The sequence below is a fragment of the Equus przewalskii genome, chromosome X (genome assembly GCF_037783145.1).
Source record: "Equus przewalskii isolate Varuska chromosome X, EquPr2, whole genome shotgun sequence".
Taxonomy (NCBI): Eukaryota; Metazoa; Chordata; class Mammalia; order Perissodactyla; family Equidae; genus Equus; species Equus przewalskii.
The window spans coordinates 103,129,374-103,201,462 of NC_091863.1; positions in this window are offsets into that span (position 1 = coordinate 103,129,374).

Genomic DNA, 72,089 nt, shown 5'->3' on the forward strand with positions numbered 1-72,089 from the left:
TGTCTCACTGGATTCTAAAACACTTTCCTCAAATCTGGAGAGAAACTCCAAAATGCTTTAGCCAGTACTCATATCTGTATCTTGAATACTTTTCATTTCTCCAGCAAGAGCCCATTTCTAACAATCCATCATGCTAATAGCAAGTAACAGATTTCACCAAGAAAAGCCGATTTCTGACATTCTGTATGATAATTAGCAAAAGCCTCGGTGTTGATAGGAATAGAACAACAGAATCACTTAAAAACTCTGGCTCTGGAGTTTAGCCTTTCTGAGAGAAACTACTTGACAATATCTGGAGTATGAATTGTTCATGCCCTAATCTCATCGTTGTGGATTTTTAATTTGAACAAGCAACTGCTCCTCAAATTGAAGGTTAACCTCAATAACATATACATATCACACTATCAATGCTGAGATATTTTAGCATAACTTATAAAAATCACAGCATTTAGCTACCACGGGATTAACAGACTGGGTTATCAACTGGAATCTTACCTCCTTTGATAAAGGAAAAGGAGTTTTTTGATTGTTTAGAGCATGATCTCAGGACTCAACCTGAGTGGTGTTTGGGCTATCGAACCTTGAGATCCTTTCAACCCTACAATTCTAGTATAAAATTACTATAACATAACTGTAACTGTATTTAGAGCTATGTTGTCAGAAACCTTTCAGTGGCTCTGGAGAGATGCAACCACAAATATTTCCTCAAAGATAGCTTTCTCACTCCACTTTCAGTAGGGTGAGTTTGAGTTTTCATCCCTGTGGCAGGGACAGGTATACATTGATTGTGTAAAATATTTTGGGTTCTGGCTGTTGTGATTTTGTCATTTTTTGCCTTTGGGAGGTCTTTATAATATCAGTGAATTTAGAACTATAAATTCAGGCACAATTTGTTTTACTGACAATGCCCAAAATCCATTGGAGACACCATATGCTTCTCTGCTTCTCCTTCGTTGGCCCTGCAGGTCAGAGGTAGGTGTAGTCTTTATTGTGCTCATAGAACATCATTTAAATTGTCTTTTTCAGGGCCTAGTGCACATTATAGTGGAAAGTACAACTCCTTGCCAGGTTCTTTCCTTTGTTGTCCCCTTCCCCTGACCGCTACCACCATTACCGACAGAACACGCATACACGACTTGATTTAGTACTGAAGTTTATAGCAGACAGTTTTACCTTAAAGCTAGTAATAGTATTAGTAATAAACTACAAAAGTAGAAGTTTATGACTTGACTAAATAAGTGTTTTATTGTCCCTCCTTCTTTCCCATCTATCTAACCCAGAGAATCACAGACAGATAGGAAGGGAGAAGCCTATGGTTATTTGATCAACTCTCCACTGGCTCACCTACTGTTGGAGATAAAAGCTGTCATCTACAGAGGATAGAAAAGGTAAAAGCAGCTCTCTTGATATGTAGGCAGGTAACTTCAATGTGAAAGGAGTCTTTGAAGCTATTCCATCTAAGTGATTTACTGGAAATTTTATCTACTCAATTACATATACACATAGGCAGGATCTGGACTATTTCCCAACTGTTAGACTGTATGTTTGGGGAAAGGCCCTCACCTCCCTATTTGCCCCTGGAGATACCTTGCCCAATTTCTCAGTGTTCTGAGTCTCTGTCTTGGAACATTTTTCTTAGTATTCCTGATAATTTCTCTTTAGGAACATAGTCCTTAATATAAATGTAGCATTTTATGCTAACATCTTCTATTACCAAATTAGTAATTATACACATATGCATATATATATATGTATATGTTGTTGCTAATAGAAATAACTTTATAATTTATAACCTTCTCATACAGCAATACATACCCACTAAGTGTACTTTTACATCATTGTTAAATGAAGGTGAAGTCATTACAAATGTTATACATCATAAAGAATGGAATCTTCAGTTAATAAGGATTGTCTCTCAAATCTCTTTCTATCACAAAATTTAAACTTTTTAAAGAGATTTAAAATAGTTGTGACTCCGGTACATGCTCTATTCTTACGGAAGAAGATAAAGTGTAAGGTACTTTCACTTGCCCTACTGTTAGGGCAAGTTAGCACTCACTCTTCTATCCACCTCAGGTATGTTTCACTCATTTCTCTCCCTATCATTTCTTTCCTCCTATCTCCCCTGAACTAAGAGTGTAAGACTGTCAGTTCTTCAGTATAATTATAATCTTATGAGAAAATGGTAGCAGAAAACTCAGGCTACAGTAATTCCTTGGAAACTTCCCCAAAATTCAGGACTTGCTTTTGAGGTGTGTTTTTAAAGGAATGAAAATTCTCAAGTAGTAACCACTTTTATAATCACTTGCAATCATCATTTAAAAAATTGTCATGTAGGATTTATTATCTCCATTGTACAGAAGAGTAGGCTAAGAACTCGAAGAGGTTGTATAATATAGGTCTATCTCATTTCAAAACTGGTGCTCTTTCTGCTCTGCCTTACTGCGCCTAACCACTTGCCCTTTTGCAGCACTCTGTACTTTTCATTTTCCCTAAGCTAGCTGCCAGAAGCTCAGCTTGCTGCCTCTGTGCTGCCATAGCAATGCCTTATGTACCCCCTACCAGAAGTTATCACTCTCTATTTCATTATGTGTTTATTACCTGACAATCTCACTCATTATACTAAGTCCTCAAGACCAGCAGCCATGAGTCATTTCTTTGTATCTAGATTTCACATAGTTTCCAGCACATTCCAGTGGGTGCTGAATAAAGTTTTCTTTGAATTAATGAATAAGTACTGGGGAATTTCGAGAGGAAGAAAGAAATTTTACAGAGCCCGATTTCACTTTACTTAGCTATTAATGGCTGTGTAACTCAACAACTTTTATTTAAATAAATGAGAAATATCAAATATAGTTGGCCAAAGGTAATGTCCAACAGAAAAGAAAATCTTTCCAACTCCTCTTTTTTGGATAAAGGGAGAAAATCATGAAAATAAACACAGTAATCAGTACTATTAAACAGTGTTAAGAAAGGTAAGCTCTTAAGAAGACTTTCTTCTGAATATCTCAGCTTCTTGATTGCTGTAAGAAGATTGATGCTGAGCTGGGTCAATCATATGTATAGGTAAATTAGGCAATGTCTAGATGGCATTATTTGAAGAATGCCACGAAAGACATTCCTGATTAAAAATCTTTCCCTGGGCTGGCCGGGTGGCACAGTGGTAAAGTTCGCACATTCCTCTTTGGCGGCCTGGGGTTCGCCAGTTTGGATGCCGGGTGTGGATATGGCACCACTTGGCATGTCATGCTGTGGTAGGCGTCCCACATTTAAAGTAGAGGAAGATGGGCATGGATGTTAGCTCAGGGCCAGTCATCCTCAGAAAAAAAGAGGAGGATTGGCAGCAGTTAGCTCAGGGCTAATCTTCCTCAAAATAAATAAATAAAATTAAAAACAATAAAAATCTTTCCCCATCTGACTTCTCAAAGTACTTGGAATTTGGAATTTTCACAGTAATCATTATCTTGAGTTAAGGCTCTGAAAGCTCCAACCAAAATGCATGTATGCTATGCAGAAAAGTAAACACATGAAGCTCTTGCCAGTCATTGACATTTGGACCTCCTATAGTTTCTCAGGAAACTGTCACCTAGTCATTCAGAGGCAAAAGCCAAGTGAATAGGGCTCTGATGAATAGAGTGGAGTTGGATTGAGGATAAGTGAGGGAAAAGGCAGATTCTATAGTAGAGACATCAGTGCAACTCTATGAGTATCATTAGAGGGGGATGGGTCAAAGGAGAGAAAGGGAAACCAAAAGAAAAAATGAGAGCTCACCTAACTTGGCAACTTAAAATTTTACCAAGGACCAGTCTTGTGATTAAGAACGCAATATGTGTTACCCAAAGGAGGATAATTAAGTCCATACAGTGCATGAAGATCGGTCTTTTTTTAAATATTTGCAATAAAAGCCTCTTGATGCTTAAGAAAGTGGAGAGTATGCAGAAAGCCTGGAAAAAAACTAAAGCTTCTGTACTCTTCTTTTTCCAGTGAGAATGGGCTACTAATTAAGGTGTCCATGCTAATTTCAGACACACACTTCTCTGTGAATGTTATTGCTTTAGAGTGACCATAAGATGTGAATCAAACTTTGCTACAGAATTTATGTTTAAAATCTCCATGCATCTTCCTAATGTGTCATCTGACATTTGTTATTACTTGGCTGTGGGCTGGCTTTGAATATCTTATGAAATATTTATGACAGCCAGGGATGTGGAAATCATATGAACAAAGCATATACAAGTAGCTAAAAATTAGTGACAATAACCGACAGGGCAAAATCAGTAATCAGCCTTCATTTTCCATTTGTTCATTGTTAAGTGTGCTTGATTCATGTATTTCAATCTCAAGTTGCACTCTGTTTAAAGATATTTGCATACTATTCATGGAATTGCAAGTTCAAATAAACTCTGAATTTTATTAGAACTTTTGTAAATTACTCACCTGAACCAAAGAAGCCTACGACATTTGGTCCCAAGAAATAGTTTGGTGTTTCCTTTACACGATTGACAGCAGATGTCAAAATGTGGGAGGAACGAATCTCAAACTAGAAGCTGGAAAAACAGGCCTGAAGAGGAGAAGAGGTAAAATGCAATGGAATAATTAGGATTCCAGAACAAGGATATGGGCGTTCTGCCTTGAAAACACTAAATGTAATATATACCCCATGCCACCAGCAGGGATATTCACTATTTCAAACCTCCAAAATCATCTTGATATTGATATAAGCTTATATGCCATCATGCGGCAAAACTGGGATTCAATCCTAATTTCTCACATGTCAGGACCTGTTCTTTTTAAAATTATACTGTGGCTATTAGGTCATATGACTGCTATTTTCACCAAAGTGAGAGCAGAGGCTCCTAGGTAAAACTGGCTAACCCCTCCTTTGTGCCCCTTTTTCATGTCTTAGAGCCTTCTATGATAGCACCTACAACACGTTCTTGTTCTACTCTGCTGGAACTAAGTCTGTGTCATTTAGCACAACTATCATCCGAAAGCAAAAGAAACTTTGAGTTCACGTGCTTAAAAAACTAAAGGCTTATTTTTTTTCATAAAACAAAAGTTCTAGAAGTAGGCTGTTACTAGTAGAGTGACTGACAGTGGTTCAATAGTTCAATGTCAAGGACACTATTGCTGAAATTTTGTTGGTGTTTTTCTCAGGACCCCAAGATGGTTGCTGTATGGGTCAAGGTTCTCCAGAGGCAAAAACACTTCCAGGTTCTCCAGACAACCCAGTGTCATAAGGAGAGCACCAGGATCAAAAAGCCATTGGAGAAGATGGTTATATGGGAAAATTCAAGGACTCTGGAGTCAAACCTCATCTTTTTGCAGTTTTGCAGAGATTCAGGTTTGCTACTAGAGTACTAATGGAATTAGAAATCTGAAGCTAGTGTGAGTACCTTGCTTTGTCTTTCATGGGTACATTAAAAAGTAGAGTCTAGAAAAGATTTCACGTTGCCCTGGAGAGGCATTAGAAAGCTGGAAGCAGCAGGGCTATTTACTTGCTAAATTTTGAGTGATAAAAATCACATACTTTTAGCAGACAGTTGGCGAAAGGCCTCTTTCAAATCTCAACAGCAACTCTCTTTGATGCTGAGAAAGTCTACCTTCTGCTGTTATATATACAGGTAAGGCAACAAAGCTGAATTTCACAAATTTTCCACATGCTCATTTAGAAGGAAGAGCTTACCAAATGTACTTTAGTGCATTTTGTGTGGTATTAGCTAAAAAACAGTTAAAACAATTAAAATCTTGGAATAGAGAGCAGTAGGTAAATGTAGGAATGGGATCTTACCAATTAACATACACATGCATGCGCGCGCGCACACACACACACGTTCAGGAGATGCCTAGTCTCCAATGGATTACAGAATCATACAGTGCAAGTGTACATGGGATGATTTCTAGATTCTGTAATTAGGATCCAGCAAGAAAGGGAGCTTCATTAATCAGATGTGCTAATATAACTCTGCTCTGTGTTGAGAAAATAAGATAGGATTAATTGGAGTTAAACCAATCATTTACACCTTCTATGTGTCCTTGTATAGTAACAGGATATGCCCACGTGCAGAGGATTCAGACATGAAAGAGTGTCTGCCTTCAGGTAGCTCACAGTCTAGTGGACTGGGGAGCTCCCGCTTTCATTTCCTTCGTCAGCTCTGACAAATGTGTCTGGAGCCCCTAGATGCTTCTTGTCATTGAAATAGGTTTGAAAGTATAAGACATAGTGTGATATTCTTGTCATTCTCAGGTTGAAGGCAGTTTTTTCCCTAGAGTTGTTATCTAAAACTCAAACTTTTATACTGGAATATGCTTTTTATTGTTTAAAACAATAAAGCTCTTTATTTCAAACAGCCATGTCTTCGGTTATTTTTTTCCATAAGAGAGCAAGCTATCCTCCAGTTAAAAAATATATGTAAAGACCTTATCTAATTGTTCCCCATTACCTACAGAATGAAGTCCAATTGCCTTAGCATGTCATTAAACACCTTCCACAATGCATTTTTAGTCTTACTTTGACAGCTATTCTCTCAAGGACCTTATGCTCCAACCAAACTGAACTAATATAAAATCCTGTGATCATATTCTCTGTAATAAAGCAAACTTGGGTCTAGCTTGATTGGCCACTGGCTCCCATCTTCTGTACAGGCCTAGTTACAAATGCAGTGAGGTTAAAGTTCTTATCTTGGGCCAGAGAGGTAAGAGGCTAGATATGAAGGAGAGTATGAAGCTGATTGGGGAATAAGTAAGCAGTCCAATTTGGGGAAGTAGAGAGATGCAGGCCACATCTCATGTTGCCAGCCTTATCCAACCTCCCTGGGTCTGTCCAGTGAAACATGTGCTAAGTATTGGGATATTCTTGTAGTTATTCCTCCTGTCCCTAGAAGAATCTTGACAGCCACCTATCAAGGGTTGCCAAACTACAGCCAAGACCTGGATAAATTTCAATTGTTCAACCAGATCCCTGGCAGGCTAGCTAAATAGGTCAGTCCTGTTTTTTCCATTAATCTCTCAAAAAGTAACCTCACATTTTACACAATTAAGTTATTTTGGGATACCACCATTGTGTATGATAATTTTTACTGCAGTCTTCTTTTTATGAACAAACATATCCAGGATTTTCTCACATCAGTGCTTTTATTCAGACTATCTCCTGCTTATAATGCCTTTCTTGTTAGAATTCTTTCTGGCCAGTCTCAAATACCATTTTTTTTTTCAGTAAAAAGCCAGATATCAAATTTCAGGCTTTGTGGACCATATGGTCTCTGTCATAACTACTCAACTCTGCTGTCACAGCATGAAAGTTACCACAGACAATATGTAAATGAATGAACATGGCTGTGTTCCAATAAAAGCTTATTTACAAAAACAAGCAGTGGGCCCAATTTAGCTCCCAGGATCATAGTTTATCCACCCCTAGTCTTAGATATTTCTTTCCCTAATGCTCTAGCTAGAATTACTTTCTCTCTCCTCTGGAATATACAGAACTTTGCTCAGGCCTTTCTGACAATGCTTAGCACATTCTGTCTTGTAGGTTTTTTTGCAAGTTTTTTTTTTCTATTTTTCCTCTCCTGTGGATTGAAAATTACTTTCTTCATGTTAGGTGCCAAATAAGCTATTATGCAGTTGAATCCAGCAAAGAAAGAATGCAGAACTCTCTTATTTTTATTTTCTAATTTGTAGTAAAAAAGAAAAAAATCTCCCTCGATTGTGTGTGTTAGTGTGAGAGACAATAGAGACTCCTAGTTTGCCTAATTTCTGTTTTACTCCCACTCCTTAGTTATTTAACTAATGCTTTTTAGCTGGAAATGTGGCTACCTGGAATGATTACTATAATTTTGAATTTCTCTTTAAGTTAGATGTGGCTGTGTGACCATGTTCTGGTTACAGGGATACAAAAGCAAGTGTCATGTGCTACTGCTGAAAAGTGTCCTTAAAGAAGTAGGTTTAGCCTTCTTATCCCATTGAGTTGAACATCTACCTTGGCTCATGTGATATAAAGCTCACACTGAGGAAAGCAGAACAAAAGAAATAATGAGCCCAAGTCTTTCATGAATGTGGAGCTCACATATCAACCCTGGACCTTCAGATTTCTGCACACAGAAGAGAAATAAATTCTATTTTACTTAAGCTATTTACATTTGGAATATCCATAGCCAAATGCAATCCTCACTGGCATGACTACTGGCTCTCTACTTAATGAAATTAAAGTCATGGTCTGATTTTGAGTCATTTCCCAGGGTCAGAGGCCTTCCTGGGCTGATCTCATTGATTGCACAATTCTTTACAGTGACAGGACAGTAAGAACAAGGAAACCTGTCACTTTGACGCACTTCTTCCTCTTTGCTTCAGTTACATCCAGCTTTGACATTACCCTGCTTATGAAAGGTCACCTTGCACTTTTCTCTCTAGCTTTGCACCAGCCCAAAGCTTGGTGTCACTCAGTGCAGCCTGGTTCCAATTAAGCCATTGTTGACATGATATTCCCTCTTATTAGTTGCTGTTCATCTCTCACTAAATAGTTCTACTGGATAAGTATAAGGCCTCAACTTGCTATTATTTCTATACCCCTACTCCTTGAGTGTTCCTCCCATAAGTCATAAGCAATAAATGAATATATATGTAATATGGAAAAAGATTAGACTAGCCCTCCTCCCCCCTCTTTTATTTAACAATCGTAGTCCCTGACAACTACCTTTATTTCAGAAGGGGTATGGTTACCCGGGTGACTAAATTACTAGGTTGGTTAGCTTCTATTCTCCCTCTGCCTTCCTGCTCCTCTCAACTCTCTTCCCTTCCTCTTTTCTTGTAAATAGCTAATTAACTCTGAAAGGATTAAGCTAAACTGAATTTTATAACCCCTATCCTTCCTAGAATTTTCAAAGCTACTTCTTGCCTGAAATTATCTTGAAGGGGCCTGAACTCTGCTATTTCTTCAGAACACTTAAAGCATTCTCAAACATAAAAAACCTGAAAGGTTTTAACACAGTGTTTTTTCACAGAATATGTGAGAAAGTCACTCCTCCTTATGTATTGTCCCTTTGTATTTTTTCTTTCTCCTTCCCTCAGCCTATCTGTCTTGTAAGAGAATGCAAACATTTCAAATGTATTTGGGAGATCCCCTGAATAAAGAAACCAGAAATATTTCTTATAAGCCAAAGCATCCTTTCAGTATTACGAATGATTGACACAAGTTTCTCTGTTTCATCAGTTGGATTTCAGCTTATCGGTTCTAAATTTCCACATATATTGTTCCTGCTTTTTGTCCCTTTCTTACTTTCCTTGTTTTCATATAGGAAGCAAAATATGCAGCATCAGAGTTCTTTGTTTTAAAATTTCTCCCCACTGATCCGAGTTGTTTGTAGGAAATCCAGAAAAGATTAGCAACCAAAGACATAAACAAAAATTTCATGTTGCTAAGGATAACAAATAAACAAAGGACTCATGAATTCAAAGGTTATGCATATGTGCACATAAAATCTAATCAAACTATCTTGAGGTGATTAATTATATATGTTTTATTGTTGAAATAATCCAAAAATAGAAAACTATTTTCTGCTTTGGATTCTAATTTAATATGCAATACTGTTTAGTGGAAGAGAAAGACAATTACTAACAGACTGATACGTCTTCAACAGGTAAATGGCCACTTGCAGAAGCCAGCTTCCTTACTAGATGACGACAATATCTTAGAGAGCTGAAGGCTTCATTTCCAACAGTGTCTAAAAACAACCATCACTGCTTCTTATAGTATACCCATACTAATTTGGATGAAACCAGAGAACCTAATAATCCCTTGAGTGTCAGCACATCTTCTAGTCCTATAGTATAAAATGTTCAATAAGGGTTATCTCGTATTATTATTCTCATTACTAGTAGTAGTAGTAGAAGTAGTAGTAATAGTATTTTTAAGCTTCTGGATGAAGTTTAGAACATGAATATGTTTGGAAAATAAAACAACAATTTACAAAAGCCCTTTCACATTCACTGCCTCATACAAAAACCCTACATGGGCCGGCCCCGTGGCTGAGTGGTTAAGTCCCCATGCTCCACTTCAGTGGCCCAGGGTTTTGCTGGTTCGGATCCTGGGCGCAGACATGGCACCGCTCATCAGGCCATGCTGAGGCAGCGTACCACATAGCACAACCAGAGGCACTCACAACCAGAGTATGCAACTATGTACTGGGGGGCTTTGGGGAGAAGAAGAAGAAAAGAAAAAAAAAGATTGGCAACAGATGTTAGCTCAGGTGCCAATCTTTAAAAAAAAAAAGCTACAAGCTAACTCAGGTAAGTATTTTTATTTCACTTTGGGTCTTATGTCTACTTTCTGCTATCTGGATGACCAGTGACTCAAGCCTGGACCCTTCAACTATAACTTTGCTATCAGCTTATCTGATAATTCTGGCGCAGGCACAGGTATGTCTTTAAAGCTCCTCAGGTGATTTTATCATGCAGCCTGTATTGAGAATCACTAAATCCATGTCAATTTGCTAATGATTATGTAACTCAAAAAACAATTAAGTACCAACAGGTGCTTTTGGGAAAAATGCCTCACATTTTACAATGCATAAAAATCATCTAGAGAGTTTGTCAAAAGACTGTTTCTTGGGCTCCATTCCCAGTAATTCTAATTTAGTGAGTCAGAGTAAAGTCCTTGAATCTGTATCTCTAACAAGCTCATAGGTGATGTCAAAAAACCACACTTAGAAAATCATGCACTTGTACCAAACGGCTGAGCCTTGCAGTATGGGATTTCGGGATTTCTAGCAAGCCAAGAACGGATATTTGGTGAGAGGGTTAGATTTGGACCCACAGAGGCTTCTCACTTATTTCTATGACAGGAAATGTGTGGTCTGCATTTTCATCTAGATTAGGTTTAGCTGCCTCTACAAAGAACTCAAAATAACAGTAGTGTAAATACATAAGCATTAATTCTTTCACATAAAAAAATCCAATAGACAGTCTAAAGCTAGCATGGTGGTACAATGAGGCAATCAATGACCTAGGATCCTTGTATATTTCTGCTTCACCAATAATCATACAGGACTCTTTCTCTGAATCCACTTCATGCTCTAATATGGCTGTTGGAGGTCCAGACATTGAATCCACATTAAAACAGACAGGAAGTTTTTGTTTGTTTTTTTTTTTAAATCAAGAGGAGGAGTACTTTCCCTGTCAATTTGACCTCTGTTTCAGGAATCCTCCCAGAAATCTACTCCAATAAACTTTATGTCCATACCACTTTTCAGAACTTTATCACATGGCTACATCAATCCACAAAAATGTCTGAATAGAATAGAATAGAGCAGACTATTGCATTAAATAGACCCAAAAAGAATGACTCAAACACCAACAGAAGTGTATTCTCACCACCTGATTAAGGCAGATGTTGCTGATTCATGGGTAGCTCTCTTCCACATGGTGGTTCTACAATCCAGACTCCTTCTATCTTGTGGCACTGTCAGTCTCTAAAGCCTTATCACCAATATTGCACCTGGCAGGTGGAAGGGGATAAAGAATGTGGATGGAGATATCCTTTTATTAAAAGCTTCAGTCCTGAACTGGTAGGCATTCCTTCTACTCACATTCTCTTGGCTATAACTCAGTCAACATGATCAAAGCTAATAGCATAGGAATCTAGAACATGTAGTCCAACTGTGTGCCTAGGAACAGAAAGAAGTGGGTTTTTGATGAAGCATCTCATACACTAGGAATTATAGTCTTATAGCTGAATATATGATGACACCTAATATTATAAGACTTTTGTTGGTAAGGAAGATTGAAAGAACAGATGTAGGATAGGTAACTAGCAGTCTCTGCCATCTTACATTATTATATATTTTTATTTCCAGAGTACAATATAGAATTGCTAGTTCATCTTAAAATTGTAGGAAAAGACCTTAACCAGAAGTGAGATGACCTGGGTTCTTATCCAGAGTGTTTGTTAGTATTGAACTGTGTGATCATGGGAATATCTCTTAAACATTTTACTTTAATTTCCTCATCTGTAAACTAGGAGTAACTGCCTCTACTTGACCTATATCTGAGAAGTGTTGTGATAATCCAATGAGAATACAGATGTCAAAATGTCTAAAAGGACAAAACGAGCATATAACTGCCAGAAAATATGTTTTCTTATTTAGGTTATTAGTGTAAAATGGAAAGTATCTCATAGTCTGTAAGTCAAGATAGAATTCAGGGAAAGAGGACAAATAAGAGTGAAGATCTATGAAAACTGACTCAAGCTTCGAGCCAGACAAAAAGCCAACAAGGTAGCTTGTCACTGTAGAGCTGTAACTCAGAATAAAAAAACCAATCTGCCACTTGATTTCACAACAGCATGTTGGTTTATGACAGTAATGGTGGTCTTTGTGGCATAAAATGGATGGTCATGAACACTGGTAAAAGATGGCAAATGCAGAGTGGCAACTAATGTGACAAGACACAATTACCCTAAAAGGCTAAAATGTACCATCTGCCTTAGCCTCAAGCCATAGTTGAAAAGGGCACAGACATTCTATTTGGGCAAGTTAAGTGAAAGAACCTGTGTTCACTCCCTCCTACAAAGTGCAATTACACTTCTGGAGTGAAAAGGTGTTGTTCCTTTCTGTGACTGATAAACTCATTCAAGTATTCTAGGGAGAGCAATTCACGCTTCTTTGGGGGGAGGTAACAGGCAGTGTCTTCACTAGAGTGAAGGAGATAAAAGACAGAAGAGGGAAAGAAATAAGGAAGTCTGACTTGAAAAGTCAACTCATTCCTCTTAGAGTAAATTATCTGATTACAGAGGTTTGATGGTGTGCACTACCCTGAATTCAAGTTGCAAATTGAGTTGGTCAATGTAGAAGTATTTGGGATAAAAGGAAGGAACTAAGGGAGCTGTAGAAAGGGCTGTATTGAGCTACCATCCCTTGATGCACCATGTCCACCACTCACCTCCCCATAACCAAAGCCCAGCTGCATGAAAAGGCTAGCTTATCTTCTTAGTCTCTGTGGGCAAAATATGTCTTCTCAGGAGCATAGGAAGATTCTCTTATACAAGACTCATAGTTTATGCTTCTTTTCCATCTCCACTCCCAAATGCAGAGAAGTCTAGCTCAATGTTATACATGAGATAGGTACTTATTGAATACCTAGGTATTTAACTCTGAAATGCGCCAGGTTCTTCTAGGGATCGAAGCTCTCATTACAATCATGCTCCAAGCCATTACTTCTCAAACACTAATAATCAAATTGACACCTGGTTATGCAGATTCCTGGGCCCACCACACGATCTACTAAATAAGAATCTGAAGATGGTTAAGGGACTTGATTTCTATATTTTTAACAAGTCTCTTTGGTAATCCTGATGCATCCTAATGTGCATAATACAGTGGTTATTTTGGGGTGCAAAGAACCATATGAAGAGCTTTTAAATTTTTTAATAAAACTATTCTTTCCATGGGCATTCTTATTCAGTAGGTCAGAGATAAAATTGGGTAGTTGTGTTTTGTAACATCTCCTGAAGTAATTCTGTTACCCATCCCTGGTTAAGGAAGGCTGCTCTGGACTAACACCACCTAGCCCTTTAAATAGAAACTTATTCTCAACATCCTTGTTGTCATTCTCTTGCTGCCCATACACACTTCCTCCAGAGAGAATCCGAAATCTTCCCTTCATAATTTTACCAGTAAGCAGGTTCCACAGGGCCTCAGGCTCCCCAGGCACCATCCCTACATCTACAACTCCAGGGAAACAATCAGGCTCAGTGATGCAAAATTTAATGATCTACATTGTTTAAAATTTACAACTGTTTGATCACCCCATAAGGAGGTGGAAGGAGGGGGTTTACTCAGGGTTTATTGTAATACATTTGTTTATCAAACCACAGCCCAGGCATACTCATTCTCACAGTTTGTTTGAAGTTTATGCATCTCCTGATGCAAATATATAATTCCTGCCACTATTGATGGGAATTGCAGCCTTCCAAAGAGGGGGAAGAGACCCCCAAGAATCTTGTAATGATAGCTCAAGAGAGTATATTGACAACATAAATGTTAGCACAATTATGTACAGTCTCCATCTGCTTCCTAGCCTGATGCCTTTAGGTGTGCTATTTATATAACAAGTGCATCTGCATTCACATATTTGGAGAGGCTGTTGTAGAAGGAGATGTTTCTTTAACTGGGAACATAGTAGGTTTGGCCTTTATTGGATAGTAGAGCACTGTGATCAAACTCTATTTTTCTGTCATTTTTTCTAAGGCTGATCATGGGTGACACAAGGAAACAAAAGTTCATAATGTGCAATTCAGCATAGAATTTCTACTCACCTCCCCCATCCCACTCTACTGAAATTAGGGCTATGAACACAAACTAGATAATAATAGAAGGTATTGAACACTTACCATGTGCCATGTATTTCTGAAGTATCTTATGTACACTTTCGTTTTCATTTTATTCTCACAATATTAGGAAGTAGGTGTAATATAACCAGTATCTTCACCATCCATATTTTACTTGTGAGGAAACTAAAGCAAAAAGGGTTTAATTTTCTCACACTCAGTCTATCATAGACTAGACTTCAAACCCAAGCAGTCTAGATTCAGAGCCAGAGCTCTTAAGTGCCATGGTATACTTCCTCCTAAGTAAGCCTTTTATAGTACAAACAGAATGTGATTTCGAATTAGGCTTGAACCTACTTCCATCACTTCCAAGCTGGATGATACTGGGAAAATTACCTAACCTCTTGAAGTTTCAATTTTCTCATCTTTAAAATGAGGATAATAATAGTATAGTAGAGTCACATTATATTTATGCATTTAACTTAGAAGCTAACCTTAATAACTTAACACCTCAAACATCCCTGAGGTACGCTTATACTATCTTGTGTAATCCTCATATCAAACAAATCTGATAACACATATTAATGTTACACAGACCTAACACAAAAGTAGTGTGAAGTAAAATGCGCAGACCATCAGCAATGCTTTAGAATTTTATACTCATCCTCCATCCTCTTCTAGGGATTTGATAGTTAACTCCAAAGGCTGTATGGTTTGAAATTTTTTTGGCACCAGTATACAATGTTTCCTTTTGCTTTTGGTACTTTCCTTAGTTTAACTCAGGGACTCTCAAACTCTAGTGTGCATAAGAATAATCATACAGTGGCACATACATAAAACCATATATACTTTTCTTCATGATCAATTTAAGGGATTTTGATGGATAATTTTAACTCTGTACAATCTTTACATATTTATGTTAAGTACAAATACCCAAATACCCAGAATCTTTGTCCCTTTTTCAGAGATGTTTTGAAGACTAACCGATAACATTTATGAGTACACAACATAGTACCTGGCATATAGTAGACATTAAAAATACTTTAAGTGTATATGTGAGTATGAACACAGTGCAGAATAAATTCATCATAGCATTATAGCATAATTGTTAAGGACAAGAGGTCTAGGGACAGACCCCCTGGGTTTATAGTTTCCGTCTTTCACTTACTAGCCATGCAACATGGATTATTTATTCACTTGGTCTGCCTATAACTCATTATCTCCTGCTTAAAAAGTGAGAATACTAACAGTCTTGTAAGATCATGGAAAGGATTAAGTGACTTAATATATGGAAATATTTAGAACACGACCTGGCACAGAGTAAATGCTAATTATTATTACTATTTGTTAAAGAAGGTAGTTTCTACACTAGCTCTTAAAGAAAGTTATGGCAAGAGATTATTGGAAGAAAAGAGGAAGGAGCCATTCTCAGATCATGGTAGACACAGAGGCCAGACGGAGAAAGAGGGGATAGCCTGAATGGCTACACTCAGCGGCACCATTAAGTATAAGGATAGGTAGTCATCCACTGCATTTCCAGGTTCTTTAGAGACAAATCCCTTTGGACGTGTCAGAATTGTGTGTAGCTCAGAGCAGACCTATTTACAGCAGCTTGCTATGTACTCAAGATTTCCGGTTTCAATTAGCTGAGTGATATTGCATCTTGCAGTCAATAGCTATAATAGCACCTGTTTTCTTTCTAACTAGGATATAAAAACATCATTTTCTGTCTTGCCTGTTTATTGGAACCTCTCTGGTGTGCAACAAATAACTGCCATAAAGCCTCTGAGGTTGAAGATTGCTTTACTTTTCCTTATGCATCCATAAATGGGAAAAAATAAACGTTCCAAGTTTAGCTTTAGATATAATAGCAACATAGCAGTTTGCTTAATAGTCCAAATTTAAATAATTAAATATGTTTACAAGAGCTATTTTTGCTGCTTGAATAATCTTCACGAAATTCAAAATTACACTAAACACTGTTGGTGTTCTAGGTGTCTCCTTTCTGAAGCCCATTGTAAGCACTAAAACTCAAGGTCATTTCTATGATGAAGAAAGGAGCAAAACACAATGTCTTTGTATTTTTCCATGGAAAGTATCAAAGTAAGACCATCCACAAATTACAAGGAAAGCAGGTGCTGTTAGAGTCATTGATTGCAAGATATAATATCACTAAGTCAATTGGGTCCAGAGCTCCAATTACATGGCCAGCTTTTATATTGGAAGTATAAATTATCTGACAGAGCTCTATCTTCTAAGAGGTCACTGTCTACTTGATGTCACATTTTATGCACTAGGATTACAATGTAGGATAGTATATATTCAAGTACCAAGTGGTATGGTAGGGATGTGTCAGTGCTATAGAAATTCGGTGAAGCGGAAGATCATTTAGAGTTGAGATAGTTAAGAAAGTCTCAAGGCAGAGGGTCCTGAAGGGTTGGCATGCTGCATGGCAATTTATTAATTGTATAGTTTAGTGAGAAAATTTCTTGGTCTTTTTTATCCCCACTGAACAAAGAGAGGAAAGTCTTAGAGATTTAGGGTCTCCTTAACTCCAGAGTAGTAATAAATGAGATTTTATGTTTTAGAGCAAGTGAGGAGGAGTTGACACCCTGAAGATAACTTTGTTTGGGTGAGGAAGCCGCATAGATGGAATGACATGTTATTGACTGTTATGGGTTGAATTATGTCCCACGCCCATCAAATTCATATGTTGAAGACGTAATCCCCAGCACCTCAGAATACGACTAGGTTTGGAGATAGGGTTTTTAAACAGGTAATTAAGTTAAAATGAGGTCATTAGGGTGGACCCTAATCTAATACAACTGGTGTCCCTATAAGAAGAGGGGATCAGGACACAGACACGTAGAGAGGGAAAATCGTGTGAAGACACAGGGAGAAGACATCCATCTTCAAGCCAAGGAGAGAGTCCTCAGAAGAAACAACACTGCTGATACCTTGATCTCAGATTTCTAGCCTCCAGACCTGAGCGAAAATGAATTTCTTTTGTTTAAGCCACCCAGTCTGCGGCATTTTGTTATGGCAGCCCCAGCAAACTACCACAGTGAATTAAAACAACAGCTATTATTTGGTTCCTGTTTCTACCAGGCGCTTCTTTTGTACTGAGTTGGCTCAGCTAATCTTGATTGGCCTCACTCATGTCTGCAGTTGCTTATCAGGTGGAAGCTGGATGATCCAGGATGACCTCACTCATTTATCTGGAGGTCGACAGTCTTTTGGCTGTAATACCTTACATCTCCTCCATGTAGCCTCTTAATTCTCCAGAAAGCTTACCTGGGCTTCTTTACATGTGATTGCTGGGTGCCAAGAGCAGCAATAAGGAGCAGGCTCCAAAGTTCAAGTACTTTTCAGGCCTCTTGCTTGTGTCATGTTTGCTAATATCACGTTAGCTAACACAGGTCACATTACCAAGCCCAGATTTAAGCAGGAGAGAAAATGATTTAGCTTTTTGATGAGAACAACATCAAAGTCACTTTGCAAGGGGGCATACGTAGAAGGATGAAAATAACAACATCAAAGTCACTTTGCAAGGGGGCATATGTAGAAGGATGAAAATAATTGTGCTCAATTTTGCAATTTGCCGCAAGCAGTCTGGTGGTTCAAAGGTTTAAAGGAAACAGGTTTATGTCCTTATGTACCTAGATCCCTAGGAACTGGTATAAGGACTTGGCCAGAGCATAGGAGATCTGAGCCTTATAGAGAACAGAGATTGAATGTGACAATAAGCTGAATGAGGATGATTAGAGAAGAACCTGTAAAAAGCACTAAATACCTTATACCTTGTTATTCTTGATGGTCCCTTGTGACCAACTTTGGCAGAACTGAATAAAATTACCATCAGAGCTTCCAGCCCTCAAGGAACCATGTTGGATAAGGCATGAAGCTTATAAGTTAAGAAATACCTGAGGGAGCCTTGGCATTGGCTAGATGGTGTAGAACCAGCATCCAGTGACTATAAGGAGAAGCAACAGGCAATGATGACATTTAAGGTTAGACTCGAAAGCCCCTGGAACTCTAATACAACCAAAATGAGGGAGGTGCTCCCATACAAAATCCCAAATGACTGATTTGAACTTTTCATCAGCCTTGATGAGTGGTTGCTCAAACTGGATTTAATTTTATTTAAAAACCATAAATAAATATGGCTTTTATTGCATCTCAAGTGTTGTGGTAAAAATATTGATTCCTACAAGTGAAATCAATATGAAAGAGGACATTCCAAACAGGGTTGATAACATGAAAGAAGACTATGAAAAAGGTAGAATGTGTACGTGTGTGTGTATTTGTGTGTGCTGTGTGAGTGTATGGGGAAGAGGCAATAGTGGTAGTAATGGAACCCTGAAGTAACTGAGCAGAAGAGATGGTGCATACTATGGTTCACCTTGAACAGGAGACCAAGAGGGTTAGATTTGATCTGGTAAGCCATAGGGGAAAACTAAACCAGAGAAATGTTGTAAAAAAAGTATTATTTTAGGAAGATAGAAAATACCCAACAATCTGGGTATTCTCAGGAGTCTCATGAAATTCTCACTAAAAGATCAAAAATAAAATTTATTTTTTAAAAAAATAGCACCTGCCATTTGGCACCCTTAGGCAGGTGTGGGAGACATGGCATGAATTCAGATGCATGATAATAGAGCTGTGCTGACTCACAATTCTTACCCAGCAGCCATGCATCCAGTCTCAGTCATAATCATTATTTGGAGGTCATTTATTCAGCGCCTACTATGTGCCGAGGAGTGTGTTAGTTTCTTGATCAATCATGCAGCATAATTTAGTGGAAAAGTGTGGGCTCAAAGTCACATAGGACTGATCCCTAGTCCTATCTCTGCTGCTAAGTTATGACACTTGGACACTGTTTTTGATCTTTTATGGTCTAGATTTCCCTTATGAAAAATGGAGGAGAGATAGTAAGAGTATATATCTCATAGCTGTGATTCATAAATAAGAAAATGGAAAGTATTATCATGGGCTCATGGGGTAGTAGATATTTACTAAATATCGAAGCTAGACACAGAGTAAGACAGTGTCCCTCCCTATCCCTTTTTGGTTTTTTTTGAGGAAGATTAGCCCTGAGCTAACTACTGCCAGTCCTCCTCATTCTGCTGAGGAAGCCTGGCCCTGAGCTAATATCCATGCCCATCTTCCTCCACTTTATACGTGGGACGCCTACCACAGCATGGCGTGCCAAGCGGTGCCATGTCCACAGCCAAGATCTGAACCGGCAAACCTCGGGTTGCCGAGAAGTGGAATGTGCGAACTTAACCACTGCGCCACTGGGCCGGCCCCTCCCTCCCTATCCTTATCCGTCTCCCTACCTGGGCCTGCCTTACATGACTCTTCATATTAGTAATCATTGCAGGGATTCATACCAATCAAAGTGCTCATATGGACAGTGACAACTCAGATTATGTTTTTGTTAAATTTCCACGGAGAAAGGAGAGAATTAAGAAAGCAGTTGCTTGGGAATATGTTTCTTCTCCAAATGATGAGGTTTCTGAGACCCTTTTTCAAAGACAATTCAAGTCTGTGTCCTTGAGACAGTTAATGAGATATGCTAATTTGGAATAAATAAGTCTGTTATGAATTCTAGATAAGAAAACATCTGCTTGGTTCACTTTCTTTGCTTTCTGGGGAGAAAGTCAGCATTTGAAGACAATAAGATTTCATAAGGTAAAAGGCACTGCCTTGAAGAAAACAGTTTAAAATAACTAATTGTGTCTCAAGTCAAGCTCTAGGAGAAATGATGATGAAACTGAAAAAACAAAGCTAAAACCTCATCTTATGGTTCTTTGGCATATGTGGTGTCACCACTGCAACACATGGCTTCCTGGTCTCTGAAGAAGAGGAAGAGCAATTAGAGAACTTATGCCTACTTTCAAATGTCTCAGCACAGAAGCAACATGTCGTTGCTACTCACATCTCACTATCCAAAACTAGTTTCATGGCACCACGTAACAGAAAGAGATCTGGAGAATATGGGAAAACAGTATATTTAGACAACAGTAAATGTCTCAGCCACGTTTACTAGTTTAATATGAAATGAAAATTTATTTTCCAAAGTTATTCTACCATTTTACCCCACAAGTAGTGGATTAGTGTTCCCATTTTCCCTATCCTGGCCAACACTTGGAATTGCCTGACTTTTTAATTGTTGCCAATATAGAGAGTGTGACAATGTTATCTCATGCTTAATTTGCTGTTATCTGATTACCAATGAGGTTGACAATCTTTTCCTATGTTTACGGGTTATGTGTGCTTCCTTTTATTAAATGCCTATGTATTTTACTCAATTAAGAAGGACTTAATTTCATTTTTCTTAATAATTTTTTTGGAATTTCTTATCTGTTCCCAGACATCACTCCCTTTTCAATTTTACGTATTTGCAAATTTGTCCCCAGATTCTTTCTTTCTTTTTTTAATCATTATCTGTGTTTTATTTTGATGAAAAGAGGTTCTTTATTTTATTATAGTCAAAGTTATCTGTTTTCCTTTATGGACTGAGCTCTTTTATGTCTTAAGAAGTTCCTTTAATGAAATATTCAAAGTATTCTCCTCTATCATCTTCAAAATACTTTTAGTTTTGCCTCTTATATTTAATTTTTGGTATATTGTCATTCTCGAGGTTAGGATTGATTTTCATATTTTCCCACCGCATAAATAACCAAAACTCTTTCATTTATCCACTGATCTTCTGTGTCAGCTCTGTCTTAAATCATATCTATTCTGTTCCACTGGTTTGTCTATTACAGGGAAAATACCACATTGTTTTTATGAATATATTTTATAATATGTCTTAATACCTTATAGTATAAGTCCTTTCCACATTTTTCTTACTTAGGAATGCCTTGGTTTTCTTGGCCCATTGTTCTTCCATATATGTTTTAGAATCTGCCAGGTTCCTGAAAACCCTGTTAGTACTTTTGACTGAGATGTCATCAAATCTATAAATGATTGATGGGAACCTGACATGTTTACAATATGGAGTCCTCCTGTCCAAGAATATGGTATATTTTTCCATTTATTTTCATCATCAAAGTGATTGAATAATTCGGTAAGGACTCATTGATCACCCTTTTAATTATTTATTCTATGATTTTACCCAGATTTCATACCAAACTGCTGGTCTTTAGGGTACAGAATTTGTCTTCATTTGATTTTGAACCTTAAGGTTCTATTTGTATGCCTTACCTCTATCCTCAAAAATATAATCAAAGACAATCAGAAACATTAATGTTATAATATGTCAATTCTTTAATATATTTTAATGTAATTATTTAAAACAGCTAGGCGCTTTTTTAAAACTTACTTGAAATTTAATTCTCTCTTAACCTGTGCCTACTATTCATTCGGCTATGAGGCCCACTCTTAGAAAAGAAAAGGCAGAAGCCAAATAGGAGTGAAGAAGTCATTTCTATTTTTTCTATGTCAGCTTCCAGCATCAGACCCTCCTTCCTCTCCTCTTACTTGAAGTATACCTTTCAAAGCCTTTTTAATATTAGCCCTTTGTGTAAGTCCACATTCACTCTGAATCTTAGTCTTTCTGCTACTATTCTTATATCTTATGCTACTCTCATATAATCATTCTTGGTTATTTACCCTTTTCTTCTTCATTCGAATCATTTGTTATATTCATAATTACACCTTTGGGTGTTTCTCCTCTCTATAAGCCTCTCCCCTCTTTGGTTGCAGGAAATAGAATCAGATCTGTCTTTTCATGGAAGTTTTTGAATGTACTTTTCTATATTTAGGTCCACACAACATCATCCTGCAAAGACAGCACATGTAGGGCATAGAGTTTCAGTGGAACATCCTAAAGGATTATCTCAGGGAGAATGTAGTCAGAATTGGAGTTGCAAGCCAGAGTCTGTGGACCCAGGCTAGTGAGGTACCTAGGATTAAAAGAAGTTGATCACATAGAGAAAAACTACCTTTATTCTCAATTTTGCTTCAGGCTGGCCTTATGGGAAAATCATCTACTAAAGCTGTGGTCTGACTAAATAGTGCATCCAGTCACCTGGCTTTAAACTGTATCATGGGAAACTGTTCTGTCAGGTTGTTTTCCTAAATTGAGCTATGTGCTTCAATTCAGGTTATAGAGGAAGCCCTGTAGTCTAATGCTGTCAGGTACTAGCCTGTGGCTATCCTGACAATTTGGATACCAGACCCATACACATATTCAGAAAAGAAGTTCAAAAATGCGTGCCAGTTCTCTTTTCTTAGTTTGTTAAAGTTCTGTTTCAGGTGGATGGAAGGCTGGGATTGCCATATTCTAGGGTTGGTTCCTCAGCATCCTTTCTCCCCTCTTCAAACAGCTGAGCTGCTTACTTTTACCTAAGTCGATCTGTTGTATTCTAGAAAATATTCTATCAGTAAGATTCATTATGGAATGAGATGCCAGAAAATAAAAGGGAATTTCACTATTTTTCATTTCATGAGGTTTGATCTCATTTCACTTTTTCAGAGAGTGTGAAACAATTCACCACAGCTCCCACACTTCTACCTTTTGCCACATTTTGTCTCCTTCATTAGTATTCCCTCTATTGTCACCTGGACATAGAATATAAGAAAATAGGATTGTGAAGGCAAAAAAGAAAAGATTGGAGGCAAGATGATGCTGTAGGATTCAGAGTAATTGAGGAGGACTATAACCATCCACTTGCAACTTGTTCCATCTCAGTTCTTATTGTTACCCACACCAATGGCTTTCAAATTTTTTGTAAAGATATCTCAGACCTTAGGGAAAGTCTTAGAGTTCCAAATCCTACCTGAAAAAGGGCTCTGTGGTTTTAATCTTAAAAATAACAGAAATTTGTTTATTCACTCAATAAATATATATTGTGTACTTACTATACACCAGGCACAATTGTGAAGACTGTTAAACAAGACCAACAAGTATAGATCCACAGTAATTATTCCAAACTGATTGAAATACTGCTCATTTCTGCAGAGTCCTGAATAAATGGAAACTCTCACTCAGATCATGTATGAACTGAGGGCACATTCCTACTATGAGGTTTGGATAACTAGATGTTCTGACTCATAAACCTGGAAGTAGGCCAACTATTGCCCTATACCTTGGACTAGAACTCACATGTGTTTGCTTCTAGGTCAAATAGTCTCTAGTTCTCTAATGTTCACTTAACTCTAATTGATGCTACTAAAATTTTCATCTTCATAGAGCAAAATCAATATAGTAGGGCTCTTTTATAAGGCTGGCATCTGGAATTGGTATAAATATCAGCCTTATGAGCTATTCACATTCAGGATTTTGCCTTTGGAGAGACGTAATTTAACCTACTCGGTTATTATTGAGTGATTTTCTTATAATGGCGTTCTAATGTTGAAAGACCAATTTTGAAAATGAAATAATTCTCTTTAAGATCCTTCTTAATGGTCTAAAAGATATAATCCAAAACTTGATGGGACCTTTGGCACCAAGAAATTTAGCGAATAATTCAAAGTGTCTGTTATGTCATGACATCAGTGAGATGGTGAGATGATTTTTCACTTCTATTTTTAAAAAGTAACCTGAGGATATATATTTGTCCCTTCCACTATATCAGTCAATCCGAGAACTAGTATCTTTCCATATGCAGAAATAATACCTTGCCATTGCTGTATCTGAAAATATTAAAATTTAAATTACATTCCACCCTGCTGTCAAAATTGTATTAACCAAACTTAAATATACAAAAAAATGACAGTACAATAAAATATAGAGTATGATAAATCACTAAGCTTCTCTATTTCATATATGTGGAGAGAGAGTTGAATTAAGTGCTTGAATCTCCCTGCTCAAACTTGTCTCAATGTTTCAACATTTGTAGAAAAGAAATAAAAAAATAATTTAAATTAGCATCCAATTCTACCCTTAGAAGACATTGCTTGCTCAGGCAGAAGTTATCTTCACAGTAATGCTAAAATCAATTTAAAACTGATATTCACCATGGGCCAGGTTGGGGTGGGAACAGGGTGTGTACTGAGGAATTTAATTGAACAGCTGTTCTAAGAACAGGATATCCAAAGTCACACTGATTAAGAGACTGGAATTGTATCTAAATGTTAGAGATGTCACCCTTTTTCTCTAAAATCAGAAGTGTAGCAGCAAAGGCTAACTTACTTCCTTTCCACCTATAGTCATAATGGGAAATTTTATAGTACATCATGGCAGATAAATAAATAACTTCTATGAAACTTAGTGAACTGGCACTGTTCCTCAACAACCAGTAAAATATCACTTTAATGGATAATAAGGCATAATGCTTTCCTTAATATATTCAAAACATATATATGGAGTATCTACTATTTGACTGGTATGGATCTATTTGCCAAGAAAACAGATGTGAATAATAATGATTATTACCAACATCACAACAGTTAGCAACTTATATAATGCTTAGTATGGGCAGTCACTCTCCTAGATGGTTTATATATAATCTTTCATTTAATCCTTACAGAAGGCTTGTAAGATGGGGACAATTATTACCACCATTTTAATAACGAGGCATGGAAGCTGGCTTATGTGATTTTCTCACAGGTACCTATGCAGTAAGTAGTAAAGCTGAGATTCAAACCAAAGCAATCTGTTTGAGTCTGCACTCTCATGGAATTGAAAGACAATAACAAATAAGTAAATACATTAATCAACAGGACAGTTTCAGCTAACAATAACTGTTATAAAGAAAATAAAACAGGATAATGAGTTAAAGAGTGGCTGGGGGGAGTAATATTAGATAGGCTGGTAAAAGAAGATATATATTGCATGCAAGAAACATTTATTGATCATGTGCAATGTGCCAAATTCTATTCTAAGCTTTAAGGATCCATCATGAAGAACCAGACAACGTTTCTATCCCCATGGAGCTTAGATTATAGTAGAAGAGACTGTTAATAAATAATTCCAAAAATAAATATATAATTATAAATTATACTCACAATTTTATAAGTATGACAAAGGAAACATAAAGGAGTGGGATGAGAGTTGATAACAAGAGGAGCTAATTTAGATTGAGAGGAAGTGGTCAAGGGAAGCTTCTCTGAAGATGTTCGACTTAAGATATGTCCTGAAGAATTAATGAAACTTAACCAGATAAGGAGAAGAACATTCCACAGTAAGAGGAAAGCATATGTGAAGTCTCTAAGGTATGATAGAGCTTGATGATTTCAAGGAACTGAAAGGCTATTATGACTAGATCACAGAAGTCAACGAGGGAATGGTGAGAGGTGTCAAAAGATCGCTAGGTTGCTGTATGCCTAAACAAATTGAAAGAGCAAGTTTAGATGTAGGGAGATCCAGTTAGAAAAGTATTCCGTAATCTGGCTTGGAGTTTCTCAAAACCATGTATAGGTTGGGCCTCGGTCACTACATATCACAGCATTTGGAAGAGGTTCATAAAAGGGAAACTCTAGTAATCTTGAACAAGGAGGAGAAAGACGAATGTTAAGGTCAGAGAATGTTTTATTAACTACTATATTCCTGGTGCTCGGAACATGGATACTCAGTGATAGTATGGAGAAGTGAGATAAACTGAACAAGCCTGGAGACTACATATGCACAATTATTCACCAGACTGAAATATAAGGTCTAGGGAGATTGCCCACCCGGCACTGAATCTTGAAAGAAGTTGGTTCAGCTACATGTTTCCCAATCTTTTATGTGCATAAAAAATCACCTGGGGATCTTGTTAAAAATGCAGATTTCCATTGAATAGTTCCGGGAAGACAGTCTTTGATTTTGCAGTTCTAACGAGCTCCCAAGTGATGCTGATGATGTTAATCCCCTGACCACACCTGGAGTAGCATTTAACAAGGCCCAGATGATTCATATGTACATTAAAATTTGAGAATCACTGGTCTCAATGACTTCTAATTAGGCTCCTTTTCAACCCTTGGATTTGACAATTCTAGTAAGTACATTCAGGACGGATGAAAATGATTAGGATTATTAAATTATTTTTCCCAAAAGAAGAGTAGCTGAAAACAAAAGTTAGTTCAAGATGAAGTTAGGCAAATTCAAAGAATGACAGATTCACACATAAAGGGCTGTTAAGAGAAGCTGGAGAGTTCTACAGCTACCTAAGCTCTGTTTTTAGCCAAAATGATTGCTTACGGCATAGAAATAGCACAGCTCTACATTACTGGTGAAATATTTGTTTTGACTACTGTTCATCTGCATTGATTCCTTTAAGTGCACAACACAGCTCTCTGTTTTATGCCTATTGGGTGCTCAGCTAGACTTCTCTGTGGGCCCAATGCTGCTGCAGTCACTGGTGGCTGGGCCATGACCTAAGGAGGCAGCCAGATGAGGACAGAGATGCCTTTGCCAGTTGTCACTCATCTGCATAAAATCATCCAAAGATGTCCGGGACTAAGGCAGACATCTATCTTCCACCTCTAGGACTAAGCAAAGTCATAGATTTTCTGTTCTACACCATGGCCTAGAGGATCTTGTCCTTTAGTTACCTTATTTCCCTTCAGGACTGTCTTGATGTTGTTACTGCAGAAAAATGGGGTTTTCTTACCTGATGCTCATAAACAAGCCAATTAATTATGGCATCAGCTTCTTGGAAAAGAAATCAGCTTTATTCTGCAAAAATCGATCTGCAGGGAAACAGGGGGCATGTGCCCTCAGATCTGTCTCCCTGATTCAGGATTTGGGGCAAAATTTAAGAGGTGAAGGAGAACAGGCTGGCATGCAGAAACACTGGCAGGACAGGTTTTGATTGGTGGGCTTCAAGCATTTTTGGTAAGGTTCTAAACAAGTATGATGAGGTTCTAAACAATTATGGTAAGGTGGGAAGGAATTTTAACACCAGATATTCCTGAATGATGTATCCCTTGCTTCTGATAAGAGGCCAACTTTTAAGTTCTGGCCATGTCCCAGTCCTTTGGTTCTGTGTGGAGGAGAATCTTTGGTTCCATGGTCATTTCAAGTCAAGATTTCTTCTTCTGCACATGCTGTGGCTATGTGACTTTGCAAATTTCCTGAAAGACAATTTCTTAACCATTCTGTTGATAAGAGATGGGGTCTGTTCGAACTCGCTCTAAATGTGCTTGTGGTTATAATGTTAATCTAAAATGAGTTTATCTATCAATAAAGTTCATCTAAAAAAATAGCTCCTCCTAGTTTAAAATAGCACTTTTTATGTTTATTTGCGTCAAGTAAGGGTGTGGGGCAGGGAGTAGAGGGAGTGATTTCCAAAATATATCTACCATTTTCCTTCCAAGGAAAGTCCAGCCCAGCACATAAACCAGGCCCTTCTATTGTTGAGCTGCTAACATAAACAGCTTTACCATGCCAATTTCCGGAAAGAAGACATCTAGAACAATGATTCTCCCACTTTGTAATATATTAGAATCACAAGAAGGGTTTTTAAACATCCCTATACCCAGATCACACCCAAAACCTCAGAATCTCTAGGAGCAATGCAGCTCAGACAACAGTATATTGTAGAGATCTCCAGGTGATCCTAGTGTGTGTGCAGAGAAGTTGAGAATCACTGGTGTCTTATTCCTTTCCTAAGAAATGCCTGTACCTTTTAACTGTGGCTATTTGGAAACAAAGCCCTCAGATGATTTTTTTATTACATCTGTGATAATTGTAACAGGGAAGAAGCAGGGGAAAGGAGATAGCCTTAGGCCAGTGGCTCTCAGCTGAGGGTAATTTTGTCCCCCAGGGATGTGTGGCTATATCTGGAGAAAATTTTGTTTGTTACAATTGGGGAAGTGAGGGGTGCTACTGGCATTTTGTGCATAGAGTTCAGGATGCTGCTAAACTTTGGCCCCAAATGGCAATAGTGTCAAAGCTGAGAAATCCTGCTTTAGAGGGGCATAGCCTAATAGTGCCTCACAAATCCCACTTCATGGACATTTTCCAACCTGATATAAAGTTAGTGCCTGGCCTCACCAGAACGACCAAAACACATACAAATGGACCCCATTGTCTTGACTTTAGGGATATTTCTAATGTTCATTATATACTTATCACAACCTATTTTGTGTGTGTGTGTGTTTGTGTGTGTATGTGTGTGTGTGAGAGAGAGACAGAAAGAGAGAGAGAGGAAAGAGAGAGATTATTAGTGATTTGAACAGAATAGCATAACTTGCAATGGGCAGGAGAATCTGCCACTGATCTGATATCTCACTTCTATTACTAAACAGAATTTGTGGAAAGATGAGTGGTGCACCTCTCTTTTAATTGCCTCCTGTTTCTTTGTTGAAATTATATAACTTTGATAAATTATATAACTTTCTTTGTTGAGATTATATAACTCCCACCAGGCTGCAAATAAGCTACACTCAAAAAAGTGATGGATGTGAGCATGTGAGCTGTCATGTAATAAAGATAAAGATTTCTTTCTCTGAAAATATATAGCTTCATGGAGAGACATAGTCTGCCTGAACTTGTGCAGCTATTATGAACATTCTGTAAGTGTTAGAAAACAGGCTTGTAATCAGCTTTATAAATGAGTGCCAGGCAGTTCCTAATAACTGATGCACATTGCATGCAGGAAAACTCTCTTGAGGCATGGTTCCTGGAATCAGATATTCAGTATTAATTACCAGGGAAATTTTCCTAAGCAGGAAATGGAAAATTACAGACTCAAAAATCTAAAAATATTAGCATTACATATACATGGCTTGTTTAGATAGAGACATGGTCACTGTAGTATTGTGTAGTCATTGAGCTCCCAGCAAAAGCCCTCCCTTGACACCTCAACACCTCCCACCTGGATGTGGGTGAAAAGGGAGTGAGCACAGAAAAATAACAAAATTGAGGCGCTCAGAAAGCGAGAAACAGAGGTACCAAACTCCAACTTGACTTACAATTTTGCAAAGGGCTGGACCTAAATATAGCTTATAGTTACAGTTAACTTTTATTGAGTTATTTCTATGTGCTATTAACTGTGCAAAACACTTTGCACACACTTTTTCACAATGACTTTGTGAGAAAGGTATTATTATGCCCACTTTACCAATAAAGAAATTAGAAGTTTGGGCAAGTCAAATGACTTGCCCAAGATTATATAACTATAGAGTGATAGAATTGTTCCTCTAACCTAAGTCTATCTGACTCCAAAATCCATGTGCATAACAGCTGTGCTATACTGGGACTATAAAAAGGAGAAAAAAGGAATAAATAATTGGGAATCATAGAATTCTAAAACTGGAAGCAAGTTTAGAGATAAAATACTTTAGTCTTCCTTTTTTAATAGAAAGGAACCAGTGTCCAGAGGGATAGGATGATTTGGCTAAGGACAAACAACTCCTAGTCAATTACTTCTTCTACTATACTATCCTCAAATAAATGCATGTCTCTTAGAACCATTCAGTATCAGGCCTCTACTATATATAGCCCTGCAACCCTGAACTAGATACTAAGAGAGAGAGAGAGGAAACAAAGATCATATTATTTCCAGTGTCAAAGTGCTTTCAGTAGAATTTTGAACAATGAAAACTCTCAAGGTTTGTTGATTTTGTAATACTCCCAAATAAGGCAAGTCCATATAACATAAGCTGTGGTCATAAGAACAAAAAGAAAATGGAGGAATGCTGTGATCAGAGCCAAGGGAGAGGAAAGCATGCTTCCTAGAAGAGGTAGATGCATTGTTTTCACTTGAGGCCTCTTGGTGATAACAGAAAAGAATATGCCACACTCAAAGTCACCTTCAGATATGTGAGGTTAGGCATAAAGATGTTGGTGAGACATGGAGGGTCTCACTTATTCATTAACAGGCTACACATCCTAGGACATATCATTTTACCTCCAGGTTTCGGTTTCTCTGTAGCGAATAACAAGTTCATCTTACTTAACAGACCTTAGAAGGGCGCTGCCAGGATTACAAACAAATGTTTGCAAGGTACTTGGAACAGCATGAACCAAAGTTGCATTCAACTTACAAAACACTATAATTACATAGGGGTAGCTGCTTTATGGAAAATTTTGATTTATCCAATTTTTAAATTTAAAATATCACTGCAGGATATTAATGTTATACTTTTTTCAACTGTAAAGTTTAGTAAAATGTATTTATTGATTTTCTAGTACAAAAATTTACATAGTTCTCACTAAAAATAGACCTTACACTTTATAGAGTCTTTGGTTACCCAGAGTTTTGCCGAACTTATAACTCCAGATTCTATGTGTGTTTTTACATGTTGTCCTGCCTCCACCATGCAAACTATACACATTATGGAATCAGAAGGAAACCAAAGATTTGAAAACGACTTCGTTAGGGAAGGAGAAATTTGAATACAGTTCATACATTGCATATTTTAGATACAACCATTTTGTTCCTTTCCCTGAAGTGTTAAGGGCATGGTAATTTTTAAACTGAAATCAGGAAAGGAATTTAGAAAAAAAATTATTATTTCCCAGGGTTGTGGGGTTAATCTACTCAGTGGTCTTCTATGTGAAAGCCATTCCTTTTTTTCTCAAGTTATAGGGAAAGCACATCCAACCCCTTAGCTGGCTTCTAGCAGTCTGAGAGCAGAGAACAGAGACTGATAATTGGAATGAGAGAGCCTAGGGAGATCAGAAGGTTCTACTATGATTATGTTGTCAGAAAAAAACCATAGAGATGAAATGGTCAAGGTGAACTATTATATTTGGAGCATGTCATTATGGTCTGTGGAATTCTCAAAAGAAAGGTCAATTATCCCAATCTGTAGTCCAGAGTAGGCTTCCTTAGGAGTACAGGAAGCTTAAAGTTATTCTTACAGTCAGGTAATAAAAAGGAAAAGATAGCTTTTAGGTATGGATAAAAAGAAAAGTGTGATAAGGGGACATAGCATAGCGTAGACAAGTAGTTTCATACCATGAGGAAACTAAGCCCATCACTAATGAGAATGCTGAACCAAGGCTAAATTACAACAGATAGAGGAGTCACAGTTTTTACCGGCTTTATAAGAAAGGCATGTCTCCCATTAAGCAATACAAGACTATACACAAATATAAAGAGACAGAGCTATGTGAAAGATAAAGTGTAAGGACAGCAGCAGCTACAACAATAGCAAGAGCTGTAATTCAGGCAGAATTCTTGCTACATTTCAAACTGGACTAAAGTAAGTACAAAGGGAGCCTGAGAGGCCCCCTACAGTGAACATACTTCTAGAAGCATTATTTTCCAATGCTAGACTCAAAGGACAACACCTCTGAGATCAATAGAGACACATTTTTAGTTTAGTAAAAACTTAGCTTTAAAAGAAGCCCCACTGAGCAAAGAAGGTTTATTCAATAAAAGGTGCTGACACCATTGGTTGACTATTTGTTGGAAAATATGAAGTCAGTTCTCTACTTCAAGCCTCACACCAAAATTATTTCCAGATGGATATGAGTGAATTATAAAAATTAAACCACTGGGGGCCAGCCCAGTGGCCCAGTGGTTAAGTTCACACGCTCTGCTTTGGCAGCCCATGGTTTCACTGGTTTGTATCCTGGGCACGGACATGGTACTGCTCATCAGGCCACGTTGAGGCAGCCTCCCACATGCCACAACTAGAAGGACCCACAACTAAAAATACACAACTATGTGCTGGGGGGATTTGAAGAGAAGAAAAAAAAATTAAACCATAAAAGGACTAGAAGAAAATATAGGTAAATAGTTACCTATTTTCTTCGTGGGAAAAATCTTGCTAAGCATAAAATCAAAGGCAGAAATGAAAAGGAAAATGATATATTTAAATACATAAATTTTTGAACAAATCGGGAGGCATTTCCAACATAGATTACAAAGGGCTAATTGTCCTTAACATATGCAGAACTTTTCAAAATCAATAAGAAAGTGATAAATACCTCCAGGAGCATGATGAACTAAATCAGGGGTTGGCAAACTATGGCCCATGAGCCAAATCTGACCCACTGCCTGTTTTTGTAAGTAATGTTTCATTGGAACACAGCCATGCCTACTCATTCACGCATTGTGTAATAGCTACTTTTGTGCTACAAAGGCAGAGTTGAGTAGTTGTGACAGAGATCCTATGGCCATAAAGCCTAAAATGTTGATTATCGGGCACTTTACAACAAAAGTTTACCAATGCCTGAACTAAAGAGATAAAAAGTATTCACAGAAGAAGAAAGGTAACTGGCCAATCTATTTATAAATATAAATGTTTTGATTTACTAGTCATCAAAGAATGCAAATCACAAAAATAAGACACCAGGTTCACCTATCAAACTGGCAGTACTAGGAAATGTTCAGGGAAAGGTGTCTTAAGCATCATGGGGTGCAATGTGAATGGGTGAACTTTTTCTTGGGGATATTGTACCAAAGACTTTGCAAATGATCATAACCCTTGGGCACAGTAGTTCCACTGCTAGTATTTTGTCCTGAGGAAATGAAAGATATGCACAAATATCTATGTATAAGGATATTCCTGTAAACATTAATAATCCTCCAAAACTGAAAACAATTATATTTTAGAAAAATATTTAACAGGGGATAATATTCACAGTATAATTTTAAGTGGAAGAAAAAATATCTGCGGTAGAGGAACCCAGCCTAATCTCAAATCTTGTGTCCTGCTGCAATTTAGACATGATTGGTCTCATCTGACAACTAGTGGAGTGAACCCACCCGAAGTATACTATGTAGGAGAACAAGGAACTTCTTTAAACGGAACTCATCTTAAGGGAAGAGGAAGGTACACAGAACAAATTTGGCCAAGAATGGCAACTTGACCTAAAATAAGGCCCTTGTCATAGATCTCTATGAATCTCCATTCCCCCCACCATAAAATGGGAACAATAACACCTTCCTTGCCTCATTCACCAGTTTATGTGTCTTAAATAAGGTGGTATATGTTAAAATTCTTTGAAAACTGCCAGGTGTTATTCAAATGTGTTGGTCTTATTAGTTTAGGTGATCAGAGGCAATTCCTCAGAAACTTAGCTCATGAGATAGGTTCGTTTATCATTAACTCCTGGTGCTTTCTTCAGCTGTGGCAATTAATTTCACTGAGATGAACGCTTTTGATACTGTTTCAGGTGGAAGAGGTTTTCCTCACAAGGGGCTTAGTTTTTAATTTCCAGTAAGGTTGAAAGGCAAGAATCTAAGAACAGTAGGGCTTCTGATGTAGCCCAGTTAATGCTGCAATGTTTTATTACCTCCATTTGCTATAATACTACTTTTATTAATATAGGCATCTTCTCGACTCACGCTATCGTACCAGCCACATGTGCATGTGTTTAAAATTAACTTCTACGATCCTTTCGCTTTCACAGGAGCCTCACATCTTTTTTTTTCCTTTTATGTTTAATTGGACTATACTTCCCACTGCCACCAACCCCTCCTGCTTGCCTCAGTGCAGAATGCAAATATCTTGATGCCTTGCTTTAACTATCAGGATAGCTGGGGAGGCAGTAACGAAAATAACTTAGCACTCACTGTTAAGTTATTTTTGTGTATCAAGAACGTACCTGTTGAAAGTTGTTTAACATCAAATTGATGGAGAAAAGATAAAGATGAGTCTTTCTCTCTTTCCTTCTATGTCACTACTATTCTTTCCATCACCCATGCTTCAAACATGGGGAACATTCTCAACTTGAAAATTCCCTATGTCCTCTCCAAGTCATGTTATTTTATTTCTCCTTGCCTCTCATTTTCCACTGTCATCACTTTAGTCCAGTATTTCTAAGATTTTAGCATGCATCAGAATCCCCTGTACCAACTGTTAAAAGCATAGATAACTGGGCCCCACTCCCTGAGTTTCTGATTCAGTAGGTCTAGGATGAGGCCCAAGAATTTGCATGTTTAAACAATCCCAGATGGTGTTCATGCTGTAGTCTGGGGAACACACTTTGAGAACACTGTCTTAATCTACTCCTTCTAAATTAGTGTAACGGCCTTGTAACATTCATTCCTCCAATTTGCTATACATGCCTACCCCATACAGAAGAGAAATATGGTCAAAATGCAGGCTCTGGAGTCAGACTAAATTGGGTTTGAACCTTTATTTACTATGTGACCTTGGACAAATTACTTACTATCTCTGAACTTCCATTTCATTATCTAAAATGTTGGATAATGATAGTACATACAGTCATGCATTGCTTAACGACGGGGATTCATTCTGAGAAATGCATTGTTAGGCAATTTTGTCATTGTGTGAACATCGTAGAGCATACTTACACAAACTGAGATGGTGTAGCCTACACACCTAGGCTATATGGTACTATTCTTATGGGAACATCATCATATATGTGGTTCGGTGTTGGCTGAAACATCATTATGCAGTGTGTGACCGATTATCATAACATCATTGTGAAGATTAAATTAGATAATATAAAGCACTCAGCACAATGCTTGCTAAATTTTAAGAGCTCAGTACATCGTAGCTGTTATCATAATTTACCAGAGAAGTAGTTTTAAGACTCTTAAGTTTTACACATCTCTACTAATAGCTCTACAACAGTCAAGAGCTGAAAATGGTTTTGATCAAATAAGGCTACTGGAAACATGTCCTAATGAAATAATAAAAGACATGCACAAAGATGTCTGTGTAAAGATGTGCATTGTGGAGTTATGTATAATAGTACATACTGGAAATATGTGCCTAGTGATACTAGAGTTGTCAAATAAAGTATGGAACATTAGTAACAAAGGAATGCTATGCTACCATTAACAAAGAGAAGCAGTGTAGCAGAGTGACCGAGTGTGCAAGCAAGGCTCAGAAAGCAAGGCTGTCTGGACTCAAAATGCCAGCTGCCCTATTTACAAGTTCTGTGACCTAGGATAAGTTGAAGTGAACTCAAGTTCTCTTGCTGCTAAGCCCACCCTGACTTCACACTCTCTTAAAGTGTTCAGTATTCTATATTGTTCCTGAGACCAAATCATTGCCTTGTATCCCATTTCTAGTGACAGGATGTTCGTTGCATTCCTCAGTACAGATCCCCTTCCTTGCCGCTTCCCCACAGTAGGCCATGACTTCTGGCACACTATTTTGCTCTTGGTAGTCCTTCCTTTCCCAGAAACTAGAGTCTCATTCTTCAGCCCTGTATTAGTTATCTATTGCTGTGTAACAAATTACCACAAACTTAGCAGCTTAAGAGAACACACATTACTATCTTATAGTTCCCATGGATCAGGAGTCCAGGCACAGCTTATCTGGTCCCTTGGCTGTGGGTCTTAAAGGCTATGCTCAATGTAGTGGCCAGACTGTGTTCACATTCACAGTCTCAATTAGGTTGTTGGTAGAATTAATTTCCTATTTTTATAAGATTGACAGCCCTAGATTTTTCTGGCTGGATTTTTCTCAACTGGATGTTGCCTTCAGGTTCTAGAAACTTCATACTTTTTAGAGGCCACTCACAGTTTCTTCTCACATGGGATTCCTCAACATGGATGCTTACTTCATTGAGCCAACAAGGAGAATCTCACTCCAGTTATATAATCCCACCACCTTTGCCATATTCTATTGGTTAGAAGTTAAGCCACATGTCTCACACTCAAGGGGAGGCAATTATACAAAAGTGTGGGCACCACAGGGGCAGGATATTATTGGGGGTCACCTTAGGGTTGATCCGCCACAAGTACATACCAGGAAGCTCACTACCTGATATCTGCTGACAGATTACCTTGATGTAGACTACTTGCCCAGCTGAATCTCTGAATATTAGATGGCCCTGAATTTCCTGTATTCCACCTGACTGTCCATTGGGATACTCCATTTCTTTCCAACCTTTTATTTTGAAAAAATTCAACCCTATGCATAAGTTGAAAGAATATTACAAGGAACACCAGTATGATACCCTTCATCTAGGTTCTCTAACTGTTACCATTTTACTACATTAATTCTCTCTCTTGTATATACATATATGTACATGCATACATTTCTTTTTCAATGAGCCGTTTGAAAGTACATTACAGACATCATGACATGTAACCCATAAATAATTCAGCATGGATCTCCTAAGAACAAAGTATCATCCTACATAACCACAATATTATTATCCCACCTAAGAAATTTAACATTAATATGATAATATTACCTAATATACTATAAATTTTCAAATATCCAATTATTCGAATAATGTTTTTTATAGTTCTTTTCCCTCAGGATTCAATTCAGGATCACATGTTGTTTTTAGTTATGTTTCTTTAGCTTCCTTTAATCTAGAATATTCTTCCAAATGTGTGCCTGTGTGTGTATCCTTGATGACACTGACAATTTTGAGGATTACAGGCCTGTTGTTTTATAGAATGTCCTGTAATATAAGTTTGTCTAATTGTTTCATCATGACTGGATTTAGGCTAAAGATTTTGGCAAGACTATCACGTAAGTGATATTGTGCTCTTCTCAGTGCATCTTATTAGGAATCACATGTTACTTTGTTCCATATTCATGATAACTTTGTTCTCTTAGTTAGGAAATGGTTTCTGCCATTTTATCCAGTGTAAAGGCATATATATATGTACATATACATATATATATGTATACATATATATATAATTTGTAGAGAACAATCTTTGAGACAATATAATATCCTGCTCTTCAAAAACTTTTCACCTTAGGGCTTTAGTATCATTGATGGTCCTTGCCAAACCAGTTACCAAATCCATGGTTACAAAATGGACATTTTTGAATTTTATCTTTCTTCTACATTTATGAATTGTTATTCTTCCATAAAGAAGCTATTTCTCTTCTCCTCTACATTACCATTTTTGTGTGAATGTAAATATTCTTATGAAGTCATAAATTTTTTAATTGAATGTGTTACAAATCATTGCCATCATTTTTTTATGACCAAGTTTTCCAAAATTTTACCACAGAGAGCCTACATTCCTTGTTATATATTCTCAATTTTTGAGCACTTCCTTACTTTCAGTCATGAGATGTTTGTTCCAAGCTCGCCTTGTACTTTGCCTGGAATTAGATATTTCTTCAAGTATCACTGACTTCTGGTGTAAAGTGATATTTGGAAACTAAGGTCTGACTGCTATATGTGCTCATTGCTACTCAAAGGGATACCCCATTATTACTTACTAGATTTCCCTTACATCAGCTACGTTTTTGTATTCACACCTATAGCTTCCCACTATACTCAGTGGAAATAAGAAAAGCCTGGTTAAAATGCCTAGGGGAGAGAGAATACCAACACTTCCCGTTTCACTCTGTGATCCGTAATAATCAAGGTATTGATAACTGCTGTCTCAATTCTCCCAGGAATTCTGAACCCAGTGATAGAAGTAGAAAACAGAGATAGAAAGAGAGAGGGAGGGAGAGAAAGAGAGGGAAAGATAAAGATATGCAAATATGGCATAAAGATATTGGTGTACCCCAGGTCTCTCTCTTCAGACATCATCACTATATATAGTGTATCCTAGGTTATCTCCTCTTAGATACATGTCTCTAGATAGTATCCATATCTCCAGCTTTGACCTCTCCCCAGAAATTTGGACTTGTGTATCCGGCTTCCTCCTTTCCATCTCTATTTGAGTACGTAATAGGCATCTCAAACATAACATGTCAGAAACAAAACAGTTCTCCCATCTCGTGTCTTCCTCATCACAGCAAATGTAACGATCTTTCGCTTGTGGCTCAAGCTCCAAACCTAGGAATCATCCCTGATTTCTCTTTTATCTCCACTTCCCATATCCAATCCAATAGGATTCCTAGCAGCCCCATAGCTTAACTACACCCTAAATCTGAACACACTTAACTGTCCACCATTGAAATTCTAATTCAAAAATTCAAATAGAAAGCATGGAATTCAAAATTCTATTATTCTATCTTTCTAAAATTTCTAAAATTTCTTTCTAAAATTCTATCTTTCACCTGGAATTCCTAAGTTGCCTTATAACAAGACTTTTAGTTTTCCTGTGTGTTCACCTAAAGTCCACTAGCCACACAAAAGATAATAACTTAAAAATGTAAATTGGGGGCCGGCCCCATGGCCAAGTGGTTATGTTCACACTCTCCACTTTGGTAGCCCAGGGTTTCCTGGTTTGGATCCTGGGCGCAGATATGGCACTGCTCATCAGGCCATGCTGAGGTGGCATCCCACAGAACACAACCAGAAGGACTTACAGCTAGAATATACAAATCTTTCCCTTATCAGAGGGTCTTGCACTAGTCCCTCTAACTCTTGTCCCATTTCTCAGTAGGGCTGACTTATTCTCACCACCCATGCTTTAATTTAAACATCACCTTGTGAGAGAGGACTTTACCATCTAATATAAACAAGGACCTTCCAATTAGTCTATCTTTTCGAAAACAATCTCTTTTCACAATCTCTTTTCACAATCTTATTTGTCTACCTTTTTACTGTCTGATCTTCCCAGTTCAACAGAAGGTCCAAAAGAACAGAGTCTTCTTTTGCCTTGTTCTCTGTTCTATGCCCAGCACTTAAAAGAGTGTCTCACATATAAGAGGTGTCAAGTAAAACATGCTAAATAAATATATGGAAAAACTAAAAAAAATAAATATTTCAGGATTGGGGTCAAGTTAAGAACATCTACTGAGTAAGTATTTTAAATTGTGATGTCAGTTGAGATATACAAAATCGCTTAGTTATTCCTTTTTCTTTTTTCAAATTCATGGACATTTTGCAATTTCTACACTGTTATGGAAGAAAGAAAACCATAGCATATGTGTCACAATTTATATAGTAGGTAACATGTAATATTATGTTCATGACAGATATAAAGATATTCTTCGCCTGTTTGGGAACTTGGGGAAGCTTCTACTCTCTTGTGCTCTTCACCACATCAACAGGCGCATGTAGATGAAAGAGGCAAGTGGCAGGGGCTTTTATGACGAAGATCATTAGGGTCCTTTGCCAGCTGTTCTCAAACTGCATCATGTAGAGGCTTATGCCTACAATCTAGGATCCAGTTCAGTCCTACACTATAACCATGAGGCTTCACTCTCTTTTTGAGAGCTGTTAATTTTATGACAAACAGTTAGCCAACCTGTTTGGAAAATGTGTCCCTTGTGACTATTCTTTCAATCAAATTCACTCAGCATTTGCTTAGGAGCACCTTACAAAATAAATTGACCCCAGTGAAAAGTAAGGAACAGGAGAAAACAGGGAGGAAAAGACTGACAGCACATTTCTTAGATTTTAGGACCCCTCATTCACATTTGAGGATAAATAAATCATTACCACAAGAAATGTATGTAGTAGAGACTTCAGTATTTGTTGTATTGATGTAGATTTATATCTCACTTATATATTTATATGTCATTTATTCTGAACAATCCCACAGGATGAGTTCTATTATCTGCTAAATGCAGAGGAGGAAACACTCAGAGCTGCTAACTATTTTTCCAAGGCTTCACACAAGTCTACTTATTTGCACAGCCATGTTTCCAATCTGTCTGATTTGCTTCAAGGTCTGTGCTCTTTCAACTATATCATAATGCCTCAATAAGGGGTAGCAGAATATCTCTAAGGTGGAGGGATATATAGTTAAAAGGAAAAAATGAATTTTAACTTTTTAAGACAAATCTTCTCTTTCCTCTGGATTTCCCAGAAATGAGACATGGCCATTACCTGTATATCCTGGCACAGTTTGCCCATTGATTGACTCTAAACTTGTCAAACTGCCTCCACAAAACATGTTTACCATAAACCAATTCTTTCCTAATTTCACTATGAATGTCAAGGTTTTAGGACAGTGAAGTAAGTCAGACTTTTGTCTAATACAATGAGAGAACAACACAGAACTCCGCATAAAAAGAGACTGCTCAGACCTGTCCAGAATAATTTAGTTGCTGAAGTAGCACAAAGACCTTGCTATGGTGTTTTTCCTATAAGAATAGCATGGCCCCAAGGACTAGGCTTGAGTGAGACTCTGGAGGATACTGCAATTTCATTAAAAAAATGTGTTTTATAGTCTTATAACTTTCCAACCTTCACAAACAAAAATTCATTTCTAGCTGAAACTTGATGTCATTCTTTTCTGGCTGGAACGTGAAGATTTGGGGAATGGGTAAAGGAAATTTATTGAGTTGTTAAAAATATATGATCTAGGTCTTGTCTAGTTTTCACCTCTCTGGCTCATAAACACAGTTGTTTTCTTTCATGCTTCATTTCTGTCAATCATTGTGACAGGCATAGTGGAATTCCCATCCTCTGCCTTCCCAAACAAAAGCAAAATAAACAAAATACTATTTTGATGTAGAACCTCAGCTTTTCAGTGAAGGTGAATTATTTTCCTTTTCCAATACACATTGAAATCTGTTCTCAGGTTGAAGGGAGTGTGGACTGCAATGGTATTCCTTAGCAAGATCAGTGATGAGGGAAGCATGAGAGTGGGCATTAGCCTAATCCAGTGAGGAAGGTAAAGGGGCAAAGACCTAGTGCAGTATGCTGGCTAGAAATGCCTCTAGCCCATCTGCTTGGGTCTTCCTTCCAGAAGTGAATTCAGAAAACTGTTTAGAAGCAACTTGTTAAAAATGTTTATGCTTTGAGTAGAGATTCTCAAAATAATAAAGGAATTGAAGGTGACCCAACTTAAAGAACTACTAGGCATAGCTCTTTACTATCCAGTACTATTAAGTCTTGTCTATCAAGCACTTTTGTAGTACTAGGTTTGGACTTTTGGAGGGCGAGATGTAAGAAACTCTTATTACTCATAAATATAAACCTTGTTGCAAAGACTCCATGATAAAGAATGACCAAACAAATGGGAAGAAAGAGCCTAGTGGGATAGTACTTGTACCTCCTCAGAATGTCCACTCACTGTAAGAGATCTACCTTGAACAGTTATCTGCTATAAAATTCTTCCCTATCCAAATATAGGAGTACAAATTACACCTTGCTGGCATATGGTCAGTTGGTAGATTACTATAGTCCTCAACTCACTAAGACATAAGAGCGTAATCAAAGAAGCCAGCTGAGTATTCAATAATTTATATCATAATTGCAGAGATACTAAAAAAGTCCTACTTTTCATCCATATTGACCTCCTTGCTGATCCCCGGATCAACATTCCCACCAGATTTCCTAAGAATCTGCATAATATATGCCAAAAATAAATTAGAGGTCAAAGGAAACCAAAGAAAGAGGCACAAAGGACACAAGGTGAAACATATACGGATACACCAAAAGTCAACTGAGGTTGTACAAATAAATAAGTGTAACCCAAACCACAATGAACAATATTTAAAAACCAGAAAGAAGTGGCTTGCGTTCAAACCTTGGTTCTGCTGATTACTAGTTGTATGACTTTGGCCAAGTTACTTTACCTCTCTGTGATATAGTTTCCTCATCTGTAAAGGCTTATAGAATTATGATGCTGAAATAATGTATAGTTGTAAAGTGGTTAGAACAGTTCCTGGTACATAGCAAGTGCTATATAAGTGTTTGCTATTATTCTAAGCTATAGTTCTAAATCTGTGCAGTCTTCCATAAGTAATGGGCATAAGACCTACACTTTAATGGAAGCTATTATCATAAGTTGCATTAAAACAAACAAAAATAACAGGCCAGCAACTTTATTAAACTGATTTCTTCTATCTCAAAGAATATTCTTTGTCTTCCCCTCTTCTCTGCTCATCTTCTTTCCTCCTAGTAGTTTAAAAGATTTAACTGAACATGCATTTCTTAAGCAAAGGGAAAGTGTCCATTCAACATCCAGAAAGTGAAAGCATACTACAGTCTTTTAAGGTCCAGCTAGGATACCCCATGCTCTGGAGAATCTCACTGATTTTAATTATGGCCCTAGCTCATAGTGATCTCTACTTCTCTTGAACTTACACAACAATGCATTTTGTAGCATATCCCTAGCACTTACAATTGGTGAAATTATCTCATGATTTTGAATGTGAGGTGTGCTTGTTTCCCCAACAGAATTTTAAACGTTTTTAGGTCTGGAAACATAGTTCTATTTTGTTGTATTTTCTGTAACATCTAGCACAGAGCTAGGCATGGTATAGGAGCTTCATAGCTCTTGCCTAATGATTGACTGATTGATATTAATTAAATTTTCCCCAAGTCACTCAACAAACAATCTAACCTTAGACTATTCCATCCTGTTTGAGGCTAAAATTTGAAGTTAAAGGGGGAAAAAATATCAGTACAGTCTTACCATTCCAGAAAAATATCATCTGTAAACCTTCTGAAGTTGTTTTCTTTCCTTCCTTTTATAACCAAATCCTTAGATTATTGAAGTATAATTTCCCAGAACATTGTATCATTTCCTTCATCAGCAATAGGTATAAAGATTTTGGCAGAAACGTTACAAACCATAGAGATGCTTTCATTTTGTAGATGGGAAAGTACTGGAATTGAGTATTGTTTAGGCCATACTAAGACATCAACTAATCTGAGTATTATGAACAAAAAGAAAGCAGAGGCTGCTTCCTAATTTCAGTCAGATAACCAAATAAAGATCAATTTCTTTTGCCCTCACTCCTTCCTGGTACCTTGTCAACTGCCTAGCCTCATTGATTCTTCCTTTTCATCATTTCTGTTCAAGGGCTATGGTTAGAGTCTCAAACAGTCAGAAACAGATATGGGCAGCTGACAGCTATGGAAAAGGAAAAAAGGTGGTTTCTTTGAAAACAGCATATCCTACATTGTGAATCAATAACACCTTCATAAGGGGTGGGGAGGGTAAGGCTTTTAACTCCACGCATTTGAAAAATGCACTTTAAAATACTTAATGTATGAGTGACATCAGCATCATGGCAGAGTTTCTCCTTTTGTCTCTCCTCTCTAAGTTACAACCAGTAGGATATCCATAGACCAAAAAAGGACTCCCTGCACAGCACACCAGAACATCTGAGACATCCATACATTTATACAACTGAAGGTGGGTGGACTGGACCTCATGGAGGCGGTGGAACTAGGGGAGCAGTGGAAGCAGCTCCTGAGACTGGAGGGTCCAGGAGCTGCAGCCATGCTTGCAATCAGAGGTTCCAGGTACTGCAGTAACACCACAAATGGAGGCACCAGGAACCAAGGCAGCCCACACACTTGGAGGCTCCAGGAACTGCCAGGGCACCTACAACCAAAGGCTCCAGGAACTGTGGTGGTGCCCATGACCCAACCCCCTCCCCCAATAGTGGCACATCCATCCCTGGCCCTGCCAGCAGTAGGGGCTGCATCCGAGACCCCAGTACCCTCAGCAGCGGAGGTGGTGCCCACGACCTGAGGTTCCAGGAATCATGCTGGTGCCTGTGACTAGAGGCTCCAAGAACTGTGGCAGCACTCATGACTCAGCCCCTACCGCTCCTCCAACAGTGGTGTGGTGCCCATGACCTGAGGCTCCAGGAACTGCTGTGGCACCTGAGATCAGAGGCTCCAGGAACCACGTGGTACCCACAACTGAGCCCCCTCCCTTAGTGGCAGTGCTTTCAACACCAGCCCTATAAGCAGTGAGGGCTGCATCTAAGACCCTGGTGACTCCTAAAGTGGTGGCAGTGCCTGTGACCTGATGTTCTAGGAACTGTGGAGGTGCCTGTGACACAGGTACCCCTCCCCGCATGGTGGCAGTGGCACCTGCAACCCCAGCCCACCTGGCAATGGCAGTGACACCTGTGAACCCAGTACTCCCAACAGCAGCAGTCCCAACACCTGTGGAAAACCCAGGAACAACAGCACAGGTGGCACACATGACAGCAGTGCCTAAAGCTTCAGAGAGCTCAGTAACAGTGACAGCAGTGCCCACAACCATGGCACCCCGAAGCTGCAGCAGTGTTTGAAACTCCAGCCCCCTACTCATGGCAGCAGCACCTGCAAGCCAAACAAACCCAGGCATGGAGGAGGTGCCTGTGATCCTGGCTACCATCCCACCCTCCCACACCCCTCCACTGCAGTGGGGGAGCCCACAATCAAGGTGACACCAGAAGCAACGGATGTGCTTGCCCACCCAGTGACTGTGGTGGTGATGTCTGCACTTCAGTGACATCAGCAAGACACCAGCAACCTCAGAGGCACAAAAAGCACAATGAGGGAAATGATGACATCTCTGGCAGAGGCAGTCAAGAGTGGAAATTACAGGCTTAAATACAATCAGAAGTAACTCAGAATCAAAGTAAACAAAGCCTTACCCAAATAAGAAAGGTGTTTCTTGCTACAAATGCACTGGCAGAGAAAAAACTCATCAAGCACCATGGAAAACTATAGTAACATGCTATCCCAAAAAGAAAAGGCCAATTCTCCAGAAACCAAATTCAATGCCATGGAAGATTGTGATCTAATGGATAGAGAATTCAAAATAGTTGTCATGAAGAAACTCAATGTGCTATAAGGAAACTCAGAAAGACAGATCAATGACCTCAGAAACAAAATTAATGAACAGAAGTAGTACTTCACCAATAGATTAAAACTAAAAAAGAATAAAACAGAAATTCTGTAGCTGAAGAACTCAATAAATGGGATGAAGAATAAAATAGAAAGCACTGAAAATAGAGCAGATCATATGGAAGAGAGAATTAGCGAGCTCAAAGACAGAATCCACAAATGACTCAGAAGGAAGAGGAGAGAGAACTAAGATATTTAAAAAATGGAGAAATTCTATGAATAACATCCAACTCAATTAAGAAAAAGAAAACATAAGGATAATGGGTATCTCAAAAGGAGAAGAGAGGGAGAAGGGAGCAGAGAGCTTATTTAAAGAAATAATAGTGGAGAAATAATAGTGGAGAACTTTCCAAACCTGGGAAAGAAACTGGATATACAAGTACATGAAGCTAATAGGATACCTAATTATCTCAATGCAAAAAGAGCTTCTCCAAGACAAATTATATCAAAATTGCCAAAAGTCAATGACAAAGAAAGAATATTAAGGGCAGCCAGAGAGAAGAAAACAATAACCTATAAAAGAATCCCTATAAGGATATCAGCATATTTCTCAGCAGAACTCTACAGGCCAGGAGAGAGTGGAATGATATATTAAAAATATTAGAAGATAGGCATTTGGAGAATTAGACAGAGGATTGCTGGGAAGATGGTGGCATAGGAGGACTCTGAACTCACCTCTTCCCATGGACATAACAAACTTAAAATTACCATTAGAAAAATTACCCCTGAGAAGGAACTGAAAACTGAATAGAAGAACTCCCACAACAAGGGACAGTGCTGACTGAGGTGGAAGAGGCAGAAATTCCCTTCTGCGGACAAAAAAGCCACATTCTAGCCATGATGCTTCATGACCGGGAGCAATCTTAAGGTATGAAGCATTCCCTGGAGGAGCAGGGTATCTTAGCAGAAGAGCTTTGCCACAACAAGCAGCTTTTGGACTCAGCACAACTGAGACAAGTGTCATAATATCTGGTTTTACAGGCTATTAAAAACAGGAAATACCCCCAGAAAAGCTATTGAACATAAGGGAAAGATAAGCCTGCTCTTAAGGAGCCCACACACAAATTCACCCATTTCAGAAAGCAGTGAAAAATTACCAGAAATAAAGGTTCAGAGTCCTCTCGTGAAAAAAGACCCACTTGATAAGCACAGGGTGCATCTTGGGGAGAGACAAGACCTACCTAGGCTGGGACCACCTCCCCAGGGACTGAGACACTGGCAGCAGCCATTATTGTGACCTAGTACAGGCACATTGACACAGACGCTGGCAGACACCATTGGAGTTCTTCCACTGGCCTGTTAGAGCAGGGGTCTGCCTCAACCACTAGAGCACTGATTTAATGCAGCTTAGCCAGGGCAGGCAGCCCACTCTAGGGACTGGCCCCACCCAGCAGCAAGCCCTCAGGCCATTTGTGTGTCCACGTAGGCAGGGTTTGTGCGACCTCTGCAGTGAGATGAGTGGGTCTGCTTCATTGTGTTGGAGTATGTGCACAGAGCAAGACTGCATTGATGGAGTATGTGAGTCTGCAGGCAGTGAGGCTTGTCAGCTGTAGCAGACTTGTGCTTTTCAAACAGCCACATAGGGGATCAGCCCCACCTTCCAATGCTGGCCCCATCCAGCCGTACTACTGAGAGAGCTGACAGCAGTCTTGTAGGTCAGAGGCCTACAGCAATTGTAAGCCCCTGAGCCTAGCAAACAGACATGCTGATGCCCTACTCACTTAAGAGAAAAACTGCAGCAGAAATGTGCAGTTAGACCTTGTAGCCAACTACTGAGTCTCCCCATGCCCAAAAGGTTACTGAAGGGACTATCACAGCTGCACGCAGCTGAGCATTACAACCAGCCAGCCAGAGGGAGAGCCTAGCCTCCTGTGCAACTTCAGCAAGATCAACCCTGCCACAACAGAAGAAGACTCGTAGCCCACACAGGGAACATTTGGAACTGGTGACAAAAGGAAAGCACACTGCTGGACCTCAAAAGGCACCTCTCAAAGATTGGGAGACATAGCTGATCTACCTAATACATAGATATAATCACAAAGAAGGAGGAAAAATGACGAGAAAAAGGAAAAAGTTCCAAATAAGGGAACAGGACAAATCCTCAGAAAAAGAACTAAATGAAACAGAGATAAACAATCTACCTGATAAAGAGTACAAACTAATAGTCATAAGGATGCTCACTGACCTTGAGACAAGAATGGATGAATTCAGTGAGAACTTCAACAAAGAATTGGAAAATATAAAAAAGGAACCAATCTGAAATGAAGACTGAAATAATGGAAGTGAAAAATTCACTAGATAGAATCAATAGCAGAGTACATGATACAGACGTGCAGAGCAGCAAGTTGGATGAAAGACTAGAGGAAATCACCCAAGCCTCACAGATAAAAGAAAAAGGAATTCAAAAGAACAGAGACAGTCTAAGGGACCTCTGGGACAACATCAAGCACAGTAACATCCATATTACAGGTGTCCTAGAAGGAGAAGAGAGGGGCAAAGGGGCAGAGAATTTATTCGAAGAAATAATAGCTGAGAATTTTCCTAACCGAAGGAAGAAAACAGACGTTTAGGTACAGGAAGCACAGAGCACCAAACAAGATGAACCCAAAGAAGCACACACCAAGACACATTATAATTAAAATGACAAGAATTAAAGATAAAGAGAGAATCCTAAAAGCAGCAAGAGAAAGGCAACAAGTTAGGTACAAAGGAAACCTCAGGAGGCTATCAGCTGACTTCTCAGCAGAAACCTTACAGGCTAGAAGGGAGTGGCACAATATATTCCAAGTGCTGACATGAAAAACCTACAATCAAGAATACTCTACCTGATAAGGTTATCATTCAGAATAGAAGGAGAGATAAAGAGTTTTCCAGACAAGAAAATCTAAAGGAGCTTATAACCAAGAAACCAGCCTTACAAGAAATGCTAAAGGACTTATTTAAGTGGAAGATAAAAGACCACGAAATTTGTTAGGAATAAGAAAGTTACCAAAAAAACCACCAAGAAAATCACTGCTAAAGGCAAATATACAGTAAAGGTAGCAGATCAACCACCTACGAAGCTAATGTGACAGTTAAAAGACAAAAGTACTAAAATCATGGATTTCCATGATAGGAGGGTAATGAATATAAAGGCACAAGAAAGAGGTTGAATATGATACCAAAAACATAAAATGTGGGAGGAGGGGAGTAAGAAAGCAGAGCTTTTAGTGTGGGGTCAAACTTAAGAAAACATCAACTGAATACATATTGCTATATACATAGGTTATTGTATATGAACATCATGGTTCACAATCACAAACCAGAAACCTATAATACATACACCAAAAACTAAGAGAAAGGAACCCAAACATAATATTAAAGAAAGCCATGAAATCACAAGGGAAGAGAGTCAGAGAAGAAGAAAGGAACAGAGAACTACTAAAACACCCAGAAAAAGTAACAAAATGGCAGTAAGTACATTCTTATCAATAGCTACTTTAAACGTCAATGGACTAAATGCTCCAATGAAAGCACATAGAGTGGCTGATTGGATGAAAAATCAAGACCCATATATGTTCTGCATACAAGAGACGCACTTCAGACCTAAAGACACTCACAAACTGAAAATGAAGGGATGGAAAAAAAGATACTCCAAGCAAATGGAAATGGAAAGAAAGGTGAGGTAGAAGTACTTATATCTGACAAAATATGCTTTAAAACAAATACTGCAACAAGAGACAAACAAGGACACTACATAATGACAAAGGGAAAAATTCAGCAAGATGATATGACACTTGTAAATATCTATGCACCCACCATAGGAGCACCTAAATATATAAAGCAATTATTAAAAGAAATAAAAGGAGAAAAGACAGTAACACAATAATAACATATAAAGAACATTCCATCCAAAACCCACAGATTACATATTCTTTTAGAATTCTCATGGAACATTCTCTAGGATAGATCACATATTAGGCCACAAAACAATCTCAATAGATTTAAGAGGATTGAAATAATACCAAGCATTTTTTCTGACCACAAACGTATGAAACTAGAAATCAACTACTGGAAGAAAGTCAGAAAAGCCACAAATATGTGGAAATTAAAGATAATTCTACTGAACAACGATTGAGTCAACAAAGAAATGAATGGAGAAATCAAAGAAATATCTGAAGACAAATGAAAATGAAAATACAACTGTCAAAATCTATGGTATACAGCAAAAGCTGTTCTAAGAGAGAAGTTTATAGCAATACAGGCCTACCTCAGCAAACAAGAAAAATCTCAAATGGACAATCCAACAGTGCACCTAAAGGAACTGGAAAAAGAAGAACAAATGAAGCCCAAAATCAGTAGAAGGAAGGAAATGATAAAAGTCAGAGTAGAGGGGCTGCCCAGGTGGCATGGTGGTTTAGTTCTCACACTCCAATTCAGTGGCCTGGGGTTCACTGGTTTGGATACTGGATGTGGACCTACACACCATTCCTCAAGTCATGGTGTCATGGCATCCCACATGGAAGAACTAGAAGCACTTACAACCAGGATATAAAACTATGTACTAGGGCTTTGGGGAGGAAAAAAAAGAGAAAGATTGGCAATTGATGTTAGCTCAGGGCCAATCTTCCTCAAAATATAAATAAATAAATAGCATAAAAAATACATGGAGGAAAATCAAAACACAACATGCCAAAATCTATGAGATGTAGCAAAAAGGATACTAAGAGGGACGTATATAGTAATACACACCTAACTCAAGAAACAAGAAAAACATCAGACAACTTAACACCACACTTAAAACAAATAGAAAAAGAACAAATGAAACCCAAAGTGAATAGAAGGAACAAAATAATAAAAATCAGGGTGGAAATAATTAAACGAAACTAAAAAGACAGTAGAATTGGTCAATGAAACTAAGAGCTTGTTCTTTGAAAAGATAAACAAAACTGACAAACCTTTAGCTAGACTCAATCAGAAAATGAGATAAGGCTCAAAGAAATCAAATCAGGAATGAAAGAGGAAGAATTACAATGAAAATCACAGAAATACAAAGGATTATAGGAAAATACTATGAAAAATTATACATCAACAAATTGGATAACCTAGAAGAAATGGATAAATTCTTAGAATCATACAATGTCCCAAAACTGAATCAAGAATAAAGAGGGAATCTGAATAGAACAATCACTAGTAAAGAGATTGAAACAGTAATCAAAAACCTCCTAAAAAGCAAAATTCCAGACTTATAGGCTTCTCTTATGAATTCTATCAAACTTTCAAAGATTTAATACCTATCCTTCTCAACGCTTCTAAAAAAATTGAAGAGGAGGGGACACTTCATAACTCATTTTATGAGGCCAACATTATCCTGATACAAAAACCAGAAAAGCACAACACAAGAAAGGAAAATTATAGGGCGATATTGCTAATGAAACTAGAAGCAAAAATTCTCAACAAAATATTAGCAAATCGAATACAACAACATTAAAAGGATCACACACCACCATCAAGTGGGATTTATTCCAGGGATGTAAGGATGGTTCAACATCTTCAAATCAATCAATGTGACACACCACACTAACAAAATCAAGAATAAAAATTACATGATCATCTCAATAGTTGCAGAGAAATCATTTGAGAAGATTCAGCATTTATTTATGATAAACTCTGTCAATAAAATGGGTACAGAAGATAAGTACTTGAACATTATAAAACCCATATATGACAAGACTACAGCTAACATCATACTCAATGGTGAAAAACTGAAAGCTATGCCTCTAAGAACAAGAACAAAACAAGGATGTCCACTCTCGCCACTCTTATTTAACAGTCCACTCTCACCACTCTTATTTAACATAGTATTGGTAGCTCTAACCAGAGGAATTAGGCAAGAAAAACAAATAAAATTTGTCCAAATGGGGAAGTAAGAAGCAAAACTGTCAGTATTTGCAGATGATATGATTTTAAAGAAAACCCTAAAAAAAAAACCATCAAAAAACTATTAGAAATAATTAGCAAATACAGTAACTTTGTAGGGTACAAAATCACTATACAAAAATTAGTTGCATTTCTATACACTAACAATGAACTAGCAGAAAGAGAAATCAAGAATACAATCCCATTTACAATTGCAACAAAAAGGATAAAATATGTAGGAATAAATTTAACCAAGGAGGTTAAAAGACTGATACACTGAAAACTATAAGATGTTGTTGAAAGAAATCAAAGAATACATAAAAAATGGAAAGATATTCCATGCTCATGGATTGGAAGAATTATCAGTTAAAATGTCCATATTACCTAAAGCAATCTACAGATTCAGTGCAATCCTATTCAGAATCGCAATGACATTCTTCAAGTACATAAAAGAAAGAATCTTAAAATTTATATGGAACAATAAAAGACTTCAAATAGCCAAAGCATCCTCCAAAAGAAAAAAAAAAACAAAGGTGAATATCACACTCCCTGATTTTAAAATATACTACAAAGTATAGTAATCAAAACACCATGGGTACTGGCACAAAAGAAGACACAGAGATCAATGGAATATAATTGAGAGCCTAAATGCAAACCCACACATCTATGGGCAGTTAATTTTTGACAAAGGGCCAAGAACATACAATGGAGAAAGGAAAGTCTCTTCAATAAATGGTGCTGGGAAAACTGCACAGCCATATGCAAAAAACTGAAAGTAGACCATTGTCTTACACCATACACAAAAATTAACTCAAAAGGGATTAAACACTTGAATATAAGACCTGAAACCATAAAACTCCTAGAAGAAAACATAGGCAGTATGCTCTTTGACATCAGTCTTAGCAGTATTCTTTTTAATAAGACTCCTCAGGACAGGGAAACAAAAAGAAAAAAACAAATGGAACTACATCAAACTAAAGAGCTTGTGCAGGGCAACAGAAACCATGAACAAAATGAAAAGACAACCTTCCATTGGGAGATGATATTTGCAAATCAAATGTCCAATAAGGGGTTAATATATAAAATACATAAAGAACTCATACAATTCGACAGCAAAAAAACAAACAACCTGATTAAAAAATGGGCAGAGAGGATCTGAACAGACATTTTTCCACAGAAGATATACAGATGACCAACAGGCCCATGAAAAGGTGTTTAACATCACTAATTATTAGTGAAATGCAAATCAAAACTATAATGAGATATCACCTCAAGCTTGTCAAAATGTCTATTACTAAAAATACAAGAAAAAACAAGTGTTGGAGAGGATCCAGAGAAAAGGGAACCCTCATACACTGCTGGTGGGAATTTAAACTAGTTCAGGCACTATGGAAAACAATATGGAGATACCTCAAAAAATTAAAAATAGAAATACTGTATGATCCAGCTGTTCCACTCTGGGTATTTATCCAAAGAACATGAAAATGCTCATTCGAAAAGATGTATGCACCCCTATGTTCATTGCAGCATGATTCACAATAGCCAAGACGTGTAAACAACCCAAATTCTCATCAACAGATGATGGATGAAGAAGATGTAGTATATATATATACAACATAATACTACGCAGCCATACAAAAGATGAAATCTTGCCATTTGCAACATCATGGTCGGAGCTTGAGGGTATTATGCTAAGCGAAATAAGTCAGAGAGAGAAAGACAAATGCCATATGATTTCACTCATTTGTGGAAGATAAACAAAGAATCACATAGATACAGAGAACACAGTGGTGGTTACCAGGGGAGAAGGGGAGTTGGAGGAGGGCAAAAGGGGTAAGGGGGACATTTGTACAGTGACGGATAGAAACTAGACTTGTGGTGGTGAACATGATGTAGTCTATATAGAAGTCGAAATGTAATGGTGTACACCTGAAATTTATATAATATTATAAAGCACTATTAACTCAATAAAAGAAAAAAATTAAAAGTTTTGCAAAATAAAAATAAATACAATACCTATGATAAATAAATTACATTCTACATATTTCTATTCACACTGTGCCAACCTAGTGGCCATTTTCAAATGCTTTCTTTTTATATCTTTAAAGATCAACAAACAGATTCTTTGTTTCCTTGGTTGTTTTTTTCTTTTTTGGGGGGGAACTAAAGTTGAATAAATGCCACAATTTATAATGAAAGAAAATCTCAAAGAAAAGATCTAATTTGTATAGATACCATAAAAAGCAAATTAGAAGTGTTCTTGGTCTTTCAGTTTGAGGTAAAATGGCATCTACTCACCTTTCCCCTTCGTCAGGCTGGCTCCTGCTCAGGATTTCCAAGATGCTATAATTGTGTGAGTTATTCTCTTCTCCCCTTTTCTCCATTCCTTATGGCAACCTTGAATAATAATCATGAAAATATAATCAGTAAAAATACAGTAAAACATGTGGGAAAATAATAAAATATTATATTTATTCATTCAGTAAATATTTATTTAGAAACTTACTATCTGCTAAATATTGGTATAAATAAAATGGTGAACAAGAAAGACATAGACTTCATCCAAAGAGAGGTCAAAGTTCAGTAAGAGAGACAGAGATTCAACAGACATTTACTATACAATAGTGTGGGTGAAATGATCGAAAAATGCAGGGTGCTCTGAGATCACAGAGGAGGGACATCCAACTCAAAACCTAAATGAGGCAAAGTGGGTACGTAGGGATGAAGAATGCCTTCTCAGAAACAATAACTTCTGAAAGAATGAATTGCATGTGTAGGAATTCATCAAATTAGAGAAGCATTAAACGGATAATATTCCAGATAGAGGGGGCAGAATTTGAAAAGTACTAAAAGGTAGAGAGAATAATCCATTTAAGAATCTGAAGTATGTTTAATAAATTTGTTCCATAGAAGACTGGTGAAACAGTGAGAGATAAGGGAGGAAACTAGAGAGGTAAACATACAACTCTTTTTTTTTTTTTTTAGTGAGGAAAATTGTCCCTGAGCTAACATTTGTGCCAATCCTCCTCCATTTTGCATGTGGGTCACCACCACAGTATGACTTGATGAGTGGTATAGGTCTTCATACAGGATCTGAACCCACAAACCTCAGGCCACCAAAGTGGAGCATGCAAATTCCAACCACTATGCCACCAGGCTGGCCCAAACATACAACTCTTGAATCCAACCACGGCTAGCTTGTTTCCAGGGTTTGAGGGCCTTTGCACCAATTTTCTTCATTGTCTTGCAATATCAGTACTTGAGCCACAAAACTCCAGTACACCTTAAACAGCATCTCGCCTGTTTCTTATTTCCTATCTTCCAGAATTCCTCCATGTAAAGCCCAAAATCTCACAAGAACCCATCTAGGAATACCCTCGAACATCTCGATCTATTGAAAAGAGAGAGATTCTCAGTCTGTGACACCAAATTCTCCTTCTCATTTCCTATTTCTGGTCTGAAATAGGTTCCCCTTTCCCAAGTGGTTGGACATTGGGGATAACTTTATATTTCAAGAGACTCCTTGCCACAAACTACATGGGTATGTGGCTTTATTCTGATAGGCACATCAGTATAAGCAACACTCAATCTAATCCAATAGGCCAAAAAAGTGTTATATCCATAGAGCAACAAAGAAGTCATTACCTCACAACCGGTATTTGATTAAGCTAAAGAGTTGAATAAAAGCAATAGGCAGATACCTTAAAAAATACCTCTGTTAATGAAATTATAGGAAATATTAAAGGACTAATAGTTCCTGCCCTCAGCTCTTAAAAAGATAAATGTCTAATGTCTCTGAATAGATACTTATATTTTCTTGAAAAGTATAGGAATATTTTATTTTTGTCATGGATAAAAATGTTCAGAGCAGATTAACATGTCAATTGGATGGAAACATATTAGAATATACTGAGCAACTGAGATGCATGAGGCTCTTTAATAAGCATAGGAAAAGCATATCTTGGCCTGTGTAAGTTTCCACTCTAATAATACTAACGGTGAGTACAGCCATATTCAACTATCAATTTATCTTGCATTCTTTTAGTTTTCACTTAAAGGATAATTACGGAAGAAAAAGAAGTGATGTGGTTAGTAGGAAAAATGGCATGATTTCTTTCCACTTTCTAAACCGCATTTCACATAAATATGTGTTCCCAGAAAGGTTTAATAGGTATTAGATTTTAAAAAGAAAGAAAAGCTGAGTTTAACAAACTTGAACAAATTTCCTTTTCACAGGATTTCTTAGAAAATTTTATCTATTGATATGCACCATCATATGTAACATTTCCCAAAGGTATATGTCCTTGTTTTTATGGAATTCTCTCCCCAATAGAACCTATAAAACACACTGCTAATAAAATATCTTAAGCTATATATGTTCAAAAACTATGGGCATCATCATGAGATCAAAATTAAGGCAAAGTATCATATACTTCAAGTGTTCTGTAATATAAATAAAAACTATACTTCAAGTATCCCACTTCAGTAATGAAATCTTTCCTTGAGGCCTTTGGCACAAATTATTCTTTTGAATCTCTCAGGTGTCATAGCTTTCTTTAGCTGTACCACAATTTATTACTTATTTCTTTTGATGAGGAAGTTTTGCCCTGAGCTAACATCTGTTGCCAATCTTTTTTTGTATGTGAGCTGCTGCAACAGCATGGCCACTGACGAGTGGTGTAGGTCCATGCCCAGGAACTGAACCTAGGCCACTGAGGTGGAGCACGCCAAACTTAACCACTAGGTCAGTGGGGCTGGCCCATGTAGCACAATTTAGTATACACAGCATCCTGTGGAGGAGAGATCACTAGCAGAACAGGTAGAATGCAAGAGTTTTAGTCTTAGCTAGGAAATATTATCAAGTTACAATCTCTCTGAGCTCCGGTTTCTTCAACTATGAAATAAAGAAAATAGTAATAGCTAAAATGAATTAACTTACACGCGAATTGTAAAATGCTACATAATTATGCTTTTAGTATAAGTATGTATATATATGAGACAGAGAATGAAAGTGAGAGGGAGAAAGAATACTCCAGGGTAAAACTGTGTATTCACAATTTGAGTCAACATAATTCTGGTTACACCTTTGTTGTTTAAAATGTTTTTTGATGATAAATAGCAGCAATATATTTTTTAAATATTTAAAGTAGGACAATTATACCCAGAAGAGTTATTACAAAATATTAATATTTTTCTACGCATTACAATGACTTTGTACATAAGATTTCTTCTTTTCTTCCCTTCCTCCCCTGCCATGCTCAATCGATCTGCTGAAATGATGCTGGAAATGAGAGCATTTAAATGCTTCACTGTGCTCTCTGATTTGCAGGCTACACAAATGAAAAGTAGTATATTTCAATGCCAACCCAGTGTTTCATTTCAACAATTTGCAAAATCCTGCATCTACAGCAATTCCTTGCATATACTTACCTTGAGAGAGTTATACATAGCAAGTCAGTAATCCAAAAATTCTCTTTCAGGATTACAGCAAGTAAAGTTTGACTTTTAGAAACTGAGATTCAGTCATGATGTAAGTTTCTCAAGGTGACCCAGCAGGCTAGAGATGGGAACAAAACTCAGAACTCTAATTTCCTATCCTGGCTGCCTCCAATTGTCCAGGCACCCTCCTTAACACAATCAGATTTCACCTAAAAGAATACTGGTTAATATCTCCTGGTGCTAAAATGGAATTGGAGGCTTGATAATGGAAATTGGTTACTTAATTCACCCTAAATCAATGTCTCTGTTGATAATGCATCTGTCAATGTAAGTATCAAGGATCCAGCAGGGTACTGGTGCATAGCTCCTCATTCATTGTCTCAGAATGTCCTTGTGACGTTAGGGAGAAGATCAGATTTTCAATCAGGCTTCAGCTGTGCTGCCCTTTTGTCAGCACACATTAAAATGCACTTAGAGTGACCTCCCTCCAAGGGACAAAGAGGTAAAAGTGTTCCCAAAGGAGATTAGTGAGAAGTTCAGTGACCAGTTTAAAGAATAAATTTGAGCAATAAGTACTGGATGTTTATAACGGGCACACAGAATGTTTAGACATTCAGTATGGGCTTTGAAAAGGATCTTAAAACATATGGGTGGTGTGTATATATTGTTGAATATGTATGTTTGTTGAGAAGGAAAATAATGATCAGGAGAATACTCTAATTTATAGCTTTAATACTGAAATGAATCATGGGCTGCATGCAATTAGACTGTGAGAGACTCCTGTGAGGAAAGAAGCCACATCTCAGACATCTGTGAATCACTGTCACTTAGCATGGTACATGGCATATAGTAAGTACTTGTTAAGTGTTCATTGGATGAAGGAATAAATGAATGCACAAATGAATGAATGACAAACATATATCTATATTCATAGAAATATCGTTCTTAATAATTGTCTATCAGGTTCGTCCCTTGGATCCTGAGTTATTATTTTAAGATAATGCATTCCTTTCTATACTCTGTCACATTAGTACACATGCAGGTCTCATATGAGTAGAGAAAGTAGTCAGATATCACTCAATTTAGAAGAATTTTGTTCATAGGTTTGCTTGTGCAAATATAGTAAATTGCTACTCAACCAATATGATTGAGTAATGGAATATTCAAATCAAGTAAACAATCAATTCAAGAGAGATTGGAAAGCACATTTGCCATTTATATGCACCTAGCATATTCTAGATATGGTGTTTGTGCTTTTTTACTTAATCTAATGTTTTCGACAACAGAGTGAGGAAAGGATTATAGTCTCCATTTACTTTTAGGAAATTGAGGTTTAATGACATTAAGTAACTTGTCCAAGATCATAGAGTAAGCTTTAAATAAAAGATTATATTGCATGTCTAATATTATCACTCAAATTCTTTCTCCTTGACTCTAGCCTCCATCACCTCCCAACACACACACACACACCCACACCATTGCTAATAGAATAAAGAACATCCATGCCCCTTCACAATTTATTCTCCTTCTCCCACTCTTTCAACTTTCCACGCATGCTCTGCTCTGGGAACAACAAATTATTTTTACTTTTCCTGAAACATTCCATCTACTGGAGTACATGTTTATGACCTTTTGTTTACAATATTCCCCCTGGATGGAACTCCCTTCTCTCTGTTCTTTGCTTAGCATTATCCCTGGCATTATCTGGTCCAATTGTAGTATCACTACTAGTCAGTGCTCTGAAATCTCTTTGTCCAAACTGATAGTATGACCCTTATCACATTGTAATATAAATATAAATTACACTATGTATATTTATATCTCTGGGAAATAACATTATATAGTAGGATACACACTGCTAAGCTGGAAAAACTAGAAATCTTGCTTTGATGAATCAAAAGTCACTTTCATATATTTCAGTGCTTCATAATTACAGGGCAACATAAAAACTAACATTCTGGGGATAGTATTGTTGTTAAGATCTCATGTTCTAAAGCCATAGAGACCCGAGGTGAAAATCTCAGCTCCATGAATTACTAGCACAGATCTTGGGAAATTCACTCTAAGTCACCATCTTCTTATCTGTAAAATGAGGATACAATAATATTTCCACTCTAAAGGGATATTGGGAAGATCCAAGTAATCTTTGTAGTATTTGACACATAATGGGCGCCCAATTGATACTAGTTATTATTATTATTAAGCTCTAAATATTCACAAGTGCTCAAGTGAGAAGCTATGCTATCAAATACCAGATCAATGAAAGTTTACATTACAGATTCAGCTCTGCTGGGAAGAGGCATAGGCCAAGGGCACATTCTATCCATTTCGAGTATGAGCTAAAATTGTGTCAATATGCAGAGGCCTATGAGAGGTCACCATGATCTGGTACCACAGGAAAACCTATAGAAGTTCAGACAAATTCCTATCAGGAACTCAGTCTCTTCATGGCAGCCATAAATTCTGATCAGATTACTATTGGACTGAATATCAGCTGGGTTGCCATTAGAAATAAGCAGTGACTGAAGCAGTGGTTTACAGTCAAGACATATTAGATAACTCAGCCCCATGGGGCTGGAAGCCACAAGCTCCAACATACTGTTTGGGCCAGACAATTAGAAAATTAAAGAGAAATTTTATAAACTGCTTCAATGAATTAATGGCTGAGAAACTTTGAGTTGAGCCAGCCACTTGAGAGCTTAGCAGAGAGGGTTAACTGGACTGCCATCAGATTAGTAAGTCAGTGAGCTATGTCAGTCAGTGAGCTATGTCACTGGTCATGTACCGAAAGGAATCCATTTGTAAATGGACCAGCTGATCAGAAAATTTAAAAACAACAATAATTTACACGACCTTTTCAATGAACTTGAAGAATATTTCAATAACAATATTAAAAGTACTTTTTGAGCATTTACTATCACCATTTACTATTAGTCATGGTGCATACTAAGAACACTTCATGCATAGTCTCATTCAATCCTATGTTATAGGTGCTCTTTTTGTCACAACTTTATAGGTCAGAAAACAAAGGCTGGGAAAATTAAGTAATTTGGCCCAAATCATTCAGCTAGGAAGCAAAACATCAGGGATTTAAATGCAGGTCAAACTGAAGACCTCTAATTCTTAATAACTTTTTTTTAAAAAATCAAGGTTTTGTCAGAGTTTCATGTTTTAGCCATAATTCAAGTTTTTCTCTGCACTTAGGCAAGTATAATCTACCAATATTCAGGTGAATAATTCTGTATAAATGTTCGAATTAGGTAGGTAGGTAGGTGGGTAGATAGGTAGGTAGACACTGTCAAAGGAAATTTTCAGAGAATGAAAGAAAAGTGTCCTTTACAAAGACTGCAATGGTGTCAGAAGAGTTGACTAGTCTGATTAAAAATTATTTACAGGAAAAAAAGTCATAAAAATTATCAAATAAGCAATTTTATATTAGCCTTTTCATGGTGAAAAAATAGCACCGTTTTCATGTTATTTTTCATGTTCACAAAGTTCATGACATATTTTCAGGCATCAGCATAGCAGACGTCAAGAATAAATTTGTTCTTGCTAGGAAGTCGAGATTCATAGGAAAACATCAAGGTTTTCTTACTTAGGGGACAAGAATTAGAGAGCAAGGCTCTGCTATTTTTGGTATATACATATCAGGCAAACCATAAAGAATGTAAATCTTTGCTCTGATCATGCATACATCCCAGTGAAATGGGCTGGAAAGATAAAACTTCAGTGTGCTTTGAAGTTTTGATATTTATCCAAAAGTTGTATTATCCATATTGATTTACACCTTTTGGTTCTTTTACATGTTTATATGGTGACCACGCTAAAAAGCCATTTTATGTTGAGCAAATTTATTCCACTTTGAAACAAAATAAATACAGTAGCTATAGAGAGGCATTAATCGAGACCCTCAGTCAGACTTTCAAATATTTCCTGATATAAGTAGAGATTATATCACCTTTATGTTTAAATACCTGTGTGGACTCAAATAACTAAGGTGTTCTTTCGCTGTTAAATGTTCCCCAAAATTCAGTGGGTTTCTTTGGTCTCCTACTGAACTCTCCACTTTAATATTACAGCTACCTCTTCTCCTCTTTCCTCTCTTCCCTCCCCTCACGTCCCTTTCTCTTTCTCTTTCCGTTTGCTCTCTGTGTCTCTTCTGTCTATCTTTCTCTTTTTCTTTTTCTTTTCCACCTTCTTCCAGTGTGGTAAATCACCACTGCAATTTTTCATTTACTTGAGTAACTTGTTAATTTTCTGTTTCCCTCACTACATTGTAAGCTTTAAGAGGGCCATTCACTATGTATATTTTTTTACTGTTCTATTCTTAGCACTCATCTCAAATTCTGGTACATAATAGGTACTCAGTGAATATGTAGTGAATGCATTGATCAATTAACATCCCAGCTGACAGGTCTAGACATGCCTTTATGGCCTCTCTCCAGTCCCGATCTTCACACTGAGGCTCACTTGCACAAAGATTATACCAACTTAGGAAGCACAATCTTAAGTGCTTACAGAGCAAGTTGTAGGAATGAGTGAAGTGGCCCTGATGTAAAAACAACTGAGAAGAGTTGGGATTATGGAGAAATAGAAAGTACAAGTACATGCACACACAGTGTCCAAAGGCATTTAAATAAAGCAAAACACTGCACTGGTCAAATGAAATATAATCAGTGGGTTAACAGTTTGTGACTATTCTTCTGCATCAATGAAGACACATTGTCACCCAATACTGGAAACTTTCCGTCATATTCTGAAATCAACTGTTACGTATGCAATTAGCCAAGGAGAACTGTTTGTTACAAGGAATTCTTAGATATACCTGTCAAAGGGTATTCATTTATGGGGCTAGCCCCGTGGCCAAGTGATTAACTTTGCATGCTCTGCTTCACAGTACCAGGGTTTTGCTGGTTTGGATCCTGGGCGCAGACCTGGCACTGTTCATCAAGCCATGCTGAGGCAGCATCCCACATAGCAGAACTAGAAGGACCTACAACTAGAATATACGACTATGTACTTGGGGGCTTTGGGGAGAAGAAGAAGAAGAAAGATTGGCAACAGATGTTAGCTCAGGGTCAATCTTTAAAAGAAAAAAGTATTCATTTATACCACCACCAGAGAAGGAATTTAGGTGAAGATCTTTGAGTGGGTTCTAATAAACAGAGAGAATAAAATTGAATGAAGCAGCAGCAGAATGCCGGCTACAAGTTTATTAATTTCCTTCCCCTGGGAAATTTTCCTCTGGAATTGTAATGATCTATGAAATTGAATCGCTTAAAAGCAAATAAACCAGAAAAAAATAAAAACAGGAGGAAATGTTAGAAAATCTGTAACACATAATTTTGTATTTTCAATGAGAATTTATAGTATATGGTATCTATAAAATACATTTTAAAATGGCAGAGAGTGATGAAAAGGGAGCAAAATAAAATCAGGGAAGATTTTATGGAGATGAATAACATATTCATTTAACTTAAAAATGTGATAGAGGAAAATAATGAAAAGCATCTAATTTTATTGAGTGTTTATTATATGCCAGAAGCTGTTCTAAATATGTTACATGTTATAGCTCATTTACTCTTCTCACTGCTGTGAAGCATATATATTATTATTATTGTTATTACTATTATTATTATTACTTTATTGTTTAGGAAATGGGGGCATAGTAAATTTATATAACTTCCCCAAAGCCACATAGCTAGAAAACAGCAGAGCTGGGACTCAAAACCGGGTTTTCCTAATTCAAAGACCTAAAGTTAAATCAAGTAATTCTACCATATTTTAACAACCAACTTAACATATACATATACCTATATACTTCACATATACATATATGAAATTTCACAAAAAGATATAGCATATTTAGGAGAAATATTTTTAAAAAAATATTTGTCAAAAGAAAAAACTTACTGAGTAAATCCATATCTATGAATAACTTTTCAATATCAAGGAAAAAGGAAAACTCCTATAAATATCCATACCAACAAACCAAAAAGAAAACAAGCAAATCAAAAACAGGTTACCTAAAAAGAAAACCAAATATTACTTTTATTAGTCATATCTTCCCTAACATTAAAGGTTGGGAAACAATTGAACCAATAACCTTGGAGTTTTGAGGAGAAAGAAAATGGCAACCGAATTCTATACCCAGCCAAGCAATTATACACCTATGAGGGCAGCAGAAATGCAGATATTCAAGGCTGAGAAAGTATACTGCTGAATTATTCTATCTAAAAAAAATAACTTTAGTCAATCAAGATATGAGTTAAAGCAATGAATTTGAGAATGGAAAGGGTATGCTGCAGAATAAATAACAGTGAGTAAGGAAGTGAGGAAAATGGGGGCCAGCCTGGTGGCGCAGAGGTTAAGTGCACACGTTCCACTTCAGCTGCCCAGGGTTCACCAGTTCGGATCCTGGGTGCAGACCTATATGCACTGCTGGTCAAGCCATGCTGTGGCAAGCATCTCACATATAAAGTGGAGGAAGATGGGCACAGATGTTAGATCAGGGCCAGTCTCCCTCAGCAAAACAGAGGAGGATTGGCAGCAGATGTTAGCTCAGTGTTAATCTTCCTCAAAAAAAAGTGAAGAAAATGTAAAGTAATTGTTAAGAGAGCTATGAAATCTTTAAAATTTTTTCTATCAGAGGCAGATTTACAATGAAGCTAAGGAAACTTGTGCTTTAAGTCCCCTTACATGCTCAGCCCCCTCCCAAGACTCTGGAAGGAATGACCCATAGCAATGTGTCTAAAAGATCCTATGTTTTTGAAAAACAGAAACAAAAATAAGGTATTTTAGCTATGATTTGTTTTCACTTCAACATCTCTTTTGTTAAACTTCCCCTTGTGTCAGGGACATTGGAGTAATCATGGGCATTTTGGGGATTCACCTAAAGGAAATGTGAGTTGGGGACACATTTTGGGGAGAGTTATTTGGATATATATACATATATATGTAATTTATATTATAAATATAATATATAGTGGAATATATATATATTACAATATGATACATAATATTCTTCGGTTATTTTCGTGTATAGTTTTTAGTAGCCATCCCAATGTAGAAATGACTTCTAGAAACACTTGTGATGCCTACCGTGCCAGAATTCTTGGTGTCATGACATGAAGGAGCACAGGTTGCATGATGATGTAAACATGCCCATGCCCTCCAACATCTGACATCAGAAGTATGTGAGCAGTGGAGGAGAAGCAAGGTTTGAAATGCATGGAGCTAAAAGTTAGTCTATGGAAAATTAATCCAAATCTTACAGGTCATAAAAGAGAGAAACCTGAAAGAAGTTTTCCAAAATTTGACTTCAATCCTAAAAATTTATATGACATTACAAATAATCATTTTTGACCCTTAAAAACATCCTAAATTACCATTTAAAAAATCCCATCATCTATGCTATAGGAAAGATAAAATTACGTTTGTATTCTCTTGAACAAAAGAGAAATTTAAAAACCTTTGATTATTTCTTCATAGGTTGAGGACTATTTAGGCAAAATATTAGGGAAAAAATAGATTTATAGACATGTGCAAAGCAAACGGTATTCATATGATATACCCCCACCAGTTGTGAATGAGAGAGACAACTGTGAATGAGAGAGATTATATTTTTTAATCTTTGCCAAACTGACAGACAAAAACAATGTCTAATTTTAAATATGCATATTAATTATGACTATATTATATTTTTTACTCATTTAATGCTTTTTTATTTTGTGAATTATCTGTTCAAGTCATCTGTACATTTTTATTTTAATCCTTTAGGCTATCACAAAAAAATAGGATATATAACTTCCAAATCCTTAAATATAAAGTAAACAATGAAAAAAAATCAGATTATCAAATGAGAGAAAATAAAGAAATATAAAAATATCAGTATTATATTAAAGAAAGAAGTCAAACCAAATATATAGCAGTTACCAAAATAATCCTTTAGTAAAAGGTATTGACTTTTATATAATTTATAAAAATAAAATCAGACTATTTGTTCTTTACAGGACACATTTAAAACAAAATCACATAAAATTATATTAATGAAAAGATGGGATTTGACAAAATTACTCATTTGAAAGAATACTTGAAGAAGATAGCCATGGGGTTTTAGACAAAGGAAGAATAACGTAATGAAGCAACAATTTAATTTGTCATTAAACAAAGATGATTTCAAATGCAGTGGTAGTAGATGAAACAAAATAATGTGTATATATACATATATATAACCCTTGGAAATTTATTCTAAGAAAAAGGCACGAATTACAATCAGCAAAAACAACAACATGTCTTCATTGAGAAGTAGGACAATTTTGATATTCTGGGAAGGGCAATTTTTCTTTGTCCAGCATTATCCCACATATTGCAGGATATTTAGCATGTTGGTCCCTGGATTCCAAATGTCAGTAGCACCCCCCAGTCATTGTGACATACAAAAAAGTCTATACACATTTACCAATTCACCTTAAAGGAGAGAGTCTGCTCATTGTTGAGTAGCAGTGGGTAAACGGTATGGGAAAACCTGGCTACTCATCTATGAAAACAATGCTAAAAACAAAATTAGATCATATATTAAAAACAATTTCCTATGGATTAAAGATTTAAACATGAAAAAGTGAAATCACACTAGGAAAGTATTACCAATAATTATTGATTTTAGGCTTTGGGATCACGACCACAGTGGGTCTAATTATTAAAACTAACCACTGGTAGATCTTTATTTGATGTTAACACTAAAAAATACTAAACAAACATTACAATTAAATGACAAAATGAGGAAGCATTTTCAAGATAGAACCAAAATGAAGAGTTAATACACTTAAATTATAGAAAGCTTTTTTGAAAATGACTTAGAAATATGCCAATATCTTAAAAAATTGTTCAAGAATGTCAACAGTGAACCTAAGAAAAATATTCACCCTCACAAGTACTCAAGCAAATGCAAATTAAAATAACATATTTTATTTTATCAATTGACAAAGATAAAAGCAAAAGTAACAATACCTAGAGTCAGTTTGGGCAAGGGAAAATTGCACTGTCATATGTTGCCAATGAGTTATTTCAAAATATGCTAACAAATGCCTCAAAATATGTATGCTATTTGAGTATGAATGTCTACTCCTGGGAATTTATCCTACAGAAATAATCAGAAGTTCACAGATACAAAGATGATCATCACAGCATTGCTTATGTAGGGATTCAGGTTATATAACAAAGAGACCCCCCCCCCCCAACCCCGCCGACACATATATGGCATGAATAAAATAGCCATTTGTGCTTTTCTTATGTAAGCAGTCCAGGGCTGGGCAAGCAGCCCTTCCAGTCTCAACATACAGTTTTGATCTCTGGAACCAAGGCTAGTGCTTCAGTTCTCATCATCTTCCAGCCAAGAGAAAAGTAGAATTGTCCAGGGGAGCATAGAGCATTGATTCATTCTTATGGACAGAACTAGGAAGAGGAACATACCACTTCTACTCGTATCCCACTGGTCAAAATATAATCACAAGGCCAAAGTTTCAAAGGAGTGTGGGAAATATAGTTTTAAGTTGGGCAGCCATGGATCTAGCTAAGTGTATGAGTTCAGTTAACAAGTAAAAGGAAAATGCAGATTGGTGAACACATATCAGTTTTTCCCACAGTGCAACATTACAAACAGCCAAAATGTCCAAGATTTTGATTAAAAAGACAGATAGAAAGATGTGTACAAAAATATGATGGAATAATCTGTGACCATTAAAATTAATGCTGTGGAAGAACATTTGATTACCAGGGTACAGGTCCTTGCCAAATTCTTGTGCCAGTTGCCTTACAACACCACAGACAAGGAATCTGACAGTAAGAGCCAGTGCCCTTAGTAATTCACATTCACATTTGACAATTTTGTTCAGGACTTAAGTTTGAGTCAGGCATCGGCAGATATGTGGGCTATATATATCCAAATTACTTACCTAATCTCTGCTACATTTCACTGTATTCCTGTTGGCCTATAATCCAAATCAGTGCTTCCATCCCAGTGTTTGATGCGATAATTCCCGCATTTGATTGAGTGCTTAATGAGTACTATTCACAATGCTAAGTATTTTCTCTTCGTTAACTCCTTTGGACCTCAAACACCTACAAGAGGTAGGTACTAGAATTATCCCCATTTTTGCTCACAGATATGGAAACTGAGGCTCAGAAAGATAAAACTTGCCCCAATTCAACAATCAGTAAATGGAAAAACGAAAGTTAAAATATAGACCTTAATCCTAAGCCTGTTTTCTAAACCACTGTACACTATTTTGTGCCTGAGTGATCATCCTCCACCAATAATTTTTATATAATCATATGATATAAAGTCAATTTATCAACACAGTTAGGTATTTTTAGGGAGATAAATACATTTGAGACAAGGAAAAATCCTCACATGGTGCATTCCAAAGCCAAACAAAGTGATCTAGGTTTTGCCCAGATGGCTGCTCCCCTCCACTAATGCTTCAGATTGAGATTTGGCTCTAATTATTTAATAAGGAGAGGCTGGAGGGAATTTCTATTTCTTATTTCATTTGCATACCCCAGCAAAAAGAGAATTACTTAACATAAGAAAGGGGAAAACATGCCTTTAAAAATTATAACTGAAAATACTTGGAAATGCAAATTATAACTGAAAATACTTGGAAATATGAATGCTTCATGTATCATCACTGTCACACTATCTTGACTATAATGGAATAAGAGAGTGTCAAATAAAGGCTCCTACATCATATGGCAGCACTACCCTAAGTCCAGAGAAAAGAAAAGAAAATTACACTTGTCTTATACACATCACCCTTCCCTCCCTCACCACAAACCCCAACCCTAACCAATGTACAAGCAAAGAAGTTAACCACCATCACAATTCGATAGCTTATCTATTGTGGTTTTCTGAGTGGAATGATTTCTCCTTCTCTATCTGACTGACTGAAAGATGAATGAAATCCATAAGAGTAAAAAATGAAATGTGATTATATAATGGAACTTCTACGGAAGGAAACTTCATTGGTTTTAAACCCCATAAATATAGGCAGACATCACAATGAAATATGAATATGAGATAAGGTAAGAGTCCAGTTTACCCTGTGAATTTCTCACATTGCCAAACTTCAGCAACCACCTGTGCTCACAGGGCTTGATTATCCCCATCACACCCTCCTTGGGCAGTAAGTGAACCCACCATCATCACTGTCACCAACTTACTTCATCTCTTCTGTTTACCATTCCTTCAGGACTGTGCTCTCTGTGAATGGACGCTCATGAGTTCCTGGGTTATTCCATCCTAAATAACCTACTTGCCTTTAAGCAGTAGCCTCCTAGATACACTGTTAGAGAATCTAATAGAAATTTCAAGCATTATGGCAGACTGGTGAATTCCATCAGATCAAATGCAAATGCTAAAGAAAGGTTCAGCCTGTTCTCCCCTCTCCTTTCTTCTCCTTCTTTTACGCAGCATGCATTGGTTTATATGAATAAATATTCAATTCATGTTCACTGTGGAAAACTCAGAAAATGTAGAAAAGCTAAAGAAGAAATTAAAACCGATATAATCATCTTAATATTTAATATTATAGAGTACATACCTGGTCTTTTGTTTCAAAAGTGTGTGTAGACTTAAATATTTTATATAAAACTATAACGATAAATTACATATTGTTTTGTAATCTGATTTTTTCAATTAACAGTATAACAGACATTTTTCTGGATGATTAACAATTTTTACACAGAATGAATTTTAATAGCTTTGTTCTTTATTTTGCTCCTTCTCCAAACCAATTGGCTCAATTAAGCATTTGAAATACCACATCTAAAAGGCACATTGGTATGCCTCCTTCCCACTTATATGGTTTGACACTGTAGCTTTTAAATTATCATTTTTTAGACAAGAGATTTCCTTCTTATAGTTTGTTCTTAGAATTTCCATCTGGCAAAGATAACTGGCTTGCTAGTAGAGGGGATTGTGCTGTCATTAAGCCTTCTCAAAATCATAGCATAGAACAACTGAAATCAATGTTTTTATCTTTAAATTCAGCTCTAGAAGTTACTCATTTTTTACATGGAGTACAGTAGCAGTGCTAGAGTGGTTCTTAGAGATTATGCAATCCAACTGAGAAAACTTACATGTCTGAGTAGGATTGCAAACCAACCAAGGCTCAATAAGTAATGTTGCCTAAAGTTATACAGCATGTTAGGATCAAAGCTGAGAGTTGAACCCAGCATTTCTGACTCCCTAAAATTCAATGCTCTTTCAACATATCCCACTGATATAATCATGCGCTTTGGGTTTCATTTTTTTTATAAAAGGAGAACTAAATTGTATTTTGGACGGGTCTAGTATTTGAAGATGCATAAAATAATGACCCACTTCAGTCTCTCACTTCTCTAAAGGGCAATGAGAAACAAAACCATTCACCCTCACACTCAGACTGGCACTGTGTACATTAAAATGGTTTTGCGACATTACAACAGATACCACAGAAATATAAAGGATCATAAGAGACTACTATGAACAATTATACACCAAAAAGTTGACAACCTAGAAAAAATGAATAAATTCCTAGAAACATACAACCTACCAAGACTGAATCATGAAGAAACAGAAAATCTGAACAGACCAATTACTAGTAAGGAGATTGAATTAAAAATCAAAAACTTCCCAACAAATGACACTCAGGACCAGAAGCCTTCACCAATAAATTCTACCAAACATTTAAAGAAGAATTAATGCAAATATTTCCCAAACTCTTGCAAAAACAGAAGAGGAAGGAATACTTCCAAACTCATTTTATGAGGCCAGCATTACTCTCATACCAAAAGCAGACAAGGATACTACAAGAAAAGAAAATTACAGGATAATATCCTAGATGAACATAGATGCAAAAATCCTCAATAAAATATTAGCAAACCTAATTCAACAATACATTAAAAAGACCATACACCATAATCAAGTGGCATTTATTCCAGGGATACAAGGATGGTTGAACATCTGCAAATCAATCAATGTGACACACCACATTAACAAAATGAAGGATAAAAATCATATTATTATCTCAAAAGATGCAGAAAAAGCATTTGACAAAATTCAACATCAATTCATGATAAAAATTTTCAACAAAGTGGAAATAGAGGGAATGTACCTCAACATAATAAAGGCCATATATGACAAGCCCACAGCTAAAATTACATTCAATGGTCAAAAGCTAAAAGCTTTTCCTCTAACATTGGGAAAAAGACAAGGATACTCACTCTCACCACTTTCATTTAACATAGTACTGGAAGTCCTAGCCAGAGTAATTAGGCAAGAAAAAGAAATATAATGTGCCCAAATCACTGCAGAAGTAAAACTGTCTCTATTTGAAGATAACATGATAATATATATAGAAAACCCTAAAGACTTCACCAAAGAACAGTTAGAACTAATAAATGAATTCAGTAAAGTTGCAAAATGCAAAATCAACATACGAAAATCAGTTGCATTTCTATATACTAATAACAAACTATCAGAAATTAAGAAAACAGTCCCATTTGCAAGTGTATCAAAAAGAATAAAATACCTGGGAATAAATGTAACCAAGGAGGTGAAATACCTGTACATTGAAAATTATAACATTGATGAAAGAAATTGAAGACACAAATAAACGGAAATATATTCTGTATCCATGGATTGGAAGAATTAATATTGTTAAAATGTCCATGCTACCCAAGGCAAGCTATAGATTCAATGCAAGCCCTATCAGATGGTAGATGAAAAGGTCCACAATAGTAGGTAAATTCTTTCTAACTGACACAGCAAGCTCCTGCACCCTAAGGGCTGAATTTTGAGCATTCCTAAAAGAGAGATTTAGGAAAGCCTCTCTGCGAGGCCAGCCTGGTGAGGCAGAGGTTAAGTTCACACGTTCTGCTTCAGCAGCCTGGGGTTCCAGGGTTCGGATCCCAGCTGTGGACCTATGCACCGCTTGTTGAGTCATGCTGTGGCAGGCATCTCACATATAAAACGTAGAGGGAGATGGGCATGGATGTTAGCTCAGGGCCAGTCTTCCTCAGCAAGAGGAGGATTGGCTGCAGATGTTAGCTCAGGGATAATCTTCCTCAAAAAAAAAAAAAAACATAGGAAAACCTCTCTGCAAACTGCCTATCAGGTCAAATGTTCAAAGAAGTCACTGATTCACTACATAGGACTTGGGAAAATGATACCCAGAATGGAGACAAGACCAGGAAAGAAGAAACGGGTTCTGATAAAGTTCCTACTCAAGTTACCATGGACTAAGGGCTTTAGTAACATCAGAATGTGATTGACACTTAGCAACCAAAGCACACTTTAAGGGAATGGATTCATTCTTGTTAAAATGAAACAGACAGCTCTGGAGATCTAGGCAGCTCCAGACAGCTGACCAGTCAGAAAAGGGGGGGCCAACACCCTGTTCCGCCTTCCTCAAGGGTCTCCTCACTTCTCCCTTTGATAATTACACTCAACATCATGCTCAGGGCCCAGATGTGAGCTCTTCAACCTCGAACATTCTACCCCAAACATAGTCCCTGATTCCTATCCTTTACCTGCCACCATAGCTGAGGTTGGCTGGTATTAAACAAAACAAAGCAACAATGAGAAAAAAAATTTGAGGTATCTAAAGAAAAAAAGAATTCCATATAATACAAAATAAACAGCAAAATACATTTCTATAGTCTTTCTGAAGTCACTAAAAATGATGTCTTTGCTATTCCACTCCCTTCATTAACATTTCCTTACTCTTCTGGGAATGACGTCCCCAAACAAACAGTTAGATTTTTCATTACAGGAACTTCTTGAAAGATCCATCAACCCTACAGTGGAAAACACTCTAAGGTTCTTTGAATCCCTCATCTGAAATCCTCAATTTGCTGTTTCCATCTGTCTTGAACTGTTGTATCATGATGCTTATCCACTCCTAATCAAGTCCCCACATTGAAAAATTCACTTCAAATCAAACATCCAATTCTCACTAAATTCTGACCTTACTTTTACCCCATCTGAGACACTGCTGAAGCTTTGCAGAGGTGAGGTGGTGTTCACTCTTATTGGGGGAAGCAATAAAATCAGCTTTGTCTTCTCAACAGGTTATGTTGGTGATTTGTGGGAGCCAGCTATTGATAACAAGTTTGGAGCCATAAACAGGGCATCAGGACATCTTTTCACAAAGTGTTTCCACTTCTGTAAAGCTCTTACTGTCATGGCATAGCCTTTGCATGGAGGGTGGGGGAAACAGTATGCTAATGCAGCAGCATTGTCTTTAGGATTTCAGGAGATGCTGGCTGCACAGAGCTGTTGTTCTGGCTTCCATGGGATGGGACATCTTTTAAGGGATGGAGAATTATATTTCAACTTGCCCAGAATGGCACTGCCAGGAAAAAAAGGGCAATCTCATCCTGAAAAATAGACTAAATAAAAGCTATAAAGGACTGGAAAGGGACCAAATAAATGCTTATCTCTGTGGCAGCCAGTGCCAGAGAATGTTCATTTTCAGCACCTTCCAACTGTGGGACCAGATCTGAGGCAAATCAGTGAGGCCATTTTGTGGCCCTTGAGTCTTCCAGAGACAGAGGAGTCAGACGCACTATTCTGGGTTTGGCTGCTGTTGCCAGTATACTGAGCTATTACCTGTCCCCAGGACATTGGGCATATTTTAGCACATTCAAAGGCCAGAAATTTTTCTCTTTCTTGAATAGAAAAGCCCATGAGAGCACTGACAGGCTGAAGAATTAGGGATAAGGATGAGTCAAGTGAGTCTTAATGGTGAAGAAGGATAAGGATGAATTTTTTGGCAAAGCAATCAGCTATCCTGGAACCTGCTGTGGAAAACAGATGCTCGAAAGACCTGTTCTGGTGGTGTTTTTTCTTTCTTTCTTCCTCTTTGCTGAAGGAACTCCTAGGGAGGAGGGAAAATAAGACTATGTGAATGAATGAATATGAATTAGTGCTCCATAGGTGGTGGATAGCTTGTTAGCTTCCAAGCGTCATCACCCAGGGGAGAATCTAAGTTGATATTTCATTCCCCTTACCCTCATCCAACACACACACAAATGCACATGCACACACACTGAAAGTAAAGACTAGCTGACTTTACAAATCTTTCTCTGTAGACTACTAATTTAAATAGTATC